General features: G+C 34.8%; 1 protein-coding gene across 2 annotated transcripts; it reads right to left on the minus strand.

Moving 5' to 3' along the window:
- Positions 1 to 7,757: 7,757 nt before the first annotated feature.
- Positions 7,758 to 37,737, minus strand: Map9 (microtubule associated protein 9). 2 transcript variants are annotated; one of them, XM_015484503.2, is made up of 14 exons: positions 37,608 to 37,737; positions 36,577 to 36,726; positions 35,635 to 35,719; positions 34,142 to 34,462; positions 29,439 to 29,662; positions 22,597 to 22,690; positions 20,430 to 20,662; positions 18,311 to 18,381; positions 16,602 to 16,758; positions 15,700 to 15,789; positions 14,057 to 14,218; positions 13,784 to 13,929; positions 13,024 to 13,156; positions 7,758 to 8,077 (listed from the first exon to the last, which is right to left on the minus strand). In XM_015484503.2, exons 2-14 carry the CDS (start codon positions 36,649 to 36,651, stop codon positions 7,955 to 7,957), a joined length of 1,914 nt encoding a protein of 637 aa, XP_015339989.1. In that variant the 5' UTR covers positions 36,652 to 36,726; positions 37,608 to 37,737; the 3' UTR covers positions 7,758 to 7,954. The 2 variants fall into 2 exon arrangements, with proteins under 2 accessions (XP_015339989.1, XP_048669505.1); XM_048813548.1 differs by having other exon boundaries at positions 37,553 to 37,683.
- Between the last annotated feature and the right edge of the window lie 34,352 nt (positions 37,738 to 72,089).

The following is a 72,089-nucleotide window of genomic DNA, read 5'->3' on the forward strand; positions in this document are numbered from 1 at the left end:
TCTTTCTACCTTCTTTCTCTTATATAAATCCTGTTTTTTTCCTCCTAAGTTTTAGATAAAATCAAGCTACTGTTTTCTCCTGTTCATAAATAAAATAGCATCTTTATGTGACTCTTTCTGATTTATTATTTGACAATGCTGAAGAGTTGGAAATACATAAATTGTCCTTAATAAGGGAAATGGACAAATAAAGTATCATAGATGCATATAATGTAACAGTATAGTGCTATATATAACACAGATAAAGTTCTAAATGCATCAATTTGGAAAGCTTTATAAGATACAAACAATACTTAGAACAGTACATGAAGGATATTATCATTTGGGAAGATTAAAAAGAACAAACAATGACTTCTTTTTAATACAGAGAATATATTTGGAAAGACAAAAACCTGGAGTTTTATTCAGCTTTCTGTCACTATAACAAATACCTGAGATAATCAAGTTCTAAGGAGAAAGATTTATTTTGGCTCATGGTTTTGGAGATTTCAGTACATGGTTGTTGGCTCCACTGCTTTTGAGTCTGGTGATGTTGCACATCATGGCAGAGGAGCAGGTGGCACAAAACCATTCATCTCATGGCTGAGAACAAAATCGAAAAGATCAGGCTCCACTATTCCCTTCAAGGACACAGCTTCAGTGACTTCCTCCACTGGGCCCCATGTCTTCAAGTTTCCACCACCTCCCTATAGCACCAAACTCCGGACAAAACCTTTAGCACAGGGGCCTTTGGGGCACCTTTCAGACCCAAATCATAGCAACTGGCAATAAGGGTTTCCTCCTGGGAAAGGATCTGGGTGGCTGGGGCAAGAAAGGGAGATATTTTTTACTGCATACAAAGTCTTGTAAGCTCAGTACATCTTGAATCTTTAAGCTATTAACTCTGGAATAGGATATTATGTCTGTGTTGATCTTCCTACATATTTGTTGATAAACAGAATTCAAAAGTTATTGAGAAAAGAAATAGAAAAGTGGCACAGAGGACAAGTGACTTCTGGGAAGTAGAAAGACAACTCTTTTGTTACCCATTGTCATGATATACTGAAGTGGCACCTATGGGATATGCTGAGAGAAGGCAGAAAGGAATAATACAACAGAGGGGAGGAAGTGGTGCTTGGGTTCAATGTCAGCACAGGAATTTGATTGCTTCCAGGTATAGATTATGATCCAGGTTGAAGTGCGCTTGACCTAAGCCTTCTAGGACTGTGACTATGCCTTGGGCTTTGTGCAGTATGCAATAATTAAGAAGCAAGAAGCATCAAACATGGGTTTGGGAGAATCACTATCTCCTTCCCCTAACCACTCCATGCACTGAGTCTTCTTGGACCATTCCCTACAAAACTATCTTCTCTCTGCATCCCTGGTCCCAAATCCATTACCTTCAAATCTACCTGAAAAACAAGAGTATCACCATTCATCCATTCACTTGGGCTATGAGAATACTTGAAGTCACCATTGATTTTTGTCTTACCTTCATAGGTTCTACTCATAATTTCATTAGAAAAGTCCATTTACTCCTCTTCCCAACTGTATCTCAAATCCTGCCTTTGGCCATTTTCAACTTTTCCATCAGTCCTTAGCAGGACTAGTAAAGAAGCCCCCTACTGTGCATCCCTCATTCAGCTACCTGAAAGAACTATCCAGAGTATTTCAGATCACCCCAGGTTCCTTAAAACCTTTTATTGCATGGAATAAAATCCAAATGTCTAAAAATGGCTTCTGACATTCTGTGCAGTTTAGAACCTACTACTTCTCTGACCTCATATCCTCCTTATCTGCTCCTTGTTCACTGCCAGCCATTGTTGTTTTTCCCTTTTCAAAGTCCTTGCACTCAAATGAGCTTTTCTTCTTGGACAGTTCTTCTGACAAGTAGTCAAAATGTTGCTTCCTCATTATTTCAGGTCACAATTTTATTTCTTCTGGGGGACCTCCACTAATCTTATTGCTAAAAAAGCAATCTTCTAAAGACTGGTGATGCTAGATCATATTAAACTACTTTATGTCCTGCATAGGTTTACCAGAAACTGAAATTATTTTATTTGTATATTTGTTCATGTGACTTTTGTTTGTCTCCACTCAACCCCAAGATAAATTCCTTAAGGGCAGGGACTAAGAATGTCTATTATTATGGTATCCCTAAGGGTCAACAGAGAGTGTGGCACATGGTAGACTCTTCACTGATTGATGAACTAATGATTTTGATATAGAGCAGTTGACATCAGGTTTTATTTTTGGAGATCACAACCAAAAACTTTACAGGTGTAACTCTGAGCTCTAGACCTAATGATACGATAAAAAGTGGCCACACAGCAACCATGCAATCCATTCATCAGGATTGAGGCATCACTGTAGAGTCTGGCTTCAGCATCTGCACTTGAGTTTGTCTGAATTCTAGTTCTAGTCAAAAGATACTTCCATTACCCATTAGACTGAATAAACCAGTAAGCCCTGGGCTTGCTGGTTTTTTTTTTTTTTTTTTTTTTTTTTTTTGTTGTTGTTGTTATTATTGTTATTTAATATAGTCATAGGAAAGATACAAAGAAAGAAGGAAAATAGTTCTCTTGATAGGGTTCAATTTGTTTCATTGTGTATATCAGAATATATGTGAACTTGTTTTAATGCAATGATGCACACACACAGAGCATGTATTCTTTTTAAAATTTAGTTAGAACTAAAAAAAAATATGTATCACCTAGAATTTCAAACTATTTGTAAGGGTTGTTATAGTTTGTAATGCCATTTTAATACTTATAAAATTTTGTAATTTTATCAGAGTCCTTGTTTATACATATTATATGCATTCATTACAAATAACTCCCGTACTAGTTAATATTCTATTTTTAGCTTGCTATTCTACCAGCCAAGAACATTTATCCAAAGCCCATAGATAAAGTAGAAATGCTAAGATGTTTGAAATATGGTTTCTGTTTTCACTAAGTCCTCATTTAAGCTGAGAAAATACACTTACAAAGATGAGGCCTTCAATAATGGTTATTCAGGGCAAGGAAATAGTATAGGGAAGAGAGTGAATAAGTTACTCTGGGATGTGTGGGATTAGTAGGAGTCACTGAAAACTTTCATAAAAGGGATCATAATCACCATGAGGTTACTTATTTTTCAAAGTAACATGACTATGTATACAAAATATTAACTGTATATGAATCAACCTCTGGATTATGATTGATATCATCATACCTATGGAAAAATCAATAGATTTTATTATTGTACTTGGTTACTGCAAGTTTCCCAAGAATCAGGATGTGATTTGTTTTGGTTTTCATTTTTTTTTTTTTTTATTTTCAGGGATGGGGTACCAGGGATTGAACCCAGAGGCAATTTATTACTGAGCCACATACTCAGCCCATTTTTAAATTTTTATTTTATGTTTTTATTTAGAGACAGGATCTTGCTAAATTGCTTACAGAGTTAGCAAAGGACTTTATGAAATGACCCAGGACATTATTTTTATCTTGCACGCTCACTGCACCAAGACTGATCCTGTACATAAAACCTCTTGAGTGACTATCCCACAATTTTGCTACATAACCTGCTGAGTTACATTCTACAGCTAAATAAGATGTTTAAATAACACCTTAAATGTTATGAATTCTTATTTAATTTCAGATTTAAAGAAGTTCACTATTTTTAGTTAGGATATTGGCTATAATTGTATTGTTATATTATATCATTTCCTATAGTAAATACTTGTGAGGAAACAAATTACTCAAGAATAGGTTAAATAAATTACAATTGCAGCCCCCAAAATGATTAAAAAGTGATATTAGCATGGAAATATGTACATGACATATTATTAAATGGAGAAACCTGATTATTAAATATGTAATTGGATCTTATTTTTATCTCAAAGATGAAAGGTATTTGTATGTTTGAATATATGGATGTATATTCATTGTTTTTGCTTTAGATAGTTTACACACACACACACACACACACACGGATACATGTAGCACAGAAGAGACAGAAGGAGAACAAGACAGAGGGAGAAACAGAAATAGAGAAATAGTAATAGATACACTCTCTTCTTTCATTCTCATATTAATTTGGAAAATACACTAGAAACTAAGAACTAGAAGAGCAAAACAAGTTAGTTAAGAATAATTATTTGGGGGAGATAGGAGCAAGGATGACTTCGATTATTTGCATTTTCTAATTATTTAGTAATTATGTTATCTTTGTAATTTGTGTAGTTAAAACCTCTTTTATATCTAAATTTTAAGTTAGAACAGTTTAATATACAAATTTTCAGTCATTTCTAATGAAGGGTATATTAACACAATATATTTTTATCTTTAGCCCACAAATAAAACTCACAGTACACTTCCTAACATTGGAAATGAAATTTTGGTACACAGCGAATAAATATCACTCAACAAAATAATTTCTGAATGACTGACTTTAATAAATTATTACATGAAAATGTTCCACCAAAAAGCATACATTAAACATCTCCCCCAATAATCCCTAAAAACATCCTAAATTCAACACCAAGAATTTTGTCTATTGAAATCAACATTATACAGTTACACATAACATACATATTCCAAAATAACAGGAATACAGGGCATTTTAAAATAAAAAAAAACTTAAAACCCCTTCCAATTAAGCATTTAGACATCATTTTAATATTCTATCAGTTTAGCTAGGATTAAAAAAATTGATAATTGTTTTTTGCAAAATGGAAGCATGTGGGTTTAAATGTCTTTTAATATAACACTACTAAAATCAAAGTAAGGGTTAAATTAGGGATATATATTTCCTGTACTAGTTTATTTTGGGCAGTGATTTTAAATAACATACACTTTCTCTTATTTTATGAAATCCTTTTTCTCTATTATTTTAGCCCATGACTCAGGATTTAAGAAACTTTATTATTTTTACACATTTTCAATAACAGTGTCAGTACCTAAATAGCTTATTTGAAGGATGGTTCTACAGAAGGCATATACAATTTATAGACACCTAATTACCATTATGTACAACTTGGGCAATAGTGAAAAATATTGGTTTTATTTCAAGTTAAAACAATAAATGGACTCACATTTTCAAAGTGTGTGATGTAAATATAAATTACTGAGATATCATTATTCTATGAATAGCTCATTATCTTTCATTAAGAAACTTTTAAGCTCTTTCTGATCTAAAATTGCATTATTATTTATGTTACCATTTTCTTGGACATTATGAAACTTAAATTCAATGTAAAGGTTTATTTAATATATTTAAACTTATTCACAAATGATTTCTGAGAACTTATTATTTTCAATAATATAACAACAATATTCATAAAATATATATAAAATAATAATGTTCAAAATTTTCCTATTTTTTTAAAATCAACATTCTTCAAGTGATCAATTTATTTATTTACTTACTTTGGGGGTTCTGGGGATTGAACCCAGAGACACTTACCCAATGAGTTACATCCCAGCCCTTTTTATGTTTTATTTAGAGACAGGGTCTCACTAAGTTGCTTAGGGCCTTGCTAAGTTACTGAGACTGGCTTTGAACTCCCTGGCTTTCAACTCCTGTCTCAGCCTTCAGAGTGGCTGGGATTACAGGCATGGGCCAACTCACCGGGCTGATCAATGCAATGACATAGGCTGATCATTTAATATGAAATCATATGAAATCCTGTAGAATCTTTGTGTCTTTAATTTCAATTAAATATTCCTTTATATATTAATGAAAACTTAATAAGTAAATATTTATAAGATTTAATATTTTCTAAGGAAATATGGAAAGAATTATACCATTAAATAAAGTTATATTCAAGGGAATATTATCAGGGTTGATTGTTCCCTTTGGATCTTAGAAAGTAAATAATAGTTTAGTACTACATTTTTACTTAATTCTCCAAACTCAACATTATTTCTGCTATGCAAGAGGTGATTTCATTCATCTAGTTGATTTCAGTACTAGTTGCTGTAAACAGAAAATAACATATTATTATAGTAAAACAAAAATCTCTAGACATATTTGAGGGAAATGATTTGCTGGGAATATACAAACATCTCAATTTCTCATTTCATCCTACCTCAGATGTTATTTCCCTAGATGTTGCAAATCTTTTTAGCTCTGAATGTCTAGTTCAATACCAGAAATACTTAACAATCTATTCTGGTAGGAATTAAGTTTGGTACTAAGGGGGCCACATGGCTGAATGAGAAGTCCCAAATCCCATGCTGATAATACATACTACTGGTTATTACTTCAATTTCATGAAGTATTCTAGTTCTAGTAGTATAAAAAGTCTTCTAGTTTTATCTATGAAATTGTTTACTTACATATGATCCTTCAAAGTGATCCTTGACATCTCATCCTGTACAAACGCTACAGCAAGTTTAGTGCTCAGTGTATGAAACCCCCTGCAATTCCTTTTGAAATCTCAAAGTCTGCATTACATAACCTGATGAGTTTTCTAACACTCTAATATTAGACAAAAAAGGTTTAAGTAACTCCTTAAATCTTATGAATTCCTACTTCATCTTATAGATTTAATTGTGTCCATCATCTTAATAGCTAGCAGTTCTTTCTTCAGGGAAAGACAATCTCTGGATAACAATCCAAGATTTTAAGCTCTGAAAATTAAAAATGTGTTGATGAATATGGAGGTTTTGATAGATCCTACAATTTCTGAGGTAACATGGGCATGTGAAAAACAGTATGAGGGCTCTGCAGCCCATAAGTACGTCTGCATACTCAGATACTTAATCAGTGTGGTCTGGACTCAAGTCTTATGCAAGATGTATGGCAAGTTATTGGTTTTTCAAAGTCTTAGCATTTTTATCTGCAAAAATGAAGCTAATAATACCTACCCTGAATAAGTGTTGTGAAGATGAGATATAACATTTGTAAAGATCCAGCAGAGATGATATAAGCTCTCTATAAATAGTAACTATTTATTTTCATTCATTGTCTCTGCACTGAATTATTGATTAAAGCAGCATTTCAACTCTGAGACCAGGTCAAGTATGAGACTAGTTAATACAAGGATGTGCAGAGAACAAAGAAATGAATAAAAGTTCTTTGGATATTTTTTACAAAGTTACTTTCTCATTTAGCTGTTTTCTAAATACAGACTTTATATCTGGATTAGTGAAAAGGACAAGTGTCACCTTCATAACTTTTATGGCTTTATTGTAGAAAATTATATGATAATGACCTTGAACTCCTGTGGAATTTCCATAACTAATGTGTAAGTATATCACTACCATGAAATTGCTGTTTTTGGTATCTGTGAACTAGTAAATAAAGTGAGATAGAATTTAGAGAGAAAGCTTTCATTATAAAGTGCCTATGATTGTCATTTAAGCCTGGAGTAAAGTACGCACATATTAAATAGTAGGTAAAATTCTTAAATAAATAAAATGCCTCACCGATTACAGTTTTATTGAACTATGGCCTCAATTGACCAAAATTCTAACTTGCACAGTGCACAGGCAACTGCTTTTAGCTAAACATCAGTTTTAGAAGAAATAATATATGCACACTCCCCACCATACATTCATTAAAAAACCTGAATCCAAATGCATGATCATCGACGAATCCAATTATTTCTATGATTAGAGTACCTAGATGGTTTCCTTGTTTTTATTGGGCTTAACATATTTAAATTGCGTGCAGAGGTTAACGAAAGTGATCAAGGAGCATTCCACTTTCAGAATTATCAGGACATATAAAGCTTTATGCATTTTCATAGTAAGAGCTTTTCATTTTCATTATTTTAAATGAAAAGATTATTAGCTTTTCATTTGGAGGCAGTTTATCTACAGTTCAAAAATACTTTTACTGATTAAAGTCCAAAGTATCTTTTTCATTTTAACAGAAAGGCCTGCCATTTAATTAAAATAGATTTTTCCAACTATAAGTAATTGAATGAATGTTCTAAACCTGTGACTAAAATTGGCAAGTTGGTAAATAAGAACAAGGATTGTCAAAAGACTTTCGAGAACACAGTTCTACTGGGAGGGCTCCATGGAGGAAGTGCCTCGTGGTCAAGAAATGAATGGCGTTTCTTTTGCTTTCGTTCAATTCTTTCCTGTCTTTCTTTCTTTTCCTAAAGAGAAAAACAGAAAACCATGTATTCAGACACATATTTGAACATTATTTTAAATCAGGCTTCTTGCTGAAGAACAAAATAATCCATTTTAAGATTCTTCTATATTATTTCCTGGCTTAACTGGTTATAAAGGAACAGAAGCTAGGGAATATTGCTACTGTATCTGTATACTATCAAAAGGTGTTTATGTCACTCCATCTTTGTAAATATTAAACATGATGATATTAAAATTTCTGCAAAATAGGAAAAACACCTATAATTCAATTGCTGAAAAACAGTAATTGTTAGAAGTTGGTGATTACTTTCTGAGAACAGATGCTCAGAAGTAAATTTACTGGATGCAAAACTTGCATGTGCCAGCATAGCAAGAGATCCTCCATATTTTTTACCAATAAATGAAAGTTCAACTTTCATATTTGTTTATCATTGAACTTAAGTATATATTCAAACATTTCTTTAGTGGTTGAGTGAATTTTCTGTCTGATTATTTGGCCCATCTAACTGTATGGGCACTGGGGCCTTTCATTTTTAGTACTTTGTGTATTTTCAAATAAATATTATCTTTACATCAAATATTTTATCAATATTTTTGCAGGCCATGTCAGTGTCACCTTTGTTAGCCCTTAACTTTACAAAAAAAAGGGCATCAATAAATAATGCAACCATAGAAAATAATTTAAAGGGTAATGTCTTCAAAACTCAAACACAATTAATGAAAAGGAAATATGACCAATATTTCTGAAATTCTCTGAATCTGGCCCCCATCATATCTTTCTCTCCCCCTTATTCCACTGAATTCATCATTACTCTGAATTTGATGCTGAATATATCACATTCTAACATATGCCAGGTTGTGAGGTGACATATGGGTCTATTATTCTATTGGCACAATGCTGCCTCGATTTCTGTTTATTCAATCAATTGTAAACATAGATAGCTCTTACTGTGGGTCAAGTATAAAGTGATTATAAAATCCAAACACACAGATAAGGATCCCGATAAGCTTCAAAATGTACAGATAATGAACAAGTAAATACACAACACATAATTCCAAATTGTAAGAATTTCTATGAAATATAAAAATAAGTATTATGATAAAGAATAGAAGAGAGCACTTACTTTGAAAAGAAAGGGGATTTAGGGAAAGTCACTTTAAAGTGAGACCAAACTTGGTTAGATAAAGGAGAGGGGGGCCAAAGAAAATAAAAAAGGGAGATGAACAACAACATCCTATGGAGCTTTGCAGGCCATGTCAGTGTTTTGAACTTAGGTTAAAAAAAAAAAAAAAAAATGCAACAAGTGACCTGGAGAGGGAAGGCTGGAGCTGGAGGTAGGAGAAAGAAGAGGAAACAGCCCTGCAGCAGGCTGAGAGTTTTGGAAAATGGGGACAGGAAAGCAAACGTTAGATTGGCTAGAAGCACTGGAAAACCTGTGACTTTTCAAGCATGATCTTGGTTTAGTGATGGAGACAGAGACAAGACTGGAACGGATGAGGCTGAAAAGGGTTAGTAGCATTGTGGAAGTGGTGCAAAACTTTCTAACAGTTTAGATATGAAGAGAAGCAGAAAATGGAGGACGAGAGCTGGGCTGAAATGCCAAGCTGAGAGCTGATTTTTTATTTAAGATTACATATCCTGCCACATAATGGGAATATTTCAGAGGGTAGAAAGAATGTTGCTTCGCAAAGGAGTGGAAGGGTAAGTTTGTATTTTATTGCTTGACTGAGGAAGAGTTCAGTTTCATATTATTTTGGAAATGTAATCTTTCACATTTTTACCTTTTTATTATACCAGATGAATTATAGAACCATGTTATTTTACTGCACATACTATCTTCAATGAAATAGCTGAGTTTCTGGGGATTAGTATGAAAACTGAATATTTACCTCCCTATATCTAATGTTAATAACCTTGGTCTTTTCACTCATTATCTCTCCACTTCTTTACTTCTCTGCTAACACTACAAAGTTTGGTGGTTTCCTCCTACTGATGATTTCCTCGTATTCCTCAAAGAGAAGCAAGATCAGAGAAACCCTTGGAAAACCCTGCCTCTGCAGATCGATAACTTGGGAAGACAGACATTGTGATAAGTTATCAATGCATCTTTCATCAGTACATACATGGGTAGATAAATGTCTCAAGAACAATTTGGTGATGCAAAATCCATTCACATACTATTATTCACACATAGCAAAAAGATATGAAGAGAGGTATGAATGAGGTAGTCCTTTTCAGTCTTTAACATCCATGTCTTGGCATCATGTCATAGAATGTTTGCATGCTTGCTAAATCTATTAAAGCAAAGAGGAAACTTCCTTTCAGAATCTTGAGAAAGGAAAAGATGGAGTCCGAACATCCTTAGCCATTTTAGAGAGAGGTAGATCATCCTCCTAGGTGGGGGTAAAGCAGTGACCAGTCTGTGTTCACAGAAATGACTGAATGAGCCCTTTTTTGGGGGGGGTGTGTGTCCATTCCATTTAACATGAAATGGTGGGGAGAAAAACTTGAGAAAAGTTTGATCTTAATTAGTAGGGTGCTGAAAAGCTGAGACAGGATATAGACAATTATTTTTTTTTAATATCAATGAATAGGATGAAAATGAGCAAGTGACTAAATACTACAGTCAAACATCAAAAATAGTGTTGACTAATCATCACTTAATCATTGTCCATTTTCTAGGAAATACAGAGATAAAACTAAAAACCGAAACTTTTACATTTACTTACTGTGCTACTAGCAGTTAGCATACATCTTCTTAATATAAAAAGACTTTTAAACATCTTGGAGAAAAATGCACAAGAATTTAACCTAAGGAAGCCATCATGAAACACTGCCTTCCTCATTCAGATATCAAATCAATTTCAATCACTTTATTATTACTTCTCTGCATGGAATTATCATAAAGTAGAACAAAAGTCAACACATAATGATAAATTCTGTTGGCTCCTTAAAAATGGGATCACATTGTATTACTTCGGGGAGAGCCGATAACTTTATAACAACATGACAAGGTTAAGTGTTTCTATCTGAGTGCAGTTTTGTTCCATTCTCTTAAGTCTTCATTTGGGTACTTACAGGAGAGTACTAAAGTTTTCTTGCATATTTCTTAAGTTTATTCCTAAGTGTCTTTTATCCTATCATCAAAACCTAACTTTGATCCATGTCTCTGTAACTACTGTTGATTTTAAAAGTTTACATGAAAAAATAAACAAGAATAGTCAGAAATACTGTGAGAGAAGAACCAAATATTTGAGCTTATTCCAGACAAATATTTAGACATATGAAGCTTATTAGTAAGATATATATATACGGAACAGAAAATCAAGAAACAGACCCCTAAATATGGGAATTGATCATATAATAGATAGCAACTCTAATCAGTGGCAAAAATTGGGGTACTCTGTAAAAGATTAGTTGGAATAAATAAAGTTGGGATCAGATTTCCCATCATACATCAGAATAAAGTCTAGGTAGAACAAATGTTGGGACATTAAGATATTAAAGTCATCAGATGAAAATATGGGAGAATTTTGATTAACCTCAAATTACGGAAAACATCTTTTCAACTATGCTTAAAATTCAGAAGTCAAAGGGAAAAAAATTGATAAATCTGAGACCTAAATATAAACTTAAATTCTTTGTGGCTTAAAAATACTATAAAGTTGGGAAGCCAACAATAGAGTGGGAAAAATATTTGCGTCTTATATCAGAAATGATTAGCTAATTTCCCTAATACATATAAAAGCTTCTACAAATCAATAAGAAAAAGACCAAAAATCCAACAGAAATATGACTGTCCATGAAGTGATGGTTTACAGAAGAAAAATATAAAAGTGACCCTTCTATAAATGAAAACATGTTCAAGTTTAATTAGAGAAATACAAATAATAAAGACCCATGGTGACATTTCTCAACTAGCAGATGAGAATTTGAAAAGAGTATGGTGGCACACCCTTGTAATCCCAGTGGCTTGGGAAGCTGAGGAAGGAGGATTCCAGAGTTCAAAGCCAGCCTCAGCTACTTAATAAGGCCCAGTCTCTACATAAAATACAAAAAAAGGGCTGTTGGATGTGGCTCAGTGGTCAAATGCCCCTGGACTCACTCCCTAGTACACCCCCTGCACCCCAGTAGCAAAAACCCCTAAACAAACAAAAAGAGTATCATTGAAATTTTACTAGATAGAATGTGGAGAATTTTAAATTTTTTACTGACAAATCAGGTGAATGTGTAACTGTTCATAAAAATGTGTTTCCTTCATTCAGTAAGTACTATCCATGGGAATACATTGTCTATTAAAATCATTATCTATTAAAATTGATTAATAAAATAATCTTTTGCATTTTAAAATAAAAAACTGTATTTAGTTTGATGTCAACAAAAAGCAACTTTCATAACAGAAAGTAAGTTGAAACCAACTATATTAAAATCCAGCTAGATCCTATTCCTTCTAAACCTCAAACTTACTGTCTTTCATTTAAAAACAAATAAGACTTTTTTCTTGACATTATCAGAAATAAAAATAAATAAACAAAAAGAATAAAAAATGGAATAACTTCCTCACCCATTAGTGTTATTATGTGTCATAATCAATTTTCACCTAAAATAACCTGAAAGTACTTGGTATGTTAGATACACTTAGTATATTGGTGTCAGATGCAATAACTACAGCAAGGAAGAATGGGGGTGACTGGTAAAAGGCTGAATGTGGGAATGCAGTGATGGAGGAAAGTGTAACTGGAGTTTCAGCCTGGGAGCTTGAGGGAGCAGTCAAAGCATTAACAGAAATGATAAATAGAAGAAGATATGATATGTACAGAAGGAGAGAATGGAGTCAACAAGGCAGTTCCAGGAGAAACAGTCAATAGGTATGGGGTACAGGGATTTAGGAAGAGAAAAGGCACAAAAGGGCATTTAAAAAACACCAGTGGTTTAGCAAATACCTACCAGCCATTTTTCATATTCATTGATAGCTTGTTTATCTTTATCTTTTTTCTCAGCTCTTTTCAGTTCTTCCTTCCTTTTCTCATTTATTTTCTCTTTTTCCTTTTGCTTGAAAAAAGCTTCCTTTTTTTCATTCCTATGTAGGATGATATAAGACACCGGAAGTTAAAGGAGAATAGATAATAAAGATTCCCTAAAACAGCCCTGGCAAAGAATGAGATTGAGAGGCATTAGTACATACCAAGAGCTCCGGTTTAGATGGGTGGTGTCCCCCAAAAGCTCAGGTGTGAGATAATGCAAACAAGTTTAGAGGTGAAAAATTGGGTTGGGGAGCCTTAATTTAATCAGAGAATTAACCCCTGTGACAGGGATTAACTGTTAGTAACTGTAGGCAGATAGGGTGTGGCTAGAGGAGGCGGGTCATTGTGGGTGTGCCTCTGGGGTTTTCTATTTTGTCCCTGGTGAGGAGAGCTCTTTTTTTCTCGGTGTTTCTTGGTGGCCACTTCCTGCTTCTTCTACCACACTCTTCTCCCATGGTGTTCTGCCTCACCTTGGGCTTCAAAGAAGGGAGTCGGACATCTATGGACTAAGACCCTGAAACCATGAGACCCAAAATAAACTTTTCCTCCATTAATTGTTCTTGTCAGGTCTTTTTAGTCATTGAAGCAAAAAAAGCTCACTAAAATATCAAGTAAATAAATTTTAGAAAAGCCTCAACTGTTATTAAATCTATCAGAAGATTTTTTTTTTTATTTTGGATTACCATTTTTCAACAGCAGTTAAATTATCTTTCTTTTTCTCGGCAACAGTTTCCTCTTCTTTCTGTTTCTTTGCTCTTTCATATTCTTTCTCCTTTTTAGTTTTCTCTTTAAGATATTCCATTTTTTTCTCTTTCCATTTTTCAAAAGCCTGAAAAAAGATCAGAATGAATTTCTTACTGTGAATATTATAAAATAAGCAAAAATATGGTGAAGCGTTGATTTTGATTTCATATGTTTAAAAATAACTAAGTAAGGTGTTTAAAGCTTGTGAATACCTGTAGGGCTTCTCCTTTCCTCACAGCATTTTCTTCCTCAGTTTTCTTCTTGTTTTTCTCCTCAAGCCTCTTTTTGGCAGCTATTTTCTTGGCCTCCTTTTCTTTCATGGCCTTCCAGGCCTCAAATGATGCTAATGCTTCTTCTCTCTTGGCAGCTTTTTTCTATTTTGGAAAAAATAATAGGTATACAGGTAATGTAGGAGTAGACACACAAATTTTAACGTATATTTATATACAAATATATGTATATTTCACTTTAATTCCCAGAATCATCACATAAAGATATTAAGTTCCAAAGCAGATAATTTATTTAGAATGGTTTAGACAATTTATTTCAAAAAATATCCAAGCCAGGAGTGGTGGCACACACCTATAATCCCAGTTAACCTGGGAGGTTGAGGTGAGAGAACTGAAGATATAAGACCAGCCTCAGCAACTTAATGAGACCCTGTCTCAAAATTAAAAAAAATAAAAATAAAAAAAAAAGGACTGAAAACATCCTTTTTCTAAAAACATTTCTCAGATACTGACTTAATATTAGTCAGAAGCAGGAAAATTATTATTTCTGGAAATGCACAAAATAAGTGCTATCAAAATAAACTCTAATAGGTTAAGGGGTATTATAAAAATTATATTATATTTTTTCAGTCAAAAAATTCTGGAAAATTATAGGCTTATACAATAAGAGTAAGGTAAATAGGCCAAGTCATATAGTAAGAACAGATTTTTGGTTTGAATGATATCAAGGCATAAAGTTGTTACCCCACTAACATATTCTAAATGTTGAAAATATGTCAGACTGGAAAATATGCATGTGATGTACATCAAGGATATTATCACATAATATCCAATAATTGACTTAGAATATTATCATTAAATGACATAAAACCTTATCATGGAGGAAACTCAACTGAGAAGTAACGTACTGTGCAGCTACAGTGTGAAGGGCTACAGCACTGCCCACAGCCGTGTAATGCTACCAGTGTGGGGACAGGTACACAGCATAGCGACAGAGGTCTGCTCATACAGACGGATTTGTCATAGTGCTGTTCAATTTGAAAACGTCTCTCTCAATCAGTTTTAGTACTGAGCAGACAATGAAGGGGTTTTTCAGAGTTTTTACTTTAGAAGACAGGAAAGAGCTGACCATTGTGGCCTATTAGGCAAGAGTGAGAGGAAGAGATTGAAAGTTCAGGAGGGACTGAAACAAGAGTCCAGTTTGGGTCCATGGGATGGAACGTGGGTCAAGAACTCAGGTATAGTCTTGAAGACACACCTAAAACTCAAGAGCGAAAAGAGGAAAACTAAAGATAGATGTCTGAAGACCCTTTGTATTCTTGGCTAACTGATGTCAATTTTTAAGAGTGAATTAGATGGTTACAAACAGAAGTTCAAAATTAGTTATGCCATATCTATCCTATGCATAATAAATAAAATAAAAATGTGTCTGTATATAAAAAGTTCTATTTATGACCAACTAAAATTACATAAAGTACCAGAGAAATAAAATCAGAAATCAAGTCTTTTATATACAACTTATTTCAACATTTAAAAAACATTTGATTTAGAAATGTTAAACATTCACAGATACTTTACTGACATAACAGTCCAGAACATTTTCAACTTCTTTATTTCACAAATACCTGTTCATTTTGGATTCTTAAGTTTTCACTTTCAATCCTTTTTATTCTGTGCATTTCATGAAGATATACATTTTTCTTTTCCAACCACTCCTGTTAGAATAAAGAAAAGGTTCTATGCTATTCAAAGTATACCAAATGAATTAGAAATCTTAACTATATTCAAAATACTTGACAAAGCTTTAAAAAGCAAAACATAAAGTTCATAAATTTTAAACTGGTATCATTTTTCTTTTTCCTAATAAAACTTGAGGATATTCAAGAAAATTACTACTAATAATATTGTCTTCAAATATTTAATATAGTGGCCAAATATATCAAAATTTTTCCCCAAAATTACTTGTACCATTTCATAAAGTATACTCTTCTATATAACAAAAAAAAAAGTGACTCTTACTGAAACTGAAAAAAATTGAGAAAATCTTTTTTCTGTGTAAATTAACAATGTTTCTGAAGAGAAAACTTTAGGAACTACTTTTGTTCATAAACAATATAAAATTTTAGGATGAGAAAGGATAAAACATATATCTTATAATATTTTGGCTTTTGTTATATTTCTATAAATTATTATGGTTTCTCCTCTTAGAATCATCTTAAAAAAAAAAAAAAAAAAAGCACAGAAGCTAATAATTGAGTAAACTAGCTCTGGTTTGTTTAAGTATTTTAAAGGAAACTTTCCTCCGCCCCAAATTAAGTATCAAACCATACTTTTTTGGGGCTGGGAGTGCAGCTCAGTGGTAGAGGGCATGATAAGCATTTGTGAGGCCCTGCGTTCAACCTCAAGCACACAAAACAAATAAAAAATTATAAGACCGAAACAAGAACAACACCACCACCACCAAAGCATCAAAATTTCTGGTAAAGTCTTTTCATTCTTTGATATGGAAATTATTAATTCTTTTTACCTGATAAACAGCTGCCCTTATGTGATCTGCTTTGTCAGGTTCTAAACTCTGCTTTTGGTCCAAGACTTTCAAAGTCCCCAGATAGTGAGAAGAGGTAGTTGCTGATGGACTTCTCCTTATAGAACTGGATTTCTTTAAAAACTCAGAGGTCATTAATCTGAAAAATTTCAAATGAACCAAGATAAAGTATTTCAATTGCAATTGATAGAAGAGAGATCTATTAGAATACATGCATCTATATTTCAAAACTATTGTAATTTATTTAATACGTTATAATTACTTTCATAATGATATAGCTAAAAAGTAGTTTCTTTCTTAGTGTACGAAGAGTGCTATTCAATCTAACTTAAACTTTATAACTTTAAGTGATATCATTTTAAGCTGTACTTTTTAGGTGTTTACAATTAAAACCTTTCAAAAAAATACGGGGTGGGGGTGCTGGGCATGTGGCTCAAGCAGTAGCGCGCTCGCCTGGCATGCACGGGTCGCTGGGTTCGATCCTCAGCACCACATAAAAATAAAATGCTGTGTCCACCGAAACTAAAAAATAAGTATTAAAAAAATTCTCTCTCTCTTTCTCACTCTCTCTCTTAAAAAACAAAAAACACAAACAAACAAACAAAAAACATGGGGGCTAGGGCTGTGGCTCAGTGGTAGAGCTCTTGCCTTGCCCTTGTGAGGCACTGGGTTGGATCCTCAGCACCACATAAAAATAAATAAATAAAATAAAGATATTGTGTCCATCTACAACTAAAAGATTTTAAAAAATGGGTCATATCTCAAGTTATACAGAGAAAATAATATTAACAAAGTGGGTTTTAAGCACTTTTTAACATTTTCTTATAATACTTTCTGTTACATAAACCATTCTAAATATAAAGTTAGAAAATATAGTACCCTCTGTCAGGGGTTAGGAGACAACCTGGGCAACCTGTGGCTTGATAGATAAAGCTGAATGCACCACAGATCTGTTCCTGCATTTATGCATGGGCAAGTCCTGCTTTCCTACTACGGGGCAGAACTGAGCAGTTAACAACAGGGACTGAACTGCCTACAGTGTCTAAAAAAAGTACGTACTAGCCATGTACCTAAGTTGGCTGGCCCTGCTCTACTTGACTAATTATAATCATAATCTGAATAAAAGATGCAGAAGGTTTTGATTAGCACAGAGAAGTTAGCAATAGTCATCAGCAGCAATACATATGAACCTGTATCAATTCTTGTCACTGTAGTCCATAAAACCCAGTTAGTCCATAAAACCCAGAGACTTTAGGTACAATTTTTTATGTGTTAGACAAAGATACTGATAGAGAAGAATAATGCTGGACTTCAGCTTTACTATCACTTTATATCTAATATCTCAGCAAAAACACAAGAAGCTCTATTCTAAGAGCCATGCAATGACATTAAGGAAGAAGAAAAATGTCCTTTGAGGGAAGATACTGGAGAATGAATGTATTATGTATATTCCAGGCTTTCAAACAATCAGGAATAGATGTAAACATTTTATTATTTTTATTATTTGCTATAAAAGAATATAATCCACTGTAGGGATTAATAATGAAGTATCTATTCCAGTCATCTGAGAGGTGAAAAAAATTAAGAGAAAATCCACAAAGCCAAATCAAATTTACCTTATAAAATTTAAATTTAAATGAGTCTTGCTGGAATGAAAACCCAAGAATGAGGTATGTTGATGACTTAATTACCTGCCACCTGCACTGGATGCTCTGTTGTTTGTGGACTTTTTATTCTTCATATTTTTATCTTCGATCACCTTCTGTTAAATAGAAGATTTAATCATTTTAATAATCCATAGATGGATTATTCACCAGAACAATCACGGTTAGGATTAGAGATGAAACTGTTAGTAAAGCAATATTTTTTATGCATCTAGCATGTGTCAAGCACAGAAGGTATTGGATACGAAGCTGTGAATGAAAGGCCTTCAGGGATACTAACTTTCAGAGAAGGGTGACTGGCCATAATCATAAACAAATGTGACTCATGAAGGAGGTGAAAGTGGGACAACAACACAGTGACTAGAAAGGGGCTGAGAGGCTGCTGTAAGGCTGATCAGAAACTGATGAGGAAAGGGCTCACGTGATGATCTGTGGGATGAAAGGAGAAGTGCTTAGAGCCCCAGAGTGATTTTTGAAAAACACAAGAAGTCAGTGGTACTGAAGCCTGGGGAATGGTGGGGGGAGTGGAGGAACACGTGGTCAGAGAAGACTCACGTGAAATCATTAGGTGGTGGTGAGGAGTTTGGGTTTAATTCTCATGATGAGGATCCAACAAAGATACTTTAACAAGGGGGTGATTAGACTCAAACCTAAGAAAGTTCACTTAGTAGAGACTGAGAATAAAGCCAAGAGTCTAGCCAAAAAAAATGTTATAATCTTACTTGTTACTTATTCTACTAAGCATGTAAGTTGCTTATTCTAATTTATAATTGCTTCTATTAGGCATTTCAAGGGCTCCACCTATAAGATGTACACTATTTAATTTTTTTTTTTTTTTTTTGATACTAGGGATTCAACCCAGAGGTATTTTACCACTGGGTCACATCCATTGCCCTTTTTATTTTGAGATAGGTTCTTACTAAGTTGCTTAAGACCTTGCTAAATCACTGAGGCTGGCCTCAAACTTGCAGTTCTCTAGCCTCAGCCTCTCTAGTAGCTGGGTTTACAAGTATACCCCCATTGCACCTGGCTAAGACTATCTCTTTTGGTTTTTGGTATGAGGGATTGAACCCAGGGGTGCTTAACCACCAAGCCATGTCTCCAGCTCTTTTTTTTTTTTTTAATATTTTATTAGAGAGAGGGAAACAGGATCTCACTGAGTTGCTCAGGAACTCACTAAATTGCTGAGGCTGGGTTTGAACTAGTAATCCTCCTGCCTCAGCCTACTGAGTCACTGGGATTATACAAGTATGCCACTGTGCCCAGCTAAGACTATCCTTTCTTTTAAGAAAAAAAAAAATTTCTATTTACACAGATGGGTGGGTGGGTGCTAGCAGTAAAATAAGAACATGGATATGAATACATTTCTAACTCGCAGTAGTTTTTTTCTAGGGAAGGCAGCTAAGGATAATATACTTGGAACGTGACTTAAGATCCTTTCCCATACATTTAATTTTTAAAAACCCTATATATTATGAAAGTCCTGTTCAGTCACTAGTGTTCTGCCAGAACTACTTTCCTCCCCTGGTAACGTAAGCATTGCTGCTAGCAAACTGCAGTAATAAGAGATAAACACTAAACTCAGGAGAAATAAAGAGTAAAAATGCTATACTATTCATTTTAAAAGCAGTACTTTGGTACAATTAATTGTAGGAACAAGTAATTCTGTGTGCCATAAATCTGTTTCTCAAGATTTTAATAATAATGTTCCTCATGATAATCTATTAAGCATTTCTTGATTTTCAGGAAAATAGTTAAAATGTTTTCAAATGATATTTAGAAAAGCTTTCACTATCTCAAAAATCTCAAAAATTGTTCCAGACAGCTACATTTTTTATAATGGGAAGACTTATAGAAACATATACAGTTATAGGTATTTCTGAGATACTATAAAGTACATTAGGAGCATACCACTGGTGATTTTTAATGGAACACTGGGTTTCATTATACTAACTGCAAATCTTTCTTGAAGATAAAGTTCTACTGAATTAAGTGGGAAGCATTTGACAATATCATGTTGCTATCAAAAGATGAGTTTCCCACAAGTAATACAGAAGTATAGAACACAACACAGAAGACACAACACTTTCAAGCCCTTTTTCAAGTTTCAAGCTGTAGTACAAAAGAGATAAGTTTGTAGAAATACCTTTGCAGATTCTGTTGCGTTGGTATGAGACTGAAATAGCAAGGGATCCATTGTCGAGTCACCATCTGTCACCAGTTCAGCCTTTTCCTTTTCTTCTTCAAGGCTGTCAGCAGGCACTTGAATTTCCTGGGGTTTCTCAAGTTCAGCAGTGACACAGTTTATCATATCTGAATTTTCTTCATTTTCATTTAATTTCAAGGAATTATGGTTTTCAGGAAATTCTCCATTCTGATCTATTTTGAGAAGGAATAACAGCACTAAAACCTTCTCCTCAATTAAAAGTAGATAAGCAGATGCTATACATTCCTTTAAATGAAGATTGTATATAACCTCTTTTTTCCTTTTTTTTATTTTTTAATTTTGTGGTGCAGGGGATTGAACTCAGGCCTGAAGCATGCTAGGCAGGTGCTCTACCATTGAGCCACATCCCCAGTCCTATGTACTCTTTTTTCTTGCAACATAAAATATGAAAAAAATGATCATAATGATATTTTCCCCCAAAGTGTTCTACGAAAGAAAAATGGCTACTCTTCATCTAATGAAACACTTAACAAAACTAAATACTCTGCATAAACAGCATAGTCATAATTATAATGGAATCACTACCCCAAACCAACACACATCAAAAGAACTAGTTGATATATAAACCAAGTAACTGAGATGGCAACATCTGTTCAGTTCTAAAGCCTGTGTGCTCTTGGCTGGAACAACAAACTGTGAAAACAGGAGGCACATATCTGCATGCCACTGCAGTTACTAGCATCACAGATGAGCTGTATACATGCAGAGAGAACCAAGAGTGAATGTAATTTTATGCAGCGAATAAAGCCAGTCCAGTTAGGTTCAGGCCCACCAGGATGCGGTGCTGCAGTGCGCCGTCCCATACCCAAGGGCACCAAAGGCAGATCTATTTCTTATCCCCTCAGTACTCCCAGGGACAGGTTCAGGGGGATGTCAGGAGGGGACTTGGTTGTTCTTTTATAGAATGTGTCTTTTATTCAGATTCTACCACATTTCAGGGTGCTTGACAGAAAGAAATCAGTGTTCTCTGTAGGGATCAACAACTTTCATTTCTACCAGGCCCAAACTGTATTTTCATCATTAAAAGTCTTAATTCTAGGGCTTTCATTATGGCCTTTTTTCCCCTTTGAACTTATTTAGAGGTAAATGGGTTTTAAAATCCCATTATAATTACAGTCATATATTCACACGAAAAGCGCATATGATTCAATTCATTACTGGGTTCTTTGGAGAAACAAACAAGAACTTTGGAGCCAAAGATTCCACCTCTGGCTCCAGCACTGACCTTGGCTATGTTTCCCAATGTCTGCACCTCAGTTTCTCTCCTCTGTAAAATGACAAAAATTATACTACATAGTAAGCACCTAATAAATGTTAGTTATGCCTCCCAGTCCTAGAAACAGCTGTGACTTTTAGCTCTCATTAAGCCCTAAGAAAACAAACCACATTCACAACTTACACCTCACATTTACTACGTGCTTACTATGGTACTGTTCAAGGTTTTACATGTATTATTATTATTATTACTTACACTTCACAACCACCCTATAAGGTAGATATTATTATTATCCACATTTTAAAAAAACATTATACAAAGTCAGAGAGGCTTGTTACTTTGCTCATGTAGAAGTGCTAGATTCAAACCAAGGTTAAACCTCGGAAGTCCACCTAGCCATTATGTATACTATATAGATCATTGCAGCAATGTGCATAGTATAATAATTCACTTTAAGTGATTGTTCCATTTGTGCCTAGAAGTAGCCAGTGCCAGTGGCTAAATTGTACTCTATCGTTTAATTTTCACAATAGTCTTTTTTTAAATATCTTTAATTAATTATTATTATTTTTTAAATGTGGTGCTGAGGCTTGAACCCAGCACCTCGCCTGTGCTAGAGGGGCGCTCTACCACTGAGCCACAACCCCAGCCCCACAATAGTCTTTTGAGACAGGCAAGATTTAGGGAAACTGAGGCAGAGTGATTACTTCTGCACTTAAAGTCATACAGTCAACTATGCAGTCAGGATTGAAAAACCAGGGAAACACAAATATATATTTTCCCTGTAACCGTGAAAAGTATTATTTTTCTTACAGTGTCCTAAACAACACAGAGTTCATAAATAATACACATTAGTTAGAATGTAATTACCTTCTATAGATGCTTTTCCCTCAGGTGCCAGTGAAAAAGAATTTCCAAGACTTTCTTTAAGAGCTGATGATGATAAACTTGATAACAATGGATCCTGTTTAATAAAAAATGTATTTAACGAGTATTTATGGACATCATAGCATTATTAAAACCATCTTATAACTTTGGAATCTGCATTATTAGAAGTTTGCTGCTGAAACCTCAAAAAGCATTAAGCCTTCATAGTGGGACATGGAGCGGGAGCATGGGAGGAATAGACGAACTCTAGGTAGGGCAGAGGGGTTGGAGGGGAAGGGAGAGGGCATGAGGTTGTTAATGATGGTAGAATGTGATGATCATTACTATCCAAAGTACATGTATGAAGACACAAATTGGTGTGAATATACTATGTGTACAACCAGAGATATGAAAAATTGTGCTCTACATATGTAATAAGAATTATAATGCATTCTGCTGTCATATATAAATTTAAAAATTACATAAAAAATCATAAGCCACTAGAGGTAAAAATGCTTCCCTTGGTGTTTGGGTCAGTAAAAGGGGTCACTAAAAGAGTCATTCTAGCTCTGTATCAAAATGTTATGTCTAAATTTATTTTTAGCAATTTTTAAAACTCCTGCTCTTCTAAAATCAAATCTGTTATGTATTTTTAAGGTAAAGATTTGATCCTGATGTCTCTTTCTCCAATTTTCTTTTTCAAGGACAGTATCAAGACAGAAGAAAAATCTTTAGTTTCTTCTTCTTCATTTTTTTTTGGGGGGGGGTACTTGAGATTGAACCCATGGGCCTCAACCACTGAGCCTTTTTGCTGTTGTTGTTTAGGCCCTTGCTAAGTTGCTGAGGCTGGCTTTGAACTCATGATCCTCCTGTCTCAGTCTCCCAGGCTGCTAGGATTACAGATGTGTGCCATCGTGCCTGATAAATTTTAGTTTCAAACAATTATTACTAGTAGTCCAAATGAAAGCAACCTATAAAACCAAGTAGACAGCTACTTCCAAATATTACAGGTGAAAAATGTACATAAATTTCAAGCACATGAACTTTACTCAAAATCTGAAAAGAAATCATTGTATTGTGTCCAAAAAACCCCAATTCTCTACAGAATAAACTAGCCTAAAGGTGATGATATTATAATGTAAGAATTTTATTTTTGTTGCATAAATAGCAATATTCTTTCCTTCAATATTTTATGAACACATAGGAAATTATATATCAAAAGCAATGAGAAGGAAACATTTGGGAAAATGTCAGAAGGGCTGAGACACTGGAGTCTACCTTGAAAGACAAAGTTACACTTGAAGAGATTTGCACATTTGTAGCTTTAGGATTTATGGTATATCTCAAGCTGTAGAGTTCAAGTGGTAGAAGGCTACAGACTTAGTAGACTGGCTTGAGAGCCCAGAAGAGTCAATACATTTGAGGAAGAAGTAGCCTTGGAATATGCAGAATTCTTCTAAAACCTTTGGCTCATCTGTACATGGCATAAAGAAGACCTCAGAAGATCTTACGAAACCACAGAAGCTAGAAACTGGAAGAACTGAGCAGGAATTCCTACTGATATCTACTGCAAGGGAGCAAGAAGTGAAAACTTGTATCTAGACACAATATCTACTTACCAGAATATATGCTCACAGGCACACAATGTACTCTAGAATCTCTACAACACATCATTCATAATATCCTGTATTTTATTAAAAGTCACTAAGCAGATGAAGAAACAAAGACAACAACATAGACTCATGAAGGCAAAAAAAGAAAAGAAAAAAAGACAAAGAAAAAAACAGTAGTAAAAAGAAACCAATCTTGAGATAACCTGGTTGTTGAAATTATCAAAGACTTTAAAGTAGTTATTATAAGATTGTTCAAGCACTTTAAGGAAAATGTATGCATGACACTGAACAGATGGGGATCACAGAGATGTAGAAAATACAAAAATACCAATGAAAACTCTAGAGTTAAACTCTGTAATAACTGAAATAAAAATTAACTGGAGAGACTTAATAGCAGATCAGAGATGGAAGAATAGATCAGTGAACTTGGAGAAATGTAAACAAGTGGAAAAAAAGATTAAAGAAACAGAAAAAAGATTAAAGACACATAGAATTTCTGAGATCAGGGAGATTCATCAAAAAATTTCAACATATGCATATACAATTGTAGCCCCAAAAGGAAAGAAAAGGAAAATAATGTAGCAAAATTTTAAAAAGAAGGAAAAACAAAACAAAAAACAACTTCCCATCATGGCAGGTATTAGCTTGTAGGTCCTAAAAGCTCAACTAACTCCACACAGAAAATATAAAGAAACCAGACTTACGTGCTTATTTATAATCAAACTGTTGTAATTAAAAAAAAAAGACAAATCTTGAAAGAAAATAATACTGAAAACAGGCAGAAAATAATACTGAAAACAGGTAGAAACTCCTATATTTTGTATAGGAGTATAATAAAATGAGTGACTGCTGATTTCTCAACAGATACAGGAAGGGCCAGGAACAATAGAAACTGCTAAAGAGGTAGGGGTCAAAGAAAGGAACTATCAGTCAAAATGTTCAACTAATTCATCCTTCAAAAATAAAGATAAAATAAGCACTTTCAAGGTAGGCACAGGCTGAGAAAACCTATCACTGACCAATCTGCCCTTCAAGAAAAAAAAAAAAAAACATTAAATGGAAATAACATGAAGTGATAATCTGGATATATAGGAAGGAAGAAGAGCCTCAGAATCACTATATAAAAGAAAATTATAAATATTCATTCTTTTCTTCTTTTAATTCTTTGAAAATCTAAGACACAAAGTTTAAAAGCCTCATTAGTGAAAATTATAACATGACATTGTGGGAATTGTGTCATGTAGACATAGTATCCATGCCAAAAGCAGCACAATGGACGAGGCACTACAAGGAACTGAACTGTTGCGAGGCTTCTGTATGGAATGTGAAATACAGAATCAACTCCATAGTGCAAACAGGGACAGTTTAAAGTTCAACAGAGCTGACCATATGCTCCTGTGATCCCAGTGACTCAGGAACTGAAGTTCAAGACCAGCCTCAGCAATTTAGTGAGGCCCTGTCGAAAATACAAAAGGACCAGGAATATATCATGGTGGGTTCAATTCCCAGTATAATAAATAAATATATAAATAAATAAATGGAAAATAAAAACACAAATAAATGGCAGAAGGGAGTAACAGACGAATAATACAACAAAGCAAAGAGAAAAAAAAAACAGTAATAAACTGGTCTTAAATCCAACTGCATCAGTGTTTATGGTAAATGGAGAAAACACTCATAAATTGACACAACATCAGAATTAAAATGCATAGATTCTCAGATTTGATTTAAAAAAATGTGACTCAAACTGTTATTATAAGACATTCACTTAAAGTAATCAGTAAGGATAGAGAAGATCTGAGTGATACTACCAACCACCTTAACCAAACTGAAATTCTAAAACATTATATCCTATACCTGAAAAACAAGTGTACTTTGCTAATACAAATGGAACTTAACACAGGATACACTTAGGCTGGGCCATTACCAACTCTTAACAATCTGAAATCATATAAGATATATTCTTTGGACCACAATAAATCTAGAGAAGACCCAAATATTTGGGAAAAATGATGATTCATCACAAAATAACCAATAGGTTAAAGAAAATCATGATGGAAAGAAAGGACATTGAAAAAGTAAGATGTTCAGCAGTATAGAAAAAAAAATGTATAGCTTTCAGTGGTTTTCAACAGAGGACTCAAGACTTAAAAATCAAGGAGAAAACTTTCAAACTTAAACAAATCAGCCTGTGCTTAAACAAATTAAACAAATTGAAGAAAATAAAGAGAAGAAATAAAAATTGACAATTAGCCCAACTGAAAACAAACTATAGAGAAAATTAACAAAGCCAAAATTGGTTCTTTGAAAAGTTTCATAAAGCTAAACAATGCCTACCAACATTGAAAAAGAAAGATAAAAATCATAAATTAAATATGTCAGAAATAAAAGATGAAATGATATGATGACCCCTGATCCTAAAAATGATAGGGGACTATCAAGAAAAAGCATGTTTATAGATTTGACATGTCAGGTGAAATAGACAAATTTATTTTTTAAAAAATTATCAAACTGATGAAAAATCTCAATACCAATGTATCTATAAAAAATAAAATTTAATGCAAAGAAATTTCTATGCCCAGATCATTTAACTGGTGAATCTTTTTCCTCAAGGATTCTTACCAAATTTAGAAAATAAAGGGTGAATAGTTATTGCCTAACTCATCTGACACACAACCTTATAAGAAAAAAATATATAGATCAACAGACTTCATAAATATTTATGTAAAAACCTTAATAAAATGTTAACAAATTAAATCCCATAATAAAATACTGTGCATTGATCAACAGAGTTGATTCTAGGATGCTAGGTCATTTTAAAAAATGATCCTCAATCATTCCCACGCAAACACACAGAGAAAAGGTAGGAAGTAAGGATGTAGTGAGGAAGCCTGTACAGCTCACCCTTGGAGTATCTGATTGTGACATCTGCAGGACTATGCTATAGCTGGGATCTTCAACGTTCCGCAAAGGCCCATATGTTAAGATTCTGGTTCACAGCCCATGTACTATGGGGAGGTGGTGGAAGCGTTTGGAGGTAGCCTTGCAGGAGAAAGCTGGATCATTCATGGTGTATGCTTAAAGGGGATACTGGGACCCTGGCCCTTCCACTTTCTCTCTATTTCCCAGATGCCATGAGGTGAACAGATCTCTACAATGCACTTCCACCACGATGCGCTTCATTGCCACAAGCCCAAAGCAACCCCACCAAGAAACCAAGGACTAAATTCCCCAAACTCTTGAATCTTCCCTCCTTTTAAGTTGATTATCTCAGGTATTTTGTTACTGACTGTAAGGCAGAAGGAAGGGTGCAGTTTCAATTGAGTGTTTATACAAAGATAAAGAAGTTAGAGCATGACTCAATGTAGATGGAATAGATCATGAGGAGCCAGAAGTTGTTATACATAGGGGAAAAAAAGAAAAATTAGATGGGAAATCCCTAAGATAGTGGGCTTACAGCACAGTCAGGAAGACTTTCATATTGCAAAATACGAAACATTTAAAGTGTTAAATATAGAAGTATCTAGCAATAAGATAACAGTTGTAAATTATGGCTATGTTACAGACATTAAGGTGCATGTGGTCTTAAAATCCCCAGCAACATGGAAACGCTTCATAACCTAATGCTAAGAGACATAGAAAAAGCACAACACAAAACATGATGCAGACTAAGATGACACATTAGTGACAAAAATGTGGGAGAATAGCTTTAAAGGGGGTAAGAATAGTAAACTTCATTGCTATTATGTGGTGGGATTATAGTTGGATATTTTCTGCTAATTTTTTTTTCTCACAGTATAATGTAACTTTAATAATTTTAGCAATCTTTTTATTAATCAAAAAGAGACATAAAAATGTTTAAAAATATCACTTAAAGTTAGGTATGTATCTGTTTAAATGATGTGCCCCCAAAATACAGGTCATCCAGAAGTCCTTAAGAGGAAATAAGGTACTTGCATGTAGTTAGGATGAGCCATTGAATTAGATCCCCAATGTCTGATGGTATCTTTTTTAGGAAAATAGGGAGAAACAGAGGCACAAAGGAAACAGGGAGGTCATGTGGTGATGCAGGCAATGATCAGAGTGATAAAGCTGTAAATTAGGAAATGCCAAGGATTTCTGGAAAATTTTAGGATTTCCTAAAGCCATTTGAAGGGACGGGGTCTTGCTGATTTGGGTCTTGATTTAGGACTTTTGGCTTTCAGAACTAAGGGAGTAAATTTATGTTGTTTTAAATCTTTCAGCTTGTGGCCATTTGTTATATGGTCATAAGAAATGAATACAATTTTCAATTGATCAGATAATTAAATACAAAATACTTATTTGGATTTCTTCTCTTGATTTTTTACAACAAATTAAGAAACAGCACAGAAATGCTGAGCAAAATTTGAATCAGTATCCTGATTTGATTCCTCTTGCACCACTCCCAGAGAGTGCATCCTTACACACTTAGATGGCAGGTAAGTGATAAGAAAAAGAGGTAAGATTGATCAGGTAATCTCTAGTTCTTTTTCCTTGATCTGTCCACACACAGATTATGGAGGACGAATGTTTTTCCCATACTTTCTCCTTCAAAATATAAGGAAGAAGTTCACTTATTATAGTGAAATATAAAAGGAAGGGACAAATGTTCTCCCTTAATAATGCTGCATAGCAGACTTCCTCCTGGAAACTCAAAGAGTCATATCTGAACTTCACTTTGGCATATCCCAAAGAATATAAAGCAGTGTCATGAACATTCAGTACTTTGTTGTATGAATAAAACCAAATGCATAAAATGACACTAATATTGTCCTTAGCCATAAATTGTATAATTCAATATGTATATGTATATATATATATATCAGTATTATTATTAGAGATATACAGTATTATATACACTATTATGTAGACTCATTAGATCAAAATTATTTTAACACATTACTTTCTCTGAAATGGGTAGAATCTTAAAAAAACAAATTATGGAATTAATTGGAAGCATCTCGCTCCTTCTTAGTGGTATTTAAAACAATGGTATGTCTTATAATTGATGGAGTTTTGGACTCAGTGAAATATAGTCTATTTAAAAAAAAGCTTAAAATTATTTTCTTATCAATTGTAGAAGCAAACATGTAAGACCCATACATACACATAAATGCATGCACACAATTCATTCTCTTTCTATTTTTCTAGTAATCAGAGGCAAATGCCTGAATTCAAGAAATAATTCAACAGCTCAGCAGTAGTGCCAACCTCAAGATCAAGGTTTTCAGAGAATGTTTTTTCCTCAGCTTCTAATTGTCTGCCATCCAGACTTGGAAGGGAAGGTGCAGAATTGAAGTCTTCACTGAGAGCAGTTTCTTTATCTTCTCCTAGTCTTTCTTTCTCCTCCACGTGCCTACTCTTTCTTAACAAGCTCCTTGGCAGAGGTAAAGGCTTAAAATGGTCATCTGTTTCAAGGCTGCTGCTATTTTCTGCTAAAAAATAAAATGTTTTAAGATGATTGGGGGAAAAAAAAACACACACACAACAAAAAACACTTTGGCTTTGACCACTGCCCCAGAGATACCAAACTTCCCTCCAGTGCCATGTCCTAGAAAGTCCAGATGAAGACCACACCCTTCTCCATAAGCTCCAATAAGATCCAGATAAGGAATAATTCATGGCCCCCAATTTTTAACAATGTTGCCATCAGTATACTTTAAAGTATATTGAAAGTAATCAGTATACTTTAGTTTTATGAGAAGTTAACTCTTCAACTTTATGAACTCTCATAATATTCAAAACATTTGAAAAAACATAAAACCTTGCCTCAATAAAATGAGGAGGTTCATGCATCAAATCTTAAAGTACCTGAAGCCAAGCTATGTACACACTATTGATCCTCATAACATAAAAATGACAATGGCCCTGTCCAAGGACTTAACAGGTTGGGAAGGGAGATCATTTATAGCAAAGGTTTTTTGTTTGTTTGTTTGTTTTAACTGGGCATTGAACCTAAGGACACTCTACCACTGAGTAAATCTCCAGTTCTTTATTTTTTATTTTGATTTTAAGGCTGGGTCTTACTAAGCTATTGAGCCTGACCTTGAACTTGGGATCCTTCTGCCTTTGCCTCCTGAGTAGCTGGGATTGTTGGTCTTCTTAGACAAACACAAGGACAAGACAAAGGTAAGTGCTGTTACAAGCATGAAAATGATGACACTGGCACACAAGGGATAGAAGTCTTACCCTCTCACTGGAGGAATGAATGAAAAAACACGACTAGTGAGTTACCATTTTTTGAGTCCATTAAAATTGTATAGTTAGGGCTGGGATTTAGCTTGGTGATAGAGCACACAACTGAGCATGCAGGAGGCCACAGGTTCTATCCCCAGCACCACAAAGACAAACAAATGAAAAAAATAAATGAATGAAATTTCTCAGTTGCTTTTCCCAAGTTGAAGTTTAAAATAAGAACCAGTATGCTGGTATGCTTCTAGCCCTCAAAACACTGATTTTTCTTCATTTATATACTTTTTGCCTAAATTTTACCTATTACACATACTTCTTCACTAGTCTACCAATGTATTCTTCTAAAACTTTACAACTAGGCTAATTAATACATACATCTTCTTTACCTACCAAAGGGCTTATGAATGTTATTAGAGGATTCCACAATCTTGTCAAACTGGTACCACTATAAATGCTTCCTTGCCCATTTTAGTTATATCTAAAACTCTGGTCAAATGTTCAACCTCAAGTCAAAGAATCTTCCTAGATTCCTCTCTCCATTTTGCCTGCAACCAAAGAATCACTACAGCCATTGATTCTACTTGATAAATATCTCTCTCCTTTATTTTATGCTCTTCATCCCTAAGTTAGCTCCTCATCTCCTCTTTCTAGACAGTGCCTCAGGGATATCTATAAAATGTCAGACCCCATCACTCCCTTCACAAAATTCTACAAGGGCTCCCCATTATCTAATCCTATAGAATAAAAACTCAATAACCTTTGAATAAAATGAAAGGCTTTCCTGGTGTGTCCCTGAGTGCCTTGCTGCCCTGTCTGCTGGCACACCCATTTTCTAATTTGTGTTCCTGGGATAGTGAACTAACACACAGGTTACACAACTTTCCTGTCACCAAATCTTTTCCTAAGCTGATTCATCTGCCTAAAACATCCACTTCGTGTTTCTCCTCCTAAAAACACTTGTTATCTTTTGAACCTCAGATTAAGTAGAATATTGGACAATGCCTAAAAGAAGGTACTAGGTCAACATTTTATTTTATTGTGGTAAGAACAGTTATCATGAGATCTACCCTCTTAAACATTTTTAAGCATGTAATACAGTACTAGCTATAGCTTTAGGCACAATGTTGAACACAGATCTCTAGAACTTACTCATCTGGTATAACTGAAACTGTTGAATAGCAATTCCCCATTCCCTGCTCCTCCAAGACCCTGGCAACCAACCACCAATCTACTCTGTTTCTATAAGTTTGACAAGTTTAAATACCTCCTATTTGAGTTGTGGCTCTGACACTTATTATATATCCTCATATAAATTATTTGACCTCTATCTACATTGAAGATTTCCCACTGTTCAAATCAGTTAAAATTTTCTAAGTGCTTATAGGTTCTTGGCAAGAGAATATATAGTATGTAACACAGTGCCAGACATATCACAAGTGCTCAGTGACATTAACAATGGTGGTAAACATTTCTTAGCCTTTTTTTTCTTTTCTTTTGGTTTGTGAATCACTCCTGTGTTCTTTGGAACATTTTCTCCCTGAATCCATCTGTGTGATATTGGTGGATTAACACATATCTCCACCATAGTCAGTGAAAAGTAGGGATCCATGATTTGCCCTACCACCACCATTACTAACTTATTATTATTATTATTATTTTTGTTCTATGCTTCCTACTAAATTGTAGTCTTAGATGATTGGTACTAAGCCTTTTCAATGTTGCATTCTTATTTACCATCACAATGCTTTTAGTATGATGAGACATAATATATTCACCGTATATGCATGAATAAGTAAAATAATTTGCTTATAGATAGATGCTAAATAATAATAGAATGTTTAATTTATTCTAATATTGTTGTAAGCACTTCAAGTCTAAGAAGTTATAGAAGAATAAGGCTAAGCTCATAAAGCACAGTCCTTCTTTCATGAATGAATCATTCATATATTCATTTAGGTCCTTAAAGAATTCTATACAGCACACTTTTCTTAACACTAAATAAATTTTCAAATTTATTCTTGAACATAAAAAACCTGAAAATAATGATTTTAATATATCTTATACTAAAATTCCTCTTCCAGAAGTACTAAAAATTTCTAAGATAGAAAAAAGTCTATAGATTTCGAAATGCTTTTTAACATTTATAATCAAATATCTAAGTTCTCTACTTAAGCTACTATTTTTGTGTTACATATACTGAACATAATATTGCAGATGCCTAAGTAGAGCATTTGCAGTCATGCTGCCACCTTGAGGCTAAAATACATATGTCTTTGTTCATCTTAACTCACTGCAGCTTTTTAACATGATAGGTAAATTTTTATTTTGCTAGTTATCTACCATTCATTTCTAATTCTATTCTTCCACGTGTTTCAGAACATTTTGTTTTTGATGCTAAATGCTCATATTTTTTAAATAACCAAGGTCAAGTATGTTCCCTTTCTCCATTGTCAGTTTCACTCATTACCCTGGGAAAATATGTCAGTAAGTTAATGGTTTCATTATGCTTTGTGTTTACACTTTTGTAGTGTATTACAGTCTATGAGAGTCATTCATTAGATTCTCAAAACAATTTTGTAGGACAGGAAGAGCAGGTTTTCTCCTCCTCCCTATGAGGACAGTGAGACTTAACCTATTTGCTGAAGTCAGATATAACTAATTTATGATGGCTTGTTTTTCAGTGTCTTAGACATTATTCAAGGGGTTTTTTTTTGTTTTGTTTTTGTGTTTTGCATCTTTCCTTCTTTTCAAAGTTAGTGGGATTCTGTGTGCTGGGCAAAAGGAAGTAGTTCCCTAATGCATGCCTGAAATAAAGTTTGTCTGATATTATCAGTAATATCTAACATGAAAAGTATGAAATGTTCACCAGTACTGTATTTACTGATGAGATTTTTACTAAGGCTAGCATCAACTAAAATTTTCTTTATAAAATGAAAGGAACAAGACTGAAACATATCAAACTCTTAACCTTGCATCCATAAATTTTTGTGCATCTTCCAAAGGACTTCAAGGGGCGGGTTCCAGCTTTGTTCCACCTTTGATCCACTGTGCTTGGAGTTCAGTAGAATACTTGGGAGAACTCTTGTATTCCCAGATCACACCAAGAATTTCCTTTCAGAAAACTGAATTTTAGTAAATTTTCCAATGCTATCGAAAGATCAAATGGAGATTCTATTTTCTTAAGGAGTGTCTGGAAACTTTGATAAACAAATAGCAGTGACACTTAAAATATATCAATGCCAAAAAACTGTTCTGGCAAAATATTGGTTTAGAAATGATTGTTTTGTGGTGATGGAGATTGAAACAAGGGCTATGTACATGTTAGGTAAGTACTCTATCACTGAGTTATGACGACTCAGCTCTGGAAATGACAGTTTTAATATTTAGAGTATAGAGTGAATAAGGAAGCATTCCATTGTGTTTCCATCCCTAAGAACAAAATTTAAGCTTATGGGCATATGTGTTTTGGGAGCTGCAGCTACATATAACTATAGGTGCTTTGGCTTTTTATTAGGCACCAGAAGAAATTGAAGACAGAATATACAACTGGATATCAGAATTATGAGTTTTCTCTGTGGTTCAGTTGTCTTATTTGTACAAAACTGTAAATTAAATATGACTTATTTTTTTAACTATATACTACCTACCATATAAAGATATTTTGAAATTATTGTCTTAAAATAAATTTTCAAGAAATACAATTGTAGTATCTAACAACCTACCTGAAGATGTGCTTTTGAGCGAAAAAATTCTGGGTTTAGGTTTTAGTTTAATTCTCTCTTTTTCAACTTCTTGATCTTTATCCTGAGATTCTGATGAGGAATTTACCACCATGTCTTCATAACCATCAGGTGCCACATCTTCGTTGTTTTTGACAGAAAATTCTGGCCCATCTTTGGTTATGTCACTGTTTGATTTCTTGGTTTTCAAAAAAGATAGTTTTGGAGAATTATTTTCTTCATCATCTGATACATGAAAATCATTCATTTTTTTCTTAATGGAATTTTCATCTATGGAGGTATCAGAAAAATCACCCAATGAAACTGAAAACAGACAAGAAAAAATGTTTTCAATAGTATATTCTAAATCTCTTAAGGTCATATTAATTTTTTTTAAAAGAAAGATTACCTTAAAGTCTAGAAAGGGTTTGAAGTAAATTTATAACCATGTTTAAGTGCAAATTTATTTTGCAGCTCTTAAAAACAGCTAATCTAGTCTGTCCTGAATTTGAATTTATGTAATAACATTTTCAATTTCATTAATTTATTTAAAGTATTTATTGAGTGCCCACAGGGTGCCAAGTACTGCACTTACTCTGGGAAATGCCATCCAAAGATTCCAAAAAATAACAATCAGCCTTGGGACATTCAGATTCCATTTTGGAGAGTAAAATCTTCATTTGTGAATCATTTCATCATAAAAAATCAAGAATATTTGTAAGCAAAAGAGTTTAACTAGATTGTTTTCCACATAAATGTTGTAAATGCAATTGCATCCGTACCAAAAATATTAGATTTTACTAAAACAAAGATAATAAAGAATGCTAACTTAAAAATAGTGCAGTGATTTACTATTTTTACAGAGAACATTGAGTTATTGACTGAATATATATCAAAGAGTAGAACACTGAATTTCAAGTTCAGAATTCTATATGGGGTACAGAGTTAATATTTGAATGAAGCCTAAAGTACTAATATTTTTACCTAATTAAAATACAGCAAATTAAATCAAAATGGTATTGATATATACAATGTGAATATATTGTCTGTCGTTTTTAAAAGGACACCTTATTATAGTCCAAAGACCTGATAAGACCTTATAACTAGCATTATAAAAGTGCTTCTGAGGTACAATAAATTTAGCTTTCTAGACCCCAGTTACCAACTAGCTATTGTGCCTCCCAGTGTTAACTTTAAGGAAGAACTTGTCCTCTTCCATGTAGTTTACCCCTAGTCATCATTTTATTGGTGTCAGTTAATTTACATATTCAAAAACACATTCACAAACAATCAAGGACAATCAAAAAACTTCTTGAAAATTAAGACTGGATCTCTAACCCATTAAAAGTTGGAAATCTAAAACTAATGAAGTCAATGGCATTATTTTAACATAAGTCTTTTTTTTTTTTTTTTTTTTTTTTAGGAGGAGGGGAGTAGGTCAAATGTAATGAAGCAAGAAACAGAATAATATTTTACTTTTCCATCCTCTCACATACCAATCTCATCGCTCTCAAAGTCATCTGAGTATTCAGAACTCCTCTGTCTGGCCGAGCGAGCTGTAATCGCTCTTATTAGCTCATCCTGAAATGAGATAATTAAAATCAATTCCAATTCAAATAGGATGGAATATAATATCTAGAATTAATTTGTAAACAAATAATAATTCTTTCAAACAAGTTGCATTTATTTAGCGTACACTAACTCCAAGCCTACATTGTACCATGCACCCAATTGAGTGAGGAGACTCAATGCAAATCACCATCAACAAGGGCACACCCTCATGGTGCCTGCTGTTAAACTGGAGGAGACCACAATATCAAACAAATTAATTGCAGATTATAATTTGAGCTAAATAGTAATAGGTAAGAGGGGACTCGATTTATATAGGATTTGTTACAAACTGCCATTTTGGAAGAAAGTGGTACTTTTTTTTTTGGTTTTGTTTTGGGAGGTTTGTTGAGTTTTTCTTGTTTATTTGTTTTTGTTTTTAGAAAGTATGTGCATGCTAAGCACACACTCTACCACTAACCTATATCCCCAGCCCCAAACTGGTACTTTTTGTAAGCATATTGCAGAAACATATATAACCCATACTGAAAATTTAAAGGTTAAGTTAAAAACTGTAATGACCCAGGAGAAAAAACTTCATACTACAATAGAAAAAAAAAAAAAAAAAAAAGGTTTTATGTGAAAATAACAATTTAAAGTTGCATTTTAACTTTTAACTTAGTAAGAACCTACAATTAAGGTTATTTTGATGGCCTTAAAGTCACAAAGGAGGATTTGTAATACTGGTGCTCAAACATGATAGATGATCTGCAAAACTTCAAAAAGAACAGAAGACTTACTCCTGCTTTATAAAGGACCATTTCCTATAACCACCAAGGTCCCACATTCATAATACAAAAATCAATACAAAATGCCTTGAAATATTTTACCTGGAAAGTAGTTCTTTTGGTAACTTTTGGACTCTTGGTGTATGCCAAAGTTGTGCTGAAAACTTCGTCAGACATACTTTATCTTTTCTTGTTACCTTTATCAAATAGCTAATAAATAATTGGAGCAATTCATTCAACCTTTGATGGTGGCTGAAAGAGATGAAAACCAAATCAGACTATTGCATGCTTAAAATTTTCTATTACTACATTTAACACAAAAAATAAACTAAACAAGAAGAAAGAAAAAAATAGCCAAGTCAAATTTAAAAAGTATCACATGAACATTGACTACATCTTCACCTACAAATATGGAGTTCTTGTAAAGAAATAAATTCTCACCACAAATCTCTTTCTAAAAAAAAAAGAAAGAAAAGAAAAATGCCAATGGAAGTTATCTTAAACAGTCTTGCATTTTAAGGATGAGCAAATAAATGACTGCTATTGGTTAATAAAAATAAAAGTTGCCAATTAATACATAACATCCTATTTTTCTTCTTTTCCATTCAAAAAAGCAAAGCATTTCTCAACGAGTCATGCTCTATTAAGTCCACCAAGAGGATTGTATACGTTATAAAAACACTAGCCCTATACACAAATTGCTTGCATTATAGCTCTATGCAAAGAAAATAATCATTATGCTTAACCACAAATAGCCAGCGATATTTTTTTCAAGCCACTTTTGTCCCTCACGAAAGTGTTAACAAGGCTGGGAAAAACAAAACGAGGTTTCCGCGATGCTGTATTAACATCGCTGTTGCTCAAGCTCCAAGCTGAAGGCCTAGACCAGGGCCGCAGGATCACCCGCATCAGCGCACGTCCCAGTACCACACTAACTCCCGGCTGGGCCAGGTGCCCTCCAGGTCCCTGCCCGCCGCTCACGCGCCAGGGCCCTCAGCATGAGCCCGGCCTGTGCACACCCCGAGGCTGTCACCGCCGCCATCCGTCGCTACCCCAATGTCCCGCGTTCTGTACCCACCCCCCCGCCAGTCGCGTGGCGGGCTCCCAGAGACCAGGAGGACCGAGGCACTCGCCTGGAGCAGGAGGTTCTAGCCTCAGTCTGGGCCTGGCAGCGCTCAGAAACCCGGACTAAGCAAGGAGGCGGGGCCAAAGACGTAGGCGGGAGGCAGTTGCTAGGCGACGGCGTCCCCGGGAGGAAGTGACTTCTACAACGCCGGGTCTCTTGGGTACCCAACACCGCCCTTCCGCCTAACACGTCACCAGGGGCAACCGGCTGGACTAAGGAAGTGACATCACCTGTCTAGGTCTTGGGAGAGGGTTCTGCGCGCTACTGTGTTGCCTAGGAGACAGGATTCGCCCGGCTCCAGAGATCCTTCCTTGCTCTTGCCGCTGAGCTAGGATCTAAATCTCAGATGTGCCCGAGGCAACGTACACACAGAGTTTTGCCGGAATTAGGACATGAAGTTCTGTGAATACGTGTAGGAGTAGAGTGTGACCGGATGTGACAGACTAGCAGAGTAGTGACATTTGCACACCGCAGTCACCTGCAAATTTTAATAATGGTGACCTTTCCCTACGCAAGTGGATGTTGTGCATATAAGCGACTGTATGCTTCAGTTTCTCCTTAAAAAAAGAAAGAAAGAAAGGAAAGAAGAAAAGAAAAAGAGATAATAATAATAATAATAGCCATCTTCAAGGGTTGCTGTATTAGAGAGAATAATACAGATGGAATACTTGGAAGAGTGCTTGGAATTGCATTCAGTCGATATTAGATATGATCTTTATGCAACTAAGCCACAAAAGGCCTGGATAGAAGTCAACCCTTGTGCACACACCTGAGAGCCCATTTCAGTTCCTGCTTTAATGTAAAGCTTCCCCTTTGTATACTTAGTGTATAAGCTGGTTAAAATCTAATCAGTTGACAAAGTGATCTTATAAGCTGGAGGAGAGGGTGTCACTAAGGGGAAAGTCAACATTATCTAATTAGCATTGGTTATACTTTAAAGACAACAAAATAAAACCCCAAAACACATATTTAAAATTTCTAAAATAGCATAAATTTCATGCTATTTTTAATTTATTTTTATTTATGCTATATTTTTATTTTTAAAAGAGTTCAGTTTTGTTTAAATTGCCTAATGAATTCATCAACTAGTAGTTAAACTTGGCATTTTTCCTTATCTCTGCAATATATTAACATTTTACTTATTCAAAATGATTTATAAATAAATCACATTAACATATAGACTTTAAAATCATTGAAAAATGCACATAAAAAGAAGTAAAAACTTTAGTAAAAAATAATGCTTTTAACAATATTTGTGATCTACCTTTGAAGAAATGTGCAGTTTATGTCGGTCCACTTGTTACTGTTTGGGAAACTCAGTTTGATCAACATTTGCTTAAGTTTGATGTTTTTAAATATTTCTGAGTAAATATCTGCATAAAAGAAGGATTTTTCATTTTCACTAGTTACTGCTAATTTTCTGACCTATGTAAATTATTAACCGACAAATATGATTCCCGTATAGTACCTATGCCCACACTGAGAGGACAGCATCCACACTTTCCTTAAAAGTGATATACTAATTTGCTTGTATTGAAATAATTATAATTATGTACAAGTATATGCTTTTTCATTTCTTTCTTATTCATTTCACCAATACAGTTTTCACTTCGACATGGTTTAAGGAATAAAACTCAAAAAATATTAATACAAAGAGTCCTTGGGAAAACATTCTATTTTTCTATGGAACAAACTGGATTTTTATTTTCAACTTAGTAATTAATAGAAGATAATAATTAATAGTTGATGTAAAGTTATGCCATAGAAAGCTACAGTAAAGAAAAACAGTTAATCTGAAATGGTTAATTACTCCACAGGATTCAAATCACAATATCTTTCCACTATTCTCTTATTTTAAAGCTGCATAACCTTAAGTGCTATGTGAATATTTTCAATCATCTTCAGTATAAGTTAATGGTAACATTATATAATATTTGAATCAAGAGTATCATTTTATATAAAGCATAGTTGGGAATATATATAATAATATACTAATATATATTATATGTAGTTGAATATATATAATTGTTAAATGAATGAATTCATGAATAAATGAATAGCACTTTAAATTAAAAATACTTTTAAAGCATTACAAAAGAAGTTCCCAGATGCTCACTTGAAAATAATTAAAGTACTACAAAACAAAAAACTCTCAGTATTTTATGTAACATTTTTCTCTAGATTTTATGTATATATATTTTATACATCCTTTGAGTTGAATACCTTTTCCTTTCTTTGCTTTGTCTCCACCCACTTAGTCATTCATTCATTTAGTATACCCACATGAATAAAATATTGAGGGTCATATTTTGAGTCCAAAGGTAAAACAGACTAAGTCCCTACCTAGGACAATGGTTATGATCCTGTGGCCGGCAGTGCACCTTAGAGGTTAAAAAAAAAAAGAGAGAGAGAGAGAGAGAGAGACAAAGGATCTTAAACTTACAGCCAGCATTAGCTGAATAATTAAAGCACCTAACTAGAATTTCAAGAAGTGTACTACGAACAGCAAGTCTCCACAAATGTCCATGATAAAGATTGTGCTTAGATTAAGCACTGAACCCCTATGTCAGAAAAGAGAATGAGAGTAAGAGCCCATATACAAGTACACAGATTATTGCTGACATGTGGGAAGAGAACTTCTATAAGAAAGGACTGATAGAAAATATCCAAACCCACATGATCAAGAGTATAGTTTCTTACCAGTGAGGAAAAACAGCATCATTACTCTCAAAGAAATATGAAAATTGTCAGAACCAAAATGGAGTCCCTTGTGTCAATCCTAATCTAAACACAAACAAACAAGAAAAGTAAATAAAACGTGGAAGTTTACCTGGTTTCTGGAAGTGTTCTTATGCATGATCTTCTGATATTAACTCCAGGAAAGACAGTCAGAACCACATCATTGTAGAGGCCACTACAACCTTATGTAAAAAGAATTTCTACAAGCATACCTGCCCCCAAACTGTGTGTTCAACCTCAGAATAAAACCACTTCTGTTATTACTCATTGTGACCAAAGATTATTGTTTCCAAATATCTGATGAAATCTTCTTCATTTTTTGTCTTTAAGATTTTCCTTTTTCTTTAACTTCCTTGAATATATGCATCATTTATTATGGCGTGCTTATTTCCATTGCAATACTCTTCTATTCTTCCAATGTTCTGCTATTACCAAGTAAATTTCATTACTTTTGGGAGAATCCCTCTATGTTTTATTTTGGTTGACATCTCAGTTATAATGGTGCTATGATTTATATATTAGGTGCCCTCAAAAGCTCATGTGTGAGACAATTCAAGAAGGTTTGGAGGAGAAATGATTGGGTTATGAGAACCTTAGCCTAATCCCTGTTAATCTCTTGATGGGAATAACTGAGAGGTAACTGTAGGCAGGTAGGGTATGGCCAGAGGAGTTCGGTCCGTAGGGGTATGTCTTTGGGGGAATTTTTTTTTTATCTGGAGAGTGGGGATATCTCTCTCTCTCTCTCTCTCTCTCTCTCTCTCTCTCTCTCTCTCTCGCTCTCTCTCGCTCTCTCTCGNCTCTCTCTCTCTCTCTCTCTCTCTCTCTCTCTCTCTCTCTCTCTCTCTCTCTCTCTCTCCCTCTCTCTTGCTAATCAACAATGTGAGCTGCTTCCCTCTACCACACTCTTCTGCCATGATGTTCTGCCTCACCTTGAGCCCTGGAAAAAGGAACTGGCTGTCAATGGACTGAAACATCTGAAACTGTGAGCCCTTAAATAAAAATTTTTCCTCCTCTTCAGTTGTTCTGGTCATGTCTTTTAGTCACAGCATGTAATAGCTGACTAAAACAAATGGTGTGCATTGGTTGTTGTGTAGAGATAGTTGAATAATTATGCACTAAGAGAAACATAATTAGTCATTTTAAATCAGAATTTTTGTCTTAAGCAAATCATTTTTGTTATGAAGATAATGTGTTCAGTTAGTCTTTTCTACAGATAGTATTTTAATTAGATATATGATTTGGATGGACACCATTTCTATTACCTATATAATGCTAGTGGTACTGAGCCTAGAATAATACTTAGTGCTTTTACTCATAGTGTTCAATTTCTTCTTTATAAAACCTTGTGAAAATTGTGCTTTTATATCCACATTTTGCAGGTGATAAAATGAAACTTTAGAAAAAGTATTTTAGCTATTAAGTAAAAAAGATCTGGACCTTGACTAGAGCCAGGGCTCTTAATTAGCCATTTCAATAATCTGCCTATTCATCAAATAGTCCATGTTCTGATTCCCTGAAACTGCATGTTACTTTTATGTGTCCAAAAGCATTATGAAAATGTGATTAAATTAAGGATCTCAAAATGAGAATATCATCTGGGATTACCTGGGCAAGTCCTGTGTAATCAGGAGGGTCCTTAAAAGGCAGGACAGGAGAGTGAGATTCAGAGCAGGGAGGTGCTTATTATAAAGGAGGCAGAGGTCAGGTGATGCAGGGCCATGACCAAGGAATACAGCCAGCTTCATAGAAGATGGAAAAGTCTAGGAAACAGATTCTCCTCTAAAGCCTCCAGAAGTGAGCTTTCAGGTCTCTTAACCTACAAGAGAATAAATGCCCATCATCATTCACCACCTAGTTGGTGGTAATTTGCTGTGGCAGCAACAGGAAATATAAACCTTACACTTCATTTAAAAAAATGGCTGACTTTTTTCAATCAAGATTCTGATGTTCAGAATGACAAGTACTAGGCAATAGATAGGCAACTTTATATTAATATATCTAGTTTCTGTTGGGGTCTGCTACACACTTCAGGGAAGCAGGGAGAATCACAGCCTGTTCACTTACTATTTCACTGTACCAGAAAAAATGGGGAAAATACAAAATGTTATGCCTGGATTTTCTTAGTAAGAATAATCTTGACAGTTAGATGGGAGGTGAATTGGGGTGGGAAAAGAACTTTGAAGGAAGCTAGAAGGTGTCACCCAGAGAGCTACACATTTGCTCAGAAAATGACATGGTCACTTAATCAGCCAATGGCTGTACAAATAAAAAAAAAGATACTGTGAAAAACCAATGTGAATAATAGAACTGAAAATTTAGCTAAAGATGTGTGTTCTAGGGAAGGAAAGAGGAAAGAGGGACAGACTTGTTAATGTTGAGATGACTGTGACATACAGGGTGGATTTGAGGCTGGGATACTAAGAGGAGTGAATTCAGAAGGGGCATTGGATAGAATCCTGGGAAACTGGACGCAGGGCAGGGTTGGTGGGTTGCACAAGAAGGCAAGCAACTGCTATAGAAATAGGAAGAGAACCCAAAGAGGAGAATGGTTTGCCAATAATGGAGTGGCCAATCCTATTTAATTAGTCACCTTATAGAGAAGCAACTGCATGTGAGGAAATGTTTGAAATTGGCAAATACTACAACACAAAAAACCAAGGCATTCACTGCCTCTTAAACCTCCACCCAAAAGTTAAACATTCACCAGCACTAAACTGGGTGAGAAGGGAGGTGAAGCAAGACTGTATTATCTGCAAGTGAAAGGGAGATAAGGAAGTTGGAGGTTGAGAGCAGATATTCTTTCCAGAAGTTAGTGATGAAGGGAAAGAACGAGATACAGTAATATCGTAGGACACAAATAGTTTTAAAGAAAGTATTATTTTCACTTGGAAATGTCCCAGACAACATGGATTAATAGTCTTTATTATATTATTGAAGTTTTAAGAAATCTTTTTAAAAGTTCTCACATTTACAGAACTATATTATTCTTGTGTAAGAGATTAATCTAGTTTTTTCTTTCCTGATCTCATAACACACACTGCATAAGGGATTTTTATGCATCTGTTCTTCCATATGTAGCTCCCCATTTCGTGGATCTTTCTGGAATTGCTTGTTGCCCTCCTGCCTTGAATATGGCTTCAGGATACAAAGGAATAATCACTTATCTGCATGTTACTATTGATTAAAGATCATTAGGTTTTATCAATTATCATTATTTGCATTTTTAAATACATGAGATTTCGTGGAATTAAAATCCAGCATTGAAGGAAACCAAGGTATTATTTACTGGAACTTTCTTTGTAAAAGATCAATCATCTTGGGAATTTTAAGGCGAGTCCAGAGCCCAACTGTAGGTTCATGATAGTGAAATAAATTATTTGACACTATGCATAAAAGCTAATTTTTGTTAGCAGTTCACTCATGTAAAAACATAATTCCTCTTCCTCTGGTTTCTCCCTCTGGAAAGCCTTTTCCAGAAGAGTGAAGAAATCCTATGGCATGATTTAGTATCTAAGTTCCAGAAGATGGCAGCAAAGGATTTGCCATCCAGGATATAGTATGCATGTAATCATTACTATTCTTAGGATACTTTATTTTCTGTAAAGTGATTAAAATGTACTTTGAAAAATTGACTACTTTAAAATGATCTAATAAATCTTTTTGAATTATCAGATTGTAACTTATATTAGTAACTTAGAAATGTACCATTTAGTGTGACAAGAAAATATTTTTTTAAATTAACATTTTTGAAAGACAACATAAGCTGTTCATTTCCCAACATTTTTACTACTTCTCCAAACTCATCTATGATCCCTGTTAACAATTAGAATTATTTTCCATGCACATAAAATGTTTACTTAACACACTTTTTTTCTATAACAAGTTCCATTTGAATGTTTACACATAATAATAAAAAACTGAATCATGCATTATTCTATGATTGTGCAAGCATACGTATTTAAAAATCAGTATGGATAGTCCTTTAGTGGGGTTTCAAGTTTTCAGGAGCATTCTTAAATAAATGTGACACAGTTACTTATCAATTTAGAATAAAATCCTACAAATAGAATCATTAAGTCAAAGTGTATGTACATTAACTCTTATTGTACATTCTGCCAAAAAATGCCTTATAGAAAAATTTAAAAATATGCACTATCATGAATATCATAAGAATTGTTTCCACCTACATTTATTAATTATTTAGAGACTGTTCCTACCTTTATAAGAGGTAATTTTGTTTCTTAAATATTTCTTTCTGTTTTACACAAGACAAATTAAAATTTCCATTAAAAATAGTTTCACATCTTAACATAAACAATTAGATAAAAATTAAAACTTATAAGTAAAATATTATTTTCTTCAGTTTTTAACAATGAAACATCAAGGATTAAAGAATGAAGGAAGGAAATTCAATGTAAGTGGAAAATTCTGAGAATAAAAATAAAGTTCATTTTAAATTTACTTTCTTCCTATAATTATTATTCCTATCAATCATTTAATATAATTTTGTTGAGAAAATCCATTAAGTAACAGGAAATAAAATAACGTAAATTAAAGCTTTTCATGCTTAAAAGGAGCAATGATGTATGCTAAGGCATTATTAAGTGTTTTAAGGAACTTCAAAGGCATTACATTGCCTAACGTGTCTTTGGCTTTTGGCATTTTATATGCATATGCTGTAGCCAATCTAAGAGTAAACTTTGATAAAATTTTTCTATTATGCAAGCTTCTTAACCTTAAAATGAACTTTTTGATAGTCTTGCATAAATATTATAAGGTGATGCTTTTATTCTTTGGCTTGGATCCAGATGTCAACTCCTCATTTTATATATAGCACCATATTTATGCAACCCATAGCCAACTATTTTTTTTCTTTTATAGATAAAGAATAAAGAATGTGCCTTATGCAGACTTTTCTCCTGCAATATGTATTACAGTGTCTCTTTCCTTCAGTAAGCAAAGCCCACAGGATATTTCCTTTAAACAGTCAATATTTGATTTGTTAGTTAAAATCAATTTTCCATGTTAACTCTCAGTGACTCTGGTTCTTTCTTCTGTTTGTATTTGTTTCATTTTAAATTTTGTAGTGATGTGTTTCTGGGATTGGAAGTATTGAGTAAAAAATAGGCAATATTTGAAGAGATATGAGTAATACAAAAGCTTTTTGAGGAAGCCTATGTTTCAATATCTAAATCTATAGAAAGTTTGGGCCCACCCAAAAAATGAAATATTACTATTTAAAATGAAGGTAGACAATGAAATAATGAAACACCATTTTGCATCTGGCTTATGAGCATAAATCTGAAGTTTAAAGTGTGGTTTAGACTATTTTATTTTAGACAAATTCAATAACATTATGTTTCATTTAGAGACTTTGACTATCTAGTCATATCTTCACTAAAACTAGGATTTTACTGTGCGGTTAAAAATCCTAGAATGCCATGGATAGAATGATATAATTCTTGATACACGAACTTCTTTGACAATGTGGGGAAACACCTGTTTGACAGCTTTTAATGACATGGACTGAATTAGTTCCATTGTTGGGCAGCTCTATCACAATTTTATTTGTCATTCATGATCAAAATAAGCTTCTCCATTTCTACGCATTCATCTTAATTCTATTCCGCAGTCTAATCTTCCTTTCATATGACAAAACTTCTACTTTGGAAAAGATTTACCCCTCCCCCCATTTTCTTTAATTTTACTTCTCATATTTCTTATTGCTTCAAAAAATCTATCAACATTTTGGTTATGCTTTTCTGGAAAATCCAAGTTGACATTTTTCCTAAAAATTGTCTCTGAAGACCTGAGCCTACTAGAAGAAAAATAGGCCCAATTTGCCATCATTTCAGTTTAGAAACTGAATTCCACAACAGAACTCCTAAAGTGCAAGAAGTAAAATTAAGAATCAGTAAGTAAATGGGATGGAATCAAACTAAAAATTTCCTCAGAGCAAAGGAAACAATCAAGAATACAAAACAGAGTCTACAGAATGGAAGAAAATCCTTGCCGATGGCACATCAGATAAAAGAGTTTATTGCCAGGATATATAAAGAATTAAAAAAACTTCACATCAAACAGACAACCCATCAATACATGGGCAAAGGAACTAAACAGGCACTTCACAGAAGAAGAAATACAATTGCTCAAACAATATATGAAAAAATGTCCAATATCTCCAGCAATTGGAGAAATTTGAGAGATTTCCTCTCACTCTAGTCAGAATGGCAGTAATCAAGAATACAAGTAACAATAAATGTTGGCTAGGATGTGGGGAGAAAGGTACTCTCACACATTGTTAGGACTGCAAATTGGTGCAACTAATATGGAAAGCAGTATGGAGATTCCTTAGAAAATTTGGAATGGAACCACCATTTGACCTAGTTATCCCACGCCTCAGTTTATACCACAATGGACTTAAAAACAATGTACTACAGTGACACAGCCATATCAATGTTTATAGCAGTTCAATTAATAATAGCCAAGCTATGGAAACAAACTAGGTGTCTTTCAAGGGATGAATGGATAAAGAAAATGTAGTACATATACACAATGGAATTTTACTCAGCCATAGAGAAAAATGAAATAATGGCATTTGCCAGTAAATGGATGGAATTGGAGATTACAAAGCTAGGTGAAATAAGCCAATCCCATAAAACCAAAGGCAGAATGTTCTGTCTGATCTGTGGATGCTAAAATACAAGAAGGGGTGGGGGAGGGAAGAACAGAAGTAGTTTGTATTAGATGAAGGGGAAACAAGGGAAGGGAGGGAGGATGGGATTAGGAAAAACGATAGAATGAATCAGACATAACTTTCCTAGGTATATAAATACATGACCAGTGTAATTCCACATCATGTACAACCACAAGAATGGGAAGTTATACTCCATATATATATATATATATATATATATATATATATATACATATATATATAAAACATGTATAACAAAATACATTCTATTATCATGTATAACTAAAAAGAACAAATAAATAGTTAAAAAATAAATTAACTTAAAAGTATGGAAAGAAAAATAAATAAATAGGCAGGCCAACAAAACTGTGTCTGAAGGTGAACAACATAAACTAGATATTTGAACCTGTACAAAGGAATAATGTCTTTAAGGTCTGAATGCTGTCAACCAGCCTGAACTTATATTAATTATTTTTAGCAGATAGGTTTCATTCTTAGTTCAGGTTGTGAGCTTGGAATTAAACAAAATGCATAGATTTTCAAGTAACCATAGGATTTAGTAAATTCTTTGAATGGAAACGTAGGACTTTGTCTTTTAATTTGATTTGGGGAACTTTTCAGTCATATTTTTGTGAACCCTAATTTGTCATCCAGGACACTGATTTTCAGTTTTATTTTATTCTCCAATTCAACAAGTATGTGTTAAGTCATTACTTAGAATAAAATAAGGACATTTAATTCATCCATGTTTCCACATTTATGGGTGTGTTTCTGATGAGGATTGATGGAAGCTGATTTTGATATTTCCCGTGGGCCAATGAGATTTATTCCTGGGCCAATATCTCCTTCCTTCCCAAGGAAACAGTAGCAAATCAGGGACCATTTAGATTTGTTTCTCTTGCCTTCAGCAGCAATTGCCAAATGTAGTGATAATATTTATTTATATGAGGGTTTCTCACTAAAGCCACTAGTCTCAAAAGATGATAGGACCTTACAATAATGTACAGAAAGGCACAATTACGGAAGAAATATTAATTGCTTGAAGTCTCAATAGAAATGCATGTTATATATTTTACTTTGATCTGTAATTTATTACTGCTCTCTGCTTTAATTTATTGAAAGCTATTTTTCCTTTACTAAAAATTCCTCTAATAATTAATTAATTAGTTAATTAAATTGGTACCAGGGATTGAACCCAAATGTGCTTTTCCACGGAGCCACATCCCAGCCTTTTTTATTTTTTATTTGAGACAGGATCTCACTAAGTTGCTTGGGGGGCTTCACTAAATTGTTGAGATGGCTTTGAACTTGTGATCTTTCTGCCTCATTCTCTAACTTGCTGGGATTACAGGAGTGCACCCCTGTACCCAGTTCTCCTCCATTATATTTATATTTGATCAAGTTGCTTTTGACCAGTAGAATTTCACTACCAAAGTTACTATTCCTACAAATTTCAGTAGTTTAGCTATTAAAAGAGATAATAATAATTTTATTTTGTCATGTGAAGAACTTAGGCACAGAGTCAAAGTGAAAAAGGAATCAGTGCAAACAGTTTTAAGATTAAATTAGGAGATTGGAACTGGGCACAGTTGCACACACCTGTAATCCCAAAGACTCCAGAGGCTGAGACAGGAGAATTGCGAGTCCGAGACCAGCCTCAACAACTTAGGGAGATCTAAGCAACTTGGTGAGACTGTGTCTCTTAGTAAAAATAAAAAAAAAGGGCTGAGGATATAGCTCAGTTGTTAAGCACCCCTAGGTTCAACCATGGTACCAGAAAAAAAAAATATTTAGGGCACTTGAATAGACAAGGATAACTAAATTTCATGGAATTCAAACATTCTTTTTGTAGTACTACACATTAATTATTTAATTACATACAAACTGAGTTAGGTTATGTGTTGAATTATACAAAATCCTAAAATAAGCTACATTTTAATTCCAGGAAACAAGAGAGATTGCTATGCTTGGATATGTGTCTCTCAAAAGCTTTTGTTCATACAGAAATACTTAGAGGTGAAATGATTAGATTATGAGAGCTGTAACCTAATTGGTCCATCCTAGTTTGAATGGACTGACTGGGTGGTAACTGTAGGCAGGAGGGGTGTGGCTAGAGAAGGTCAGTTTTTGGTCACTGGGTCCCTGGAAAGATGCATTTTCCCTGTGGCCTACCTATATCTTCTCTTTCTACTTCTTGACCCTGCCATGATATAAGCAGCTTTCCTCTCCTGGGACTTTCCCCCATGATGTACTTACTGTCTCATCTTGGACCCAGAGCAATGGAGTTGGCCATCTATGTACTGAGACCTTGAGCCCCAAATAAAGCTTCCCTTTTCTGTGTTGGATATTTTGGTCATTGTAATGTGAAAGCTTACTAAAGCAGATGTATTCCTATTTATTTTTTAACTTATTCATTTCATTAATATCGAGACTATTTATCTCTGATTATATGATGATATTTTTGTTACATACACATTAATTTATGCAGAAAGATTTTAGCAGTTTTCAAAAATATTTAAACTCTCATTGTATAAGGCCTTTTGTCACTTTAGGCACTGTGTTTCTTATTTTCTGGAATTAGATTTTGCTATATTTCTATGACACCACCCTTATATTTATTGCCATGGAAAGCTAAAACATATTTTCTATTTCCACATCAATATAGGGACCAAATATTGAAAGAGGGAAATACATAAGGTGGTTTAATTTTTAAACACTTTTAATATGAACAAAGTTGGAAGGATGCATCAAAACTCATATAAGGTAGCAACTACTATTCTCTAGAATTTCACAGGCTAGATCATGTACAGAAAGGAATAAGTATGAATTGCTAATGACCTCCCAATGCTCAAAAAACCAATTAGAAGTTTGATAAACCTGTACCCTTTTAAAACAGAGGCAGTGTGGGTACATATAGAGTGAAGAGCTGGAAACTGCAGAATGACACAGAGCATGGAGAGAAAGAGGCCACACATGTATGAACGGCAGTAAATAGAGAAAAACACCTTTCTGCAAAAACAATGAATTAAAATATGTTATAGACAAGATAAGATAATCAACAAGGATGAAATCAGTATCAAAGGAGGAGAAAGTTTGATCGATTACCAGGAAGAGCACCATTCAAATTACTTTTATATACTTTTTACTTCTTCACTGGAGCATCCTGGGATCTAACCTTAGTTATGGGTCTAGACACAGTAAGAATTGTAGAGAACGATAAAGGAAATGAAGGGTTTCCAGTAGAGATTTCCCAGCAGAGGGGATCTAGTACCCTGAGACCAAAGAAGGCAACTCTTTTTTTTTTTTTTTCTGGACAAGAACAATAAAATTTGATGAGTAAAAGTAATCTAATTATTCTGAATCTTCCCTTACTTCTCCAGATCTGTTCTTCAGGACCACACCTAGGCCAAATATGTCCTAATTTTCATAAAAAAAGGACTTGAATCAGACTACAAATTCAACTTGCACTGTAATTTCTGAGGTAGCAAGACAAAACCAGATTGGCTTTAGTAACTAATGCCCTTGGAGCTAAATGGACACAATATTCTCTTGGGGTTAGTCATGGAAATTCTCCAATGGGCCTAGAGCTATTTCTGATAAAAATACTACCAGAATTTGGTCAGGGGAGCAGAAAACACTGAGTATTTTAAGAAAAATAAGATTGTAATATAGAGAATTACAGACCCATAAAACCTCAGGCAAGCCTTTCGGTGGGCAGGGCAGGGAAACCACTGTAAATATTAGTGGCCTCAGTTGGTTCTGAAATCACCAGGAGCAACTGTGGGTAATCTTGGCTGCCTGCATCATCACATGGCTGATTCTCAGCAGGCCTTCAGGAGCAGGTCAGAAAGCAGTGTTCCTTCCAGACACTGCCTAAGACTCCAAATGATATACTTCAAATGAACTACTTCAACCATGAAATGTCTCTTTTGGACTCCCTTTAATGAAGTAATTTAGACTTTCTTATGCCTTGAGAAACAAGCACATTATTTATTTTGATTGAATAAACAAGAAACCTCAAATAAAAAGGATCCACCAACACAAAACCCAAAACAATAAAAACATTTTCCCTTGCAGCCTATTTTTATTTTCAGTTTCTTAACTTTTACCATGGTTACATAGGGTACTATAAATGTTTAAACTGGTAGTCCAAATGCTTTCCTCATTTTAGCAATGCAACCTCAAAAACAAAATGAAAGAAAGATCAATTCAATATTTAATAAATGCCAAATTGGTGCTGCTTTTGATGAGTCGTTTTAAAATTTACAAATAGCATTTGTTCTGATTAATCAAATGTGGAGATGGTATTTTGCTACTTTGAGGTTCCAAAGAAGAATTTTTCTTAAAGTATTGTGGCTTTTTTTTTTTTTTGGCACCTACTGAGATTGAACTCAGGGATACTTAACTACTGAGCCACATCCCCAGCCCTTTTTTTACATTTTTGATTTAGAGACAGGGTCTCACTAAGTTGCTGCAGCTGGCTTTGAACTTGCGATCCCTCTCTCTCATCCATTTCCTTCTCTGTTGAACTCCATTTTAATGAAGGAATTGCAAATAAAAGAGAAATGTAATCTCAATTAAACAGTAAAAAGAGAAACTCTTTTATTGTTAGGAATAAATTGATTGATAGATAGAGAGATGGAACCCAAATCTTCAGACACACATTTCTTCATTTAAAAATTACACTTTTATTAAACTTGTTTGGAGATATTTTAATGAGGTATCCTATTTAAATAAAGTTACCTATTTAAAAAATACTACACAAAATTCATCGCCTCCCTTTTACTTTTATCAGAATGGTTCAATTTCCCTAAGAGGTTTCTTGGCTCTAGAAGGTAGGTACAGTGTACAAAAGTAAAAATGGAAGAAGTAAAGCAAAGCTTTTTGGCCATTTCTGCCTTATAATCTATTAAATTGCAGAAATCACAGTAATAGTTAGCATCTTCTGTATTAATGCCCTTTGCTTTATGACTTTTCTATTCCTCTCATTTAAAAGGCAGTCTTATTTCCTTGCTTCTTGATTCTGGGTTCTGCCATAGACATGTTTTGGCCAGTAGAATGTTAACAGATAAGGCATCATGTGTTTTTTACACTTAAATAAATAAAACAAAACAGGTTTTTTTTTAAATCTGATATCAATCATGCACTTATTAAAAATATAAATACACATTTGGTAAGCTTGAAAATTGTCACTGGATCAATATCAATTTTTGGTTTTGCTATTCATTTCAACACAGACCATTAGCTTGTGCTCTTCAAAGCATAACATCTACTAGGATTTTAGACAAACTGTTCCCCCAAATCTTATCTAAGACAAATTATCCCTGAACTTTAGAAGGCCAAAGTAATTTAATGAGGATATATCTTTTTTTCATAGCTGGATATACTGTTCTAATTCTGTCAAGTTCAGGACTGTAAGCTACTTAGTTTCTGTTGGATACATTGGATAAATAAACAATTTTGTTTTATGGTGCCAATGTTTAGAAAAATCTAGAAACTATGTCTCAGTGAAATTAATAAAATTTTTTGAGGATCGACTAATGTTTGTGAGACAACAGAGTTTATAGTCATTCATTTAGGGGATTATAGGCAGAATGTCTTTTCAACTTGGCACATAGTTTATTTGTGATAGAATTTAGAACCCAGGAATAGTTAAATGCAGATTAGGGTCAGCTACTCTCCTAAAATTTAATCATGAACTTATAATGAAAACACATCTCATGGCACATTCTGTTACAAACAGACATTTATCAGTAAGCAAGAATAAAGCAGTCATATTGAGCTGTAAGTTCAATAAAGTCCTAGGTTTCTATCTTCTGTAGCGCTTCAAAAATCTTGCAGGATGATTTACTACTTAGGGGTGGAAAGGGAAGGGAGGGGGCATGGGGTTAGAAATGATATGGAATGTGATAGACATTATTATCCAAAGTACATGTATGAAGATACAAATTCATGTGAATATATTTTGTACACAACCAGAGATATGAAAAATTGTGCTCTATATGTGTCATAGGAATTGTAATGCATTCTATTGTCATATATAAATTAAAAAATTAATTAAAAAAAGATTTACTACTTCAGAAAAATATGACAATATTCCAATGGCAACTTGTGGCCCTACATCCTTTGACGTCAACAAACCAGAAAGCTCAAACTCAACTTATGCAATAATGAGAATAATCATGATATAATTATTTGGAACAGCGAAAATCAATTCTTGATACCTGCTCTGCTATTTATCATATCCTCCAATATTGGTAGAAATAAAAATTATTGAAATCATTATAGTGGATAAGAGACTCTGGAGGCAGCTTCCTGATAAGAAGTCTAGCTGACCACTAACAGAATCTGTATTCCGAATCAGGACGCCTGATCCCATCTATGGTACAATTTAAACTGACATATACACAGATTCATACTGTGCATGGTGAAACATGTTTAACTTAGTTAAAGTATCCTAAGCCTTCGAACATAACTAAATATCGTTAGGTGGTAGTAATGAGCACTGGCATGCAAAACAATAATGTCACAGTCGGAGTTTCTTTAAATTTTCCTTTAAGACTAATGAATAATTGAATAACTTGTAGGAAAGTGACTGGTGTATTAACCCTGCAAATAAACAGGTGGAAATGAAAGGAGCCAATTAAGAAACATGTGAAGAAGAAAGATCAATGGGGTGAAGTCCTGCAGAGTCCACTTGAATAATTGTGAAGTTATGGTTTATGGCCATAAGTTTCTTAGTGTATATCAGAAGGGAAATTTCTTTCATAGGACAGGAACACTTATATAAAGTTTGCCTGGTCATTGACCCCAGCACCCACATTAACATAGGATTGGCTTGTAGATGAAGCGCCCTGGATGGGGCAGTAGCCATGACGATTCTGGAAAGAACCAAGTGGTGTAAAAAACTCCCTTCCCCAACATGGAAGAGAAGTTAAACTTTGGATTGGTGAAGATTGCAGAAGGTGAAACCCCCATCTCCTGGCAAACAGGCAGTAAGTTCTCTTTGTTGTTCTCTGCTCAGACATGACCCACTCTCCTTCTCTCTTGAGGGTGTTATTTGTTGAGCCTTACTTTCATGTATAATTCAATTCTCTTGCTTGATTTTTTATGTCTGATTCTAAATTTGCTTTCTAGGAACTCAAGAACCAAGGATTGGGGCTTCTGCTCCCCATTCACCTCCCATATTATTAAATTGTTTTCCAGAACGACAGTACCTATTTATGTTTGCATCACAGAAGAATCAGAATGTCTCAATCTGTTATCCAACTTTATAATTTTTTCACATTCTTATGGATTTTAGTGTGCATCTTTCTAGTTAACTAAATTTGAACATTATTTGTTTCAGAGCACATTTTCAGAAATGTGTGGGTCAACTGGACATCTCCCATTGTGAATTACACATCTGTATCCTTTGTTTCTGTTTCCCTTGGGCTTCCTGTCTTTGCTTTGTGGATTTAGCTCATTAATAAATATTGCATGTTAATTGAATTCTTTGAATTTCAACAAACAGAGGCTCTCTTGGGTTATGTTAAGAAGGTTCCCTGGGAAAATAAATATGAAAATAGGGAAAGCAAACATCTCTGAAATTTAGCCTCTTGGGAATTCAGGGACAGTGAGGCTTTAATTGGAGCTGATTTTTACAACTGGAAAACTCTTTTAGACCTAAATAGCTCCAGAGACATACTACATCCTTGCCTCCTATCAGTGCATGTTGATGGTGCTCCACCCATATCCCTCAGGTCCCTGTTTATTGTTTTGTTTGTCACCTCCTTCCTCTTCTTTGAAGCATTTTCCACATTGAACAGCCAAAACATGCAAAGTGTCTCACTAGACTGCCCTTGGGATGCTGGATCTTCCTGTGGTTAAGTACTGGATACCCAAATCCCCTATAAACTTATGTTCTCTCAAGTTTTCCCTTAAAACTGACTGACCAGCCTGAGTTTGGGGGAGCCTAATTCCCTTGCTTCCTGTCAGATAACTCTGAGGCCCAATTTACACTCCTGTTTCACTGCAAGAGCAGTCAAGAGGGATTACAAATCCATCCCAGTTTGCCACACCTTTTTCAATTTTAGTAAGGAAACCCCTTTGTCTGGGACCCTTTCAGTCCCAGGCAAATCTCCTGGGTTCATATCCTTATTTACTTGCTCTCCTCTACCCTACTTTGAGTAGTTCTTTAATAAATGGCTTTCATGTGAAGGTATCTCAGGGTATGTTTCTTAGGAAATTGATCCAAGGACACTCACTATACTGGAATTCAGTGATTCACCCTCTATTGCCATGTTCTAGTTTAATTCAGCAAGTTTATGTGATATTTTGGTTCCTATTCTCACTTCCATAAAGATAATTTTGACCTGATTAGTCCAGGTAATTGCATGATCCTGTTGTGTAGAACTTACATACCAAATTCAAAGAGAACCCTTTGTGTGAATTGTCCAGTCCTGGGGTTAGTTCATAGCCTGTTTCAATCAGTCATGAACAGGAAGGATGAGAATAGTGTTTTCTAGTATGGCTTTAGACAGGAGCATTTAGGATCTAAAATACCTGTAGCCTGTTTAGCATATGTTATTTTCTACCAAATGCTTCTACCAAAAATACCTATTTTATTTTATTAAATACTCACTGTCTTATAAATTTAGGAATCTCATGCAATGCTACCTAAAAGAAATGTTTTATATAAAATTAATCCTAATGCAAATAAGCTAAAAAGCAAAGTAAAAAGTCATCACACAGAACAAAGTTTAGGAAAACCCCATTGTCTTATGGTGCCATTAGAGAAAAGAGAATGAGAATTTAGAAGTAGCAAAATGTTTTAATAATAGCAACTCATTCATAACTGCATATTTTGCAACATCACTTAGTCAAGCAATTCACGATAATGCATAACTTATGAATACATAAGCATTAAAGGTTTTATCAATTTGCATGATGTTAGATGATTCCACTTAAAACATTTGTGGTTTCAATGTGAGATTTTGCAGCCATGAAGTTTGATTTCTTTTTCAAGCTCTGCAATTTCGAACTTATTTATAAAAAGAATACAAATTAGCTTGTTATACTTAGAGTCATTCAAGTATGTCCAATTTGCATTCCCGCATTTAAGTCCCCCACATTCAATTTAATTTTCTTTCCATTGCTCTTTCTGACTTCCTTAAAAAGATTAAGAATGACATGCATATTTTTGGATATTTCATAGCTGTACTTCCCAGAAAATTTGCCTAATTTAGAAGATTTTTCATCTCTTATTTTAAACCCATTTCCTCTTTCTAGAGGACTGCAGAAGTTCTGAGGATTTAAGCATCTCTAAAGATTTGGCATCTATTCTAAAGTTTCTCCATTGAAGGGGCAACTATTACATTGTCTATTCTTTTGATAAGGGAGTCTATCTATGTCTTTCGTATAAACACAATTAAAGTTACTTTCAATTTAAGAATTTTTTTATACTTTCATGCTTTTATTTGAATACTAATATGATTGGTGAATAGTACTTTATGTTCTTTTGCAGGCCCGCCTATGTTTTATTTTACTTAATGAGACATCTTTACACATTTACCACTCTGTTGAAGTACAGGTAGTTTTCAGCCGGAGAGCAAAAAAAGCTTCTTTCTCATTTTTGAATAGATTACATACAGTGTGCCATAAGAACCAGCATTTAGTCTATCTTTTCAAATAACCATGCCTTTTATTTTTTATTTTCAAAGTCTTACTGAGTGTTCTGGCATGTGCTTGTGCACCTTTGGAAGACTGAAAAAGGAGGGTGGGTTTAAGCAACTTTAAACTTGTGGGTTTAAGCAACTTTTGTGGGCTACCTTCTCCACCATTTTTTAAATTTTATTTTGAGATAGGGTCTCACTAAGTTCCACAGGCTGGGCAATATAGTCAGACCCCATCTCAAAATAAATAATTAATTTTAAAAATAAAACTTTAATTTTTAATTAACTAATGTACAACATAAAAGACAACTAGAATTTAAGAGCTTACAATAAAAAGTAATGGCTGGGCTGAGAAGTACCTCAGTGGAAGGGTGCTTACCTAGCATGCACAAAGGGGTTCAATCTCTAGTACCACAAATATTTACAAAAATGAAAAAAGAAAAAGAAAAAAGCAGTAGTTCCTTCAATTTCTCAATGCACCATTCTTCACATTTAGCCTTTCTAAAGGGAATGAAGTTCAAGGGTTTGATGCTAATCACTTTCTAAAACAAGTCATTTTTAATATAACTCAGAGACCACTTCTTGATATATAATTTTAAAACAGTTTGTTTCTTTCTTGTTCTGACAGATAGGATTTATCTCTGCCACAATCTCCCTTAATAAGTATAATTTTATGATTTTTTGGGATCTTCAACTGCATCGTTTTATTTTTTTAATTTTAATTTTTTAAAAAATATTTTATTTTGTAGTTTTAGTTGGGCACAATACCTTAATTTTATTTATTTTTATGTGGTGCTAAGAAATGAACCCAGGGCTTCGCACGTGCTAGGCAAGCACTCTACCGCTGAGCCACATCCCCAGCCCTCAACTGCATCCTTTTAAACTTGAACAACAGAAAATCAAATCTCTACCCACTTCTCTGTTTTATATTCTTTCTCCTTTTGACATCATAAATATTATATTAACAGAATGGAAGAAATAAAAATGTTTGACCCAAGTATCATTTCTCCTAAGATATATAATATGAAATTCTTAGATGCTTTTTTTTATAGGCAGCATTCCAGATACTTATGTTTTACTTCCTATTTTAAAATGTTTATGAATGATGAATAATATTAATAGTAATAACAGCAGCAGCACCAGCCATAACAATCACCAGTGTGACAATAAACGAAGTGTGTAGTATTAGACATTGTTCTAAATCTTCTGTTATAAATTTTAAAATTCTTACAACAATCCTTATTATGCCCATTTTACAGATGAGGAATCAGAAGCCCAAAAAGACCATGTAATTTATCTGTTTTAGATAATATGGTTGCAAAGTAAACCAACCTAACACATAACTGTTGATTATTCTCATGGGTTCTATGGGTCAGAATTTTGACTTTGCCCAGCAAAGGCAGATCATCTCTTTTATAAGATTTCTTGTGTGAGGACTGACTGAAGATAAGTTGGAATCATCTGCAGTGTTTTCTACTCACAAGTCTGGCACTCCATGGTTGCTTTTGGCTTTAATCTTACTGGGAATTATCAACTGCACCACCTACAAGTGTTTTATCCTTTAAAGCAAGATGGCCCCAGATCTTTACTATGGCAACTCTCAACTACAAAAAGAGATGGGCCACTGGATTATAAGGGAGGAACTGAATTGTCATTTATGGCCTAGCATAGGAAGTCATGCGATGTCACTTCTGTTGCATTCTATTGGTTCCAAACAAGTCACCAACCTACCAAGGTTCAAGGGCAAGATTCTAGAAGATACGGTATTTTTATAGCTATTTTTGGAAAACTCAACACCTAAGGTCAAGAACTAGCAAGTGGCATTCACATTCCAATATGCACTTAACATATCCTCTATATGGTTTTTACCAATGTAGATACATTTTACTGATGATACTTTCCCTAGGCAGGTCTGGTCTTTTGGAATGTTTTGTGTTCTACTTCTCAAAATATACACTGAGCCAGCATGGTGACACATGCCTGTAATCCCAGCTCTGAGTCCTGACTTCAAAGCCAGCCTCAGTAACTTAGTGAGACTCTGTCTCAAAATAAAAAAAAAAAATTAAGAGGGGTTGGGGATGTGGCTCAGTGGTTAAGTGCCCCTGGGTTTAATCCAGTACCCTTTCCTGATAAAAATGTATATATAATGTTGAGCTCCTCTATTGCATCACAATAATTGTAATAACTTTCAGTACTGGTATTTGCATACATACATTCAATCCTCTTGCTTCATGATGTATCAGGAGTGGCAAATGAATTATGGTCCCTGAACTGTACAGAGACAGAGGCCATAATGCTCTTGAGAATTTCTCAGTGCAAATGCACCCATGGAAGATTGCCCAGTTGCTATGGTGATGCTCTGTTCAAAGGGAAATTCTGGACCAGCCTCAGAATTTTATCAGTTCTTAACCTTGGGTTGAAATGCCAGCTGCCTGGAGAAAGAAAATTATGGCCACAAGTTGATAGTCCTAATTGGGCTGCTTTTATCCTCAACTTCACTTTGGTTTATCTTGAAGAAACTTTCTCACAATAAATCCTTTTGGTGTTAAAACCTATATAATAAACGTGCCAAACTAGCTCCTGGTCATTGCTTTTCCATCAGGTTTGCCAGGTTTACCAGTGATCCAATGAGTCCCGTCTTTTTCTCTATTTGTGTGTGTATTTGTCTTTTCTTAATCCCCTTCATGGCCCTGAATAAACTGTCGAGTAGATCATGACACTGTCCTCCTTTGCTTCTTTTAAATGGATATCTAACTTGATTTTGTTTCTTCCATCTTGGTTTGGTTCACTCTTTTGCACATTTATTCTTTCTCTTTCTTGATGTATTCTGCTGCTGTGCTAGAGCAATAAGAGTTTCTACAAGATGAAAAAATAGATATCACAATTCAATAAAATAATTTACATTTTTATCTTTAAGTGAAAAGAATATTGTTGGAATTTGAAGAAATTGCACATATGTCTTATGTGATCTGATTTTGCAGTTGAGAAATGTAACTTTTGTTCCTGTTGTTATTTTTTCTTTTCTTTTCCTTTTTGGAAAATTTTAGGAATTTTAACATTATTCCTGTTCTGAAATTTATAAGAGTATTCATTGGAATGGGTTTCATTTTATTCTTTGTTCTGGAAATTTTCTCTCCTTTTAATCAGAAATTTACATCCTCCAAATCTGGAAAATTGCCTTCAGTTATGTTTTGATAATTTCTTCCTTTCATACATTATTTCTTCTTTCTAGAATCTTCCTTATTTAGAAGTTGAACATCACAGATTGTTCTTCCAGTTCTTTTTTCCACTCATGTTTTCTTGTTACTTGCTTTTCTGTTTTATTTCTGAAAAAATAACTCAAATCTCTCTCTCACTAACTCTTCTGTTTATTTCTGCTACCTTTTTATTTTTGACCAATACATCTTTTCATATTTCTGCAAAGAAATTAATTTCCATGTTTCTTTTTAGTTTTTTCCCTGGATCTGTTACTGGTTTTCCTAGTTTCATTTATTTTTAATTTATTTCTATTCCTTAGAAGCTAGAATATTCCAGGTATATTTAGAATCAATGGCTTTTTTTTTTTTTTATAAGTGAAACACTGTAAAGCTAATTGGAAGCTCACTGGGCTTAGGGGGCATATCAGTATCTATTTTAGTGTTTTAAATAGCTTAACAGTCATTTTATTTGGGAAATCCCCAAATGACAGTAAAATGCTCCATTCACCTGGGATGATAGCTACTGGTTGTTTTAAAGAGTATTCGTGTATGTATATGTGCATATGTAAGCATACCTACATATGTACAAACACATATATGAATTTATAATAAAAACACTTAGAACAATGGTAGAAATTTATGATATATGAGCTATATGAGGGGACAAGTCTGGCATTGCCCACTGATGGGGCTGTGCAATGTAAGTGAACCTTTCCTCTCACTCTACCGGTGATTCCACACAGACCTGAGATGAGAGTGACTTGCCAAGATGTCAATCAATCTGCTGACCACAGACAGAACAAAGCAGGACTTCACCTTTGGAACATTATCCCCTGCCTTATTTGGTGAAGAACATGCCATCGAATCTCCTTTGTGGGTCGCCCCTATAAAAATAAAGAGATTCCGGGTGCAGGCTGTCTCCCAGCTTACCCTTAGGTTGCAAAGCCTTACTATCCTTGATCTGAGAAACTCATGTCCGTGTGTTGCGTGATTTCTTCACTGTTTTCTTATCTTAATGTTGCAGCCAGCTCTTTGAACCCAGCTCATCTCGTCAGTGCAGGCAGCTGGCAAGAACTTTATTATTTTTTGCAGTAAAATTTTACTTAAAAGTACCACAATTAAATTTATTTAATTTTAAATTACAGATAATTTAAAAGTGATTCTTTGCTTTCCGATTTTTTTTTTAATTTTTTTTTTTAAGCCTGGAGACATCATAGTGAAGTGAGATAATTTTTTCACTATTTTATGTTAAGGAATTTGATCTCAAAGTTGATATGGTAACAGGGCTGGGGCTGTGGCTCAGTGGTATCACACTTGCCTGACATGTGTGAGGCACTGGGTTCGATTTTCAGCACTGCATATAAATAAATAAAAAATAAAGATCTATGAACAACTAAAAAATTTTTTAAAATATTGATATGGTAACATAACCTCATGACTCAAATCTTGATATATATCAAGACGGCAATATTCAAATTAGAGTATTTATGCTTTGTTTGTTAAACCAAAACATCAATAAGTGGAATTTACTACTGTGGATATTCAGTTGAGATTCTTTATTAAATAATCAGAACAGAATACACAGTTAAAAAGGGAGAACACTAACACAAATTAGTTTACTCATTAAAATTTTACATTAAGAAAAGCTTAATTTCTGTGTTGGTTGACAGCCATGATCTGCTGAGTCAGTCTAATCCTGGGGTGGGAAACCTCTCCTTTTAACCTTAACTCAAGGCCAGTTAGATCAAATATGTTTCCTCATCATTGTCTTTAATCATTGTTTACTGAGCATCCATGTCATATATAACTTTGAATGAAGCTTTCAAAGTTCTGGTTCCTGTCATTGGAGAGATTTTGATCTATATTAAAGAAATACAGGACACAGGGCCAGAGTAAGTGTACAGCGTGTGGTAGGTGGCAGCAAAAGATTGTTTGGTAGGATCTTTCATGCTCTTGTCTATCACAGATATGTTTAATGCCTTTGATACATGAGAAATTACAATTTTAGCAGCTATAGAAGAATTTTGGGGGGCATTATTATAGCTAAGTCTACATGTTCCCAAATAATTAATGAAGTAAAAAGAGGCTATGGCATGCTTGATGGAACAACCTGAAAAATAAATCTACAAAATTTCCCAAGGATTTGGGTGTAGTTCAGTGGCAGTTCAGTGGCATGCTTAGCCTGCAGGAAGCCCTGAGTTCAATCCCCAGCACACTCATGCACAAAAGTGTCCTAAAGGAAGGAGAAAGAACAGAATGAAAAAGCGCAGATAGGATTAATTGGAATGGAAGTTAGAGAGATGATGAAAATTCTAAGTCAGAATCTTCAGGGAAAACATCTAAAATTAATTTCAAATCCAGAGTGATTAAAGACAGGGATGAAATTACATAACATTAATATTGAATGTTTTGTTACACATTTCCATGTTTCTATGACTATATCCATAAAAATTGATTCTACTGAGAGGTAGTTCTAGACCAGTTGTTAAGAGGTCAGATAATGGAACCAAAGTTTCAGGGTTGGATTCAGCTTACCAATTTCTATTTTGTGGTTCTGGGCAAATTTCTTCACTTTTGTGTGCCTTATAATATTACCTAACTCAGAGAGGGTTCTAAGAACAAAATAGGTAAATATATGCACAGTACCAGAATAACATCTTATCTATAATCCTAGCAGTCGATTTAACTTAGCTTTGTGTTGCTTCGCTCAAAATACCTGACAATAAAAATTGAGAGGAGGAAAGTTAATTTGGGGCTCAGCGATTTCAGTCCATGACTGGCCAAATTCATTGCTCTAGACATAACATCATGGTGGAAGGGTCTGCTAGAAGAAAGCTGCTCAGTCTATAGCAACCAGAAAGCAGACAGAGAGAGAACAAGGAGCCATGAACAAGATGTAGTCCCCAAGGGCATGCCCCCAATGACCTATTTCCTCCAGCCATACCTACAGCTAACACATGGTATCCCACTGAAATTATTAATCCATCAAATGAATTAATCTACTGATTATATTAGAGTTTCCACAATCCGATCATTCCCTAAAAGTCCCACCTCTGAATCTTGCTCCATTGGAGACCAGGTCTTCAAAACAAACTTTTGAGGGGCCATTCCAGATTCAAACCATAACACAGTCACTATAAGTACAATTGTTATCACTAATATTTCAGTTTTTCAATACACATAAGGCATTTGAGACACTACTGAATAATTACTTTTGTTATTATTCACTCAGAAACTGGAGAATACAACTAGGTGCCTTCCTCTGTAAATATAAAAGATGAATAAGTCAGTGCCTCTACTTAGTGCTTATAATCAGTTGCTTATTCTTAGTGAAAAAAAAAGACTAATACTAAGGAATACAACTTTTACTTTAAGTCATATGCTTTTCATAGCCTTTAATTACTATACTTTCCCCTATAATTCAGGCTTTATCAATGGCTTTTTGTATGTATTGTTTTTAGTATAAGTTTGTCATTTTATAAATATACAACAAAAGAGTTAATGCTCAACTATGAACTTTCGAGTCTTCGCCTTAATGATTAGGAGTAACATTTTAAGGATTAAGAGGGCGGATTTTAATAAGGAAACCATAGATCAGAGGAGAGCAGACGAGAAAGTAAGAAGTTGTTTTTTCCTTAACACATGAAGAGAAAATTACCTTTTTTAATAACGTGGGGAGTAAGTATGTGATGCGGTGGTTGTGGGGGGGTAGGAGCAGAGCTTGGTGAAAAAGAGGAGATGAAGAAGAGTTTAGAGATTAGTGAGGGTTGTCTCCCACTGTCCTCTACTCAGAGCCCATCCTGTGCTCTGGGGAAAGATGATAGGATTGCAGACACTTTTTATGAGGGATCCCAGATCATAAAGACTTGTATTTCATGTCCCAGGACAAGACGTACAAACAATTAATTCCTCTGAGAGAAGCTCAGAATGTAGCCAGAGTATGGATTAACTAGAGGAGCAAGGAAAGGCTGAGCAAAAAGTCAGACGTGTTCTGCTCTCCCTAAGCTGAGGGAAGTTTTAAAAACATATTGGTAGTCTCAAGATAAGGCTAGAAGTAAGAAAGAGAAGGCCAGAGAACGGAAAGCCTTCGTAATTGGGAAGAGGAGGACTTGAGCATGCCAGGGGTAAACAAAGTAAGTCATGTAGGATTTGGACATCAGCTACCCATGTAGTGATGAAAGGGGAAAGTGGTGACAACTGGCTGACCCCTCCCATGACCCTGGAAACTTGTGAGGAGAGATCGGGGTTACAGACCAGAGGAGCCCCTCTTCTCTGCATCTCTTTCCCACTGATTGCTATAGTACTATCTATTCCCCTTCTTTTATGTTTTAGATATGACGTATCCCCCAAAAGTTCAGGTGTGAGACAAGACAAGAACTTTCTCAGATAGCTGGGTGTGGTGGTGCATGCCTGTAATCCCAGTGGCTCCCGGGGCTGAGGCAGGAGGATTGCAATTTCAAAGCCGGCCTCAGCAAAAGTGAGACACTAAATATCTCAGTGAGACCCTGTCTCTAAATAAAATACAAAATAGAGCTGGGGATGTGGCTCAGTGGTTGCGTGGCCTTAAGTTCAATCCTTGGTATACCCTCAAAATAAGAATGTTTACAGGTAAAATTATTAGATTATGAGAGTTGCGACTGAATCAGTGGATTAATCCACTGATTTAGTTTTAACTGTGTGGTAAGAGTAGTCAGGTAGAGTGAGGATGGAAGAAGTAGGTCACTGGTGTGCCTTTGGGATTTATATTTTGTCCCTAGTGAGTGGTTTGTCTCTCTGCTTTCTGGTTGCCATGTCCTGAAGTACTTCCCACACCCTTCCACCTTGACGTTTTGCCTCACATTGGGACCAAAGCTAAAGAGTGGGTCAATCATGGACTGAAATACTGAAACCGTGAGCCCCCCAAAAGTTTTCCTCCTTTTTGTTGTACTTGTTAGGTATTTTGGTGGCAGTGATGAAAACTGAATAAAATGAAAATTGGTACCTAGAATTGGGATTGTAGCTGTAACTAACCTAACCATGTGGTTCAGAAGCATTTGGAACTGGTTTGTAGGAGGGAGTTTTAAGTGTAGAGATGCAAGTTGGAAAAACTTTAGAATGTTGTAGCCAGGACTTAATGGGCAATTTTGATGAGAGCTCAGAAGAGTAGAATTCTGATAGGACTGCAGATATAACTATGGACTCATGAGGTTTTAGAGGAGAAGGAAGACGCTCTTGGAAATTGAACTACAGGCCATTTATTATCTATATTTTGCCTATACCCTTAGCTGTTCTGTGAGGCTGAATTTAAAGGCAATGGAGTAAATAATCTGGCAGAGAAAATTTCAAGGTAGCACAGCATTCAGATGGTGGCATGGACAGTGCTTGAAACAAGTTTATTGTGTTAACCAGGAACAGAAATCAGAGCAGAAAGATTTGAAAAATCTGCAGTTTGACCACAAAGCGTAAGAAAACTGGAGCTAAGGAAGGAGTGATTGTTAAATAGAGTACAGCCACGAAAGAGATGCTGCTAAGTATTTTACCCAGAAGCAATAGGAAAGATGGCCTGAGGGAATTTCAGAAATGGCAAAACCATACCCATCTAAGGTTCAAAGGTGTAAAAATAGAAATGCCTTTGAGAAGAGACTATGGGGGCATCCTTTTTGCGCGGGGAGTCCTGGGAAGTTGTTTCACTTTGCAGAGCCATGCAGGCATTCAGAGGCTGCTGCAGCTTTGATCCCAGGAGACCTGGCTCCTGTTCAAGATGGTGACAGACCTTGGCATCAATCATGTGGTGCTGGTTCTGCAGGAATGCAGGAAGCTGAAGTTAGGGTATCATGGAGGCTTCCGTTGAAATCAATGGAAGGTCTGGGAGATTAGACAAAGTGTAGCAGCATCAGAGTTCCTATAGGCAAACTCTGACAGGGTGATGCATACAAGATGTGAGAAGGAAGCTGAAGCTGCAGTGGAGATCCCTGAGATTAAGAGTTGCCAGTAACGTGGAACATCTGCTAAAGGAAGCAAGCAGAGACAAGAGAGAACCCCAGTGGGCTGGAAGAGCAACACCATAGAGGCAGAGCCACAGGAGCCCTTTGAGGAGAACATTATGATTACATGTGATCCAGACGTTGGATATAAAGCTATAATATTTGTTCACCCAGCTGTATTTCAGTCTTGCTCTAGTCCCATCCCTTCTTTCTATGCTCTTATTTCTCCCTTATGGAATGGAAATGTTTACTGTCACATTATTTCTTAGATATATGTGACTGCTTTTCATCTTTATAAGGGAAAGCATTCAAAAGTTTGCTTTGAGTCTCCAGTGAGTATATGGACTTGAACTTTTGGGCAATTCTGGAACTGTTAAGACTGTGGGACTCTTGGAAATGGAATTAATGTATTTTGCATTATGAGATGAGCATGAACTTTTGGGGGCCAGGAATGGGGTATTATGGTTCAGATATGAAGTGTCCCACAAAAGCTTCTGTTCAAGACCATACTAGAATGGTCAGAGGTGAAATGGTTAGGTTATGAGAGCCTTTACTTAATTAGTGAGTTAATCCACTGAGTAGGCAGGTAGATTGTGTATGAAGAAGTGTGGCATTGGAGGCATGCTTTAGGATTTATATTTTGTCCCTGGTGAGCATGCTTTCTCTACTTCCTGCTTGTCATATTCTGAGCTTCTTTCCTCCACTATACCCTTCTACCATGATGTTCTGCCTCACTGGGGCCCAGAGCTATGGAGTCAGCAGACCGTGGACTGAACCTTTGAAATCATGAGCCAAAATAAACTTTTACTCTTCTAGATTGTTCTGGTCAGACATTTTGGTCATAGTGATAAAAAGCAGACTATAATGCCTTCTAAACCTAGATGTTACCCAAGAGAGGACAAAAAAGAAAAGGAGGTGGAGAAAGAATCCTGAATGATTACTGAGAAGTTTACAGAAAAGCCTGATTTTTAATCTGAAACTGATTTTTTCCCCCTAATGTTAATGTGATGCTGGAGATTGAACCCAGGGCTGTGTATATGTTAGGCAAGAGCTCTACCACCCTCCCTATCCATAAAAATGACTTTTATTTTTTTAGTTTGCAACATTAGATGACATTTATTTTGTTTTAGGACTTAATTTTTTAGTTTTAGATATGGAACTTTAGACCTGAGTCAAGATACTTAGGCAAGGTGTGGACTTCACTAGGCTGAAGTTCATTATGATGGAAAGAAAACACATTGAGAAGAACTGAAAAAAAATGGTTTTCTGGCACTAAATTGTGTACCTCACTCCAAATGAGAAGAAATGTTAAGAAATAATGGATGGATTTTTCTGCTTTTAAATATAATCTTATTTTACAAACTTCTTAACTCCATTTGCTACACAGACACCATTATACAGAAAAACACTTCTCATAGGGATGACCAAACAGAACTCTCTTATTGTTCTGTTTTAGAACCCAGGTGCCAACACATACTAGCTGTGGACACATTGCCTAAGTTCTGACTTTAGATTCATCATTAGAAAGTGGGAATAATGAGAGTAATTTTCTCATAAAGTTGTTGTGATAATTGTAGGAGTTAATAGGGTCCTGGCACATAGCATGCAAGTGTAATCTATCACCAATATTTGTTTTAAATAAATTTTACTACTCTTAAGAAAACTGAGCACTAGATGTTCTAGTGCCTCTAGGTTCTTGAGTTCAGGAGAGGACACAGAAGCAGAATTCAAAGTCTGGAGTAACTGAGGTTATGTGATTAAGAGACAGGAGGACTTTCTGTATAACTGTGACTAGCAATTGCAAATACCACTTTCTTGCTCCCTCTTCTTCATTACAAATAAGGATTTTATTTGGCATCTTCACTTTTCCCAGGAATTTTCTGTTTTGGAGTTTCCTTCCTGGGCATGTGTCCACTCGAGTGACTTTTGGGAATGTGCTTTTGGACAAATGTTCCTTATTGTATAGATCTTATTTTATCTTATTTTACCCATTTTAGGATTCTCAGTCAACTGTGCTTTTAGAAGCCTATTGAAAATATGCCCGGGTTCTAATTCCACTTTTTGCTCCCTTTGCATTGTGAAATATTAAAAGTTTGACTATAGGTGGACTTGGGGGAGATTTGGCCTGTGAGTTATTTATATTTTATTTATTAAAAACAAATTTAAGTTAGCAGAACATTCATGAGGAGACCTGGTGATTCATTACAAATTCAGAGACCATGATTCATTACAAATTCACAGAGACCAATGTTGGTTGATGCCATCATTTTTCTTTTGGTTTCCAGCTGTGTTACCTGGAACAGAGTTCAGCAGAGCATCTGGCCTACTGTAGGCATTGAGTAAATGACAACCTACCTCTTTCTTTTATTTCCTTTCTTAATGATGATCTATTCAGGATAAAAATGGTTTTCTGGCACTAACTTGTGTACCTCACTCCAAATGAGAAGAAATCTTAAGAAATAATGGATGGATTTTCTGCTTTTAAATATAATCTTCTTTTACAAACTTCTTTTTTTAAAACATTTATTTTTTGATTGAATAGTAATTCAATTGATTGAATAATAATCAATTGAATAGTGATACAATCTATTGTAATAGATTTTGTTAAGAGATTCTACTGACCTTCCTTTCATCATTTTTTCAGAACCTGATCTTCTTCTCTTGTTTCCACTGCTTCCATTGCGGCCCAAGCTACCATCATCTCTCACTGGGTTCTTGCAAGAGCCCCCTGTTTGGTCTCTTTCTCTTTCACCATGCTCCAGTCATGCTGGCCTTCTGGTATTCCCTGCATAGGCTGAGCATCTTTCTCCTTTTCTGTTTTGAACTCTCTGCACTATTTCCTCTTTCTGGAGTACCTTCTTCACATATGCACATGGCTTGATTTTTCATTTCTTCCCCATCTTTAATCCATATCATCTTCTCAATGAAGTTTACCATGAATAGCTTATTTAAAACTGCAAATAGAAATACTTCTTCATACCTATTGCTGAAGTTTTCTCATGGCATCCTACATTTTCCCCATAAACCTCTTCTTACATAGTAAATTATTTATTTATTAAATTTATTGCTATTAGATTTATTAGAACACCATATGTGTTCTCTCACTAAAGTTGAGACCATTTACTTCTTTTTTTCCCATAATTTATCCCTAGGGCTTAGAATACTACCTGGGACAGAATAAGCTGTGATTAAGTGTAAATAGAACAGATGAATGGCAAATAGGCATCTTTATTGTAAAAAGATTTGAAGAGGTGGTTTCTGTTAAATATTCAAACTTTAAAAAAAATCTTATTATGTTTGAGAGATCACCTTGCTTAGTTCTATCCAGAGAATAAAATATGGGCCACATTTTCTGAAGTTCTGCAGGTAGAATAGCTGGTGAGGAATGCAGTGATCACACAGATTTGCCATGTCTCTCTCAGCTTTGACTTCCCTCCTGTGCCACTCTCCCTTCTCAGGGGTAAGGTGACTTTCTGTGTGGGCCATGATCAAACTTATTTATTCCATTCAAATGTAAAAATCGCCCTTGATAGTCTAATGAAGTTTGAGAATTCAGTGTTTTCCTAAATAAAAGAGCCAGGGAAAAATAATTTAAAAATAGGATGAAATCTTAAAGAATTTTTTCCCATAATAAGGCAAAACAAATAACAGAATGTAATTCCAGTTATTAGTTGAGTGCCTGATGAAATCAGGAAGAATTACACTGGGAACAGATTTGTCCTTATTTATCAAGATTCTGTTTTATGTGAATTAAAGTACCATTGAATCTCAAAATGACTTGAAGATAAAGCATGTCTTAATTAAAGGAAGGTTTGAATGTAGGAAGTAAAATCATTACCTACAAATTTCCAAATAAATATAAGTTTGATAGAAGGTATGAATAAACATTGCATAGAAATTGTGAAATGTTAAAGATATGAACGTAGGTGGACTTTGTGGGTATTTGGCCCGTGATCCAGGAGAATCCTTGAATAAACCTGCCTATAGGCCAAAGTTCTTCAGTGGTTGATATGTGACCATCTTTGCTTCATTTGGGAAGGATAGATTTCACACTTTTACTGTTGTTTCTTGAGTCATTGAGGTTTATGTTCCATTGAGAAAATGTATCCAATTTAAAAGGCACAGAAATGGAAGTTTGAGGTAATCTAACCATTTCTGATTTTTGAACCTCTCTGAACAAAAATTATACATCATTTATTATTTTTTAAAATAAATGACAATTAAATATCTCAAGAAAATGGCATAAATATTAGATTGATGTCATCCTATCTAGATTATTAAAAAAGGGATGATGGGGTGGTGTTGAGAGCCACAGCTGAAGGGGCCTCAGCAAACTTCTAGCTGCCAGCTAACTTCCAGCTGCCAGCTCATGATTGGCTCACAGAGGCCCCAGCAAACTTCTAGGTGCCAACTAATTGGCTCCTCTACGGTGATGCTCATTGGGCTGTTTCCCCGCCCTTTCAGACCACGGAGCTGCTCATTGGGGGACGTTTTTTGGCTCCACCCACGCGACCCAGCCAATCGGCCTCAAGAGCAGGAGGGGTGGGGGAGGTTGAGAGGCTTGTGGGAAGCCGGTGGTGGCAGTTGGGCTCTGAGGGTTTCCTGAAGAGTTGTGTGGTGTGGTGTGTGTGGTTCTAAAAATAAAGTTCGTTTCTTTTGACAAGTGGCTCCTATTGTGCCCAGCCAGACTGCGACAGGGTGAGGTCAAGTTTCCACCTCACTTTGAAGACATGTTAGCTGGTCTGATAAATAGAATTTGGTCATGGACAACCTCTTTTCTTCTATCTCCTTTAACCTAACTTTGTTTCACTTGCTCAGAATTTTGAAAAATAGCCAAGAGGTCGCAGTAGAAAAAGACAGAAAATAAATCATTCTATGATATACTGTATGAACTTGAATAGAAATCTAGGGAAAAATGTTTTTCCCATTGATTTCTATCCTTTTAAATTAGGGCCTGGTAAAAAGAATAACATTTCCTGATTTTGGCAAACATATCTAAACAGCTTCTTTATTGTATGAGCACATGGATAATATGGTATATCATAAATTAAATCTGATTCATAATCAGGTTTTACTAGATAGTTTACTACATTGATCAATAATTGCATGTGGGAAAGATGAGAGACAACTGTCTTATTTTAGGAACTATAGAATTATTTTCATTTAATTTAACGTGTGACATATTACTAGGAATGTCCCAGTAACTATCTTATTTATTTATTTATAAATTGCTTAACCACTGAGACATACTCCAGTCATTTTTATTTTTTATTTTGAGATTTGTAAAGTTGGTTAGGGCTTTGCTAAGTTGGTGAGGTTGTCTTTGAACTTGTGATCCTCCTGCCTCAGCCTCCCAAGTTGCTGGAATTTCAGGCATGTGCCACTGCCCAAACTATCATATCTAATCTGTGCAAAAGTGATTGTCTCCCAGGAGGCATGCGTATGCTTCTAGAATCATGGAGATAGTAAACAAGAAGAGAAAAAATGATTTAAAATGTTATATACAACATTATCATCTTATGTGTTGCTGTGATTTAGATAATTGGCCTCCAAAGGCCCATGTGTTAAGTCTTTGTCCTCAGCATGGTGATATTGGATGTCATGGAACCATTAAGAGGTGGGGTCTAGTGAGAGGCCTGGCAGTCATAGAGGGCCTGCCTTAAGAGGGTTAAAGGAAACCCAGCTCTGTCCTCTATCTTTTTCATGTGCCATACAGTATAGATGAGTGGATTTGCTCTATCACATGCTTCTTGTCATGATGTACAATCTTGCTACCAGCTCTAAATAACCAGATTGGCCAATCATTGACTGAAACCTTTATAATTATGAACCAAGGTAAGCATTTTCTCTTTATGATCTGATTATTTCAGCTATTTGTTACAGGCATAGAAAGCTAAAGCTGATTTGCACAAATCTTGGGGAAAAAAATCTTTGTAATAACACAAAACATAAAATAAAGCCGGCTTGATAACAGTCTAGGTAGTGGAATATGAAGAGTGTAAGAGAATTCTGGCCATCCATGCAAATAACAAAGTCAATAGCATGTGCCTGTTGCTTATTATTTTTTGTGTGTGCATGTAACATATCATTTTTTTTAAATAGCTGGCTTAGTTGCATTTGACACAGTTCAGTCAGATTATAATCCCAAATCTTTGTGTTTATAATTCTTTATGTGCTCTGGCCTTAAACTACTATTCTTACTAACATAAATATTTTTTACTCTGTTTCATTAATATTGGA

The sequence above is a fragment of the Marmota marmota genome, unplaced genomic scaffold (assembly GCF_001458135.2).
Source record: "Marmota marmota marmota unplaced genomic scaffold, marMar, whole genome shotgun sequence".
In the NCBI taxonomy this organism is placed as follows: Eukaryota; Metazoa; Chordata; class Mammalia; order Rodentia; family Sciuridae; genus Marmota; species Marmota marmota.

What these genes read in the sequence shown, in the direction of transcription:
- Map9 (XM_015484503.2), bottom strand. Translation starts at nt 36,651, where the DNA reads ATGTCTGACGAAGTTTTCAGCACAACTTTGGCATACACCAAGAGTCCA. An exon ending in GCATCCAGTGCAGGTGGCAG is followed by an intron (nt 16,759 to 18,310) that starts GTAATTAAGTCA and finishes GAAATTTTTCAG; the next exon opens with ATTAATGACCTCTGAGTTTT. An exon ending in TTAACTGCTGTTGAAAAATG is followed by an intron (nt 13,157 to 13,783) that starts GTAATCCAAAAT and finishes CATCCTACATAG; the next exon opens with GAATGAAAAAAAGGAAGCTT.